Genomic DNA, 72,089 nt, shown 5'->3' with positions numbered 1-72,089 from the left:
TTCAAATGTGTTGGAATTATTACATATGGATCTGATGGGTCCTTTACAGGTAGAAAGTATTAATGGTGAGAGATATATTTTTGTATGTGTGGATGATTTTTCTTGATATACTTGGGTAGATTTCTTAAGAGAAAAATCAAATATATTTGAAACTTTTCAAACTCTCTGTACAAGACTGAGAATTGAAAAAAATTGTAACATTGGAAAATTTGTTAGAATACGAAGTGATCATGGTAAGGAGTTTGAAAATTATATTTATGATGAATATTGTAAATCTTTTGGAATTTTGCATGAATTTTCTGCACCCACAACCCCATAACAAAATGGGGTAGTGGAACAGAAAAATCGTACCTTGCAAGAAATGGTCAGAGTTATGCTGAATAGCAAAAAACTCACAAAGAAATTGTGGGTTGAAGCAATTAACATTGCTTGATACACAATTAATCGTGTTTTTTTGCGTCCAGGTACAAATAAAACTCTGTATTAGATCTAGAAAGGTAGAAAACACAATGTCAATTATTTTCATGTATTTGGGTGTCTTTGTTATATTCTTAGATATCGTGAGAATCTAGGTAAATTTGATGCCAAAAGCGATTTGAGAGTTCTTCTTGGATATTCTACCAATAGTAGAGCCTATCGTGTTTATAGCATGAGAACCCAAATTATTATGGAATCTGCTAATGTGGTTGTTGTTGATCTAAAAGATTTTTCTGAGTACTCCCATAAGGAGGAAATTGACAGGTTCATTGATGTTCAGCAACATAAAGGGATATCAGATCTGACAGAAAAACCTTCAGAAGCGACAACAGTTACTGATGATGTATCAGACATTGATTCTGTCGCGACAACAACTGATCAAATAGAGAAGGAAAATCCAGTTATTTCTTCTGACTCCGTTCAAAAAGAACCATCAACCAGAGTAAAAAGGAATCACTCTTCGGATCTCATTTTGGGAAATATTGAAGAGAGTATGGTCATTCGAAAGAGGTATGTAAACTTAGTTCAATTTGTTTGTTTTACTTCTACATCAAAACCAAAAAACATGAAGGAAGCCTTAAATGATGAATCATGGATTAATGCTATGCAAGAAGAGCTAGATCAATTCACATGGAATGAGGTATGGATCTTTGTCCCTAGACCGAGTCATACTAATGTTACAGGTACAAAGTGGATATTTAAAAACAAAAATGATGAATATGGCACCATAATAAGAAATAAAGCTAGGCTAGTTGCTCAGGGGTACACTCAAGTTAAAGGAATTGATTTTGATGAGACATTTTCCCCTATTGCAAGACTTGAATCCATAAGATTATTGCTAGCTATTTCATGTGTTCTTGGTTTTAAATTATTCCAAATGGATGTCAAATCCACTTTTTGAAATGGATTTTTGAATGAAGAAGCTTATGTGGAGCAACCCAAAGGGTTTGAGGACCCTTACTGTCCTAATCATGTTTTTAAATTGCAAGAAGCTTTGTATGGGTTGAAACAAGCCCCACGGGCTTGGTATGAGAGACTAACTCATTTTTTGGTCTCAGAGGGTTACATGAGAGGGGGAGTAGACAAAACACTTTTTGTCAAAACTGTTGATACGAATATTATGATAGCTCAAATATATGTTGATGATATAGTGTTTGGTTCTACTAATGACTCTCTAGTACAAGAATTTGTGAAAAAAATGCAGGAAGAGTTTGAGATGAGCATGGTGGGAGAGCTCAATTTTTTCTTAGGACTCCAATTTAAGCAGTCAGACGAGGGAGTTATAATTTCACAAAGCAAGTATGCCAAAAATTTGGTGAAGAGATTTGGGCTCGATGCATCTAAACCTGCTCAAACTCCCATGGGAACCATTGTCAAACTATCTAAATATGAGAATGGGAAGAAATTCGATCCAACAATTTGCATGAGTATGATTGGGAGTCTCCTATACTTAACTGCTTGTCGCCCAGACATCAGTTATAGTGTTGGAGTGTGTGCTCGCTTCCAAGGGAACCCCATGGAGTCTCATGTGACTGATGTTAAAAGAATTATTCATTATATCAATAATACTCTTGATTTAGGCATTTGGTACTCCAAAGAAACAAACTCTAACCTTGTTTGTTATAGTGATGCAGATTGGGCAGGAAACACTAATGACCGCAAAAGTACAAGTGGTGATTGTTTTTACTTAGGAAACAATTTGGTCTCATGGCATAGTAAAAAACAAAACTCCATCTCCTTGTCAATAGTCGAAGCTAAGTACATAGCTTCTGGAAGTTGTTGTACTCAACTTTTTTGGATGAAACAAATGTTGGCAGACTATGGGTTTGATATTAAAACTTTAACCATTTTTTTATAATACAAGTGCTATTAATATCTCCAAAAATCATGTTCAGCACTCTCGCACCAAACATATTGACATTCGTCATTATTTTATAAGGGAACTTGTTGAAAACAAACTCTGATTTTAGAATATGTTGAGACTAACAAACAAATTGCATATATTTTTACTAAAGATTTAGACACGGTCAGATTTGATTCCCTCAGGAAATCCTTGAGGGTTTTGTTTTATTTGAAATTTCCAATAATTGATTGTCTTGCCTTGCATATGTGATTGTGTAAATCTCTTGTCCTGATTGGAAGAAATTTGATGACCATATTTTTCCAATTTTTAGAAAATCAACATTATAATTTTTATACTTTGTGAGAAATTAAAAAAAAAAACATATTTGAGAAACTATAGACCATCCAATTTATATTTGATCAAATCATTGTGTTTGTTTTAGTATGAGCATTCATTGATCTAGTTTCTTTTTCAGGCTCCATCTTGGAAAAGAGCTACCTATAATGATGTGTGAAAGCCAACACTGAGTAAGTTGGTACCAGGTAATTAGCAATTATATTGGAGAATACTCTACCAGTGTAAATGGCTACCATCAATATAAGAGTTATAGCCTCCAGTGTGGTTACAATTTGAAAAAGGCTACAATTGTCAAACATGGTCAATGACCCTAGCTTTAAAAGGCCAAAAAGAAACTCTAAATTGATTACACATGAACACACACATATGATTGTTGACTAGACTATGTAAGAATGTTGTAAGACTCATACACATAATGAATTGATTAAAATAATTGTTGTGATTGGTATATTCTATTTTGAATTATGGTTATCATTATCACTTATTATTTTAATTATAATTCATTATTCTCATTTGTGAAAGAAAAAAATGGTTATCTTGTTTCTCTTTAACAGGACTTGGCATTTTCATGGACACATATGGTATGGCAATTTATCTTTTTATTTTTGCTAATTTCTGTGAAATAAAAAATAATAATAATGAAAAATAATAATCTTTTTGACCGAGTACTAAAAAATCAAGTTTAAAAATAATTGATGTAATTTATTTGTTTTATCTCATTATATTCAAAATCATGCAAAAGTTTCCAATTTTGAGGTGTGAAAGAATTTGTTTTAAAAAGGAGATATTTTGGCATTTATCACATTAAATTCGGTTACCCATTTTTGGTTACCCATTTTCAAACTTGCCTCATTTGTGCACCGAATTCTCTATATATTCGGATTCACCTTGGCTATTTAATTCTAAGTGTTTTCTTATTTTTCTCTCTCGCTCACTTGTAACCAAGTTGTTTAGGGTTTTGTCCTTTGTGTGTCTCTTTTTGTTTCTCTCCTAGCATCCATGAAGACCCTAGGTCGTGGATCTACCTCCAAACCTGTGAAGTCTCAAAAGGAGACAGTTCCTGAGACGGTTCCTTTTTCCTCTCCTCCTGTTCCATCATCAATACCAACTACCTCGCCTCCTACAGGTCGTCGACCCAAAACCACAGCAAGGAAGAAGGTCCTTTCTCTTCCGAGTCCTGAGGGATCTCACTTGATTGGGGCTACAAGTAAAGGAGTGACCTTTCCCAACCTTGATGTGCAGCAAAACCAAGCCTCGGCAGTTCCACTCGCCTCACCCGAAGGTCAAGTAAAATCCAAACCTACCTTGACTACAAGCTCTGCACATTCTATCTGCACTGAAGTTGTGTCTGATCCGTCTGAACATGACTCTAAATTTTCATTATCCTCTGATGTGTTAACACCCAAGGCAAAGGGAAAACGAAAATCCAAAGTCGTTGGATCAAAGAGAACCAAGAAGGCCAAAGTGGCTCCAGGAAAAGGTACTAGCTCCATCTCCGATTCCTCTCCTTTATCAAAATTCAAATTGAAGGCAAAAATCAACCCACCACCTTGCACCTCCTTGGAGGATGTCGCTCCTGAAACAGAAGACTCACTGCCTGAGTTGGACCCTTCCTTGACCGAGCCAATTCCTGAAGAACCTCATGAAGATTTGGAGGAGAATGGATTAGAAGAAGACCCATCAGAAACCACTCTTGTTGCATCTGACCCAAAGGGCACAACACCATTGGCATTTCCTGAATTGACTACCAAACACACTAAACAAAAAGGTGCCCCTGTCCGTACTTCAGGAACCTCTTTAAAAGCTCATTCTCTTACTTTCTATTTTAATGGTAATGAGAAAAATATGCAATTTTACGAGCATCGTCACTTTATTAGTGAACGTAATTTCCTTTTTGCTCCTCATCGTGTTTTTGGGGTTTTATTTACTTTAGAGGAAAGGGGTTGGTTATGATCTTTGTTTGGCTTTGATGGGTTTGTGCTTTGGGTAGTTAAGAAATTTTATGCAAATCTTAATGATGAGTTGTTAGATCAGACTTCTTTTATGTTTCATAAGGTTTATGTTAGGGGTTATTGGTATAGGTTTAGTCCTACTGAAATTGCTAAGGCCCTCAATCTCGTTCCTGCTGAGATTGATGATTCTATTGAGTTTGCAAAGGATCAAGTTTTGTCTGAATTAGTTGGCCAAGCTATGGTGTGGGAACCAAGTGCATCTCTCTGTGTCTCAGATCTTACTCACTATTATGGTGCACTTTTCAAATTTTCAATGTTCAATTGGATGCCTACCACTCACTCCTCGACCATCACTCAAGATATGGTCTTTCTATTGTTCAAAATTGGGACTAGTGTCACTGTCGATCTTGCTGCTTCTATTTTTGATCAGATCATGCCTTGAGTGGTGTTAAACGCAAGGGTCAACACTTGATGTTTTCGCAAGTCATTTACAAATTGTTGGAATCTCAACATCCTTTGAAGAAGTCACACGAGACCTTGATTTCTCCTTCGGTTTGACCTACATACACTGTCAAAGAGATCAAAGATGACAATGCTCCTACCACAGCTCCAAAGGTCAAATGCATTAATTTGGCTGGTTCTGAGTCTGGAGATGTCGAGCCTGACACACATGTTGTCTCGACTGCTCTCGCTTCTGTCCAGATAGGAATTGCAAGTCTCTCCGAACGGTTCAGTGCCACGGAGGATACTCAGCGTCAAATCCTGGCTTCTTTGACAATCATCAATGCCTCTACCACTCCAGCTCTATGACAGTTACCGTTTATGTAAATCTATTTTTATTTGCTTTTGATAAATGTGAAAGAACACTAAATGTGTCTTTGTTTTGGTTTCGTTCCTTTGTTCTTTGGCATTTTCTTACACAATGAGGGGGAGAGAGAGTACTCTATTTTTGGTGCTTTGTTTATGTTGTTTGACCTGTCGTTGTTCAGTATTTTTGTTAATTGTTTTAGCCATGTGCTTTGGTTATTTTTGGCAGAGGGAGTCATTTTGAGACTCTTGTGAATTTAAGCACTCACTTGTTTTATGCAGATCTTTTAAAAAATAGATATGCCTTGTCTATAAAATTGCCAAAGGGGGAGATTGTAAATCCTAAAATTGGCAAATTTTATAGAAATATCTTACTATTTAAAAGATAATTTTACTTTCTCATTATTGTGATTTTTTAAATGTTACTTTCTCATTATTGTAATTTTCATAATATTAAGTTTCATATTATTCCTTATTTAGCTTGATTTTATCCCAATATGATTATAAAGGGAAGTTGTATCTTAGTTATATAAAGCAAATATTATGTACTTACTCAAAATAATTTATGGAATATTTGTCTTTTATTTTTCGTGCAACTCAAGGTAATGAACTTCAGGAAACTAAATCTTTGATGTAACTAATTGGTATTTCTATCTTGAGATATTTGATCTGACACATGTATTAGCTATCCCCACCACATTCGTCTCTGTAAGATCTGAATCTTCTAAAAATGGCAATTCTTCATCAATCAAGAATATCTTCAAATATTCTTGCTTTAATTAGGAGATTCTTTCTCAGTCTTTCTCAGCACGAATTGGACTCTATAAATAGGCTTTTAAGGCATTGAGAAAAAGTGAACTCGTTGGTGCATAATTTGTGAGTGTATTGTAATATTTGTGAGAGTTCCTTATTTGTATTCAAGATCATAGTATTCATGTGATCTTGTAGAAAAATGAGTGTTTAGCTTTTGTGGTGAGTTTATACCATGTTCATGAGTGAATACACATTGTAATTTGAACACAGCTTTTATAGTCTTCGGGAGATGATTTTTACAAGCTTGCGTCCGAAGGAAGCAAGCATTCGCTGACCATTGAAGGGAGTTCAAGTGGTTGAGCATTTCAATCAAGATCAGATTAGTGAAGAGAAGTACAACAAAGTTGCGGCAAATCTCAAGAAGGAGTCTTGTTTTGTTTAAGTCAATATTTTTCACTTGTGATTCTTTATTAATTGGTTTTATTCTCTGGGCATGGCCCCAAGGAGTAGGTTATCCGAAAGGGTTTCTGAACCTTGTAAAAATTTGTTGTGTTCTTTATTGTTTTTGCACTGTTTTTATTGTATTCAGTTTCTATCGTGACAAGTTCGGATTCTATCCTGACAGATCTGAAATATGTTTCAACATTTAATTACCATTTCGTAGCTTAATTAATTCACATGGTTTAATTAATTTGGTAACTACTAAAAATGAAATTTCAATATTAAATTTGATAAACTAACAAAAATATAAGTATTTGGTATGTGGCAAGATTAAATTAAATCAATTACTCACATAATAAGAAGAAAAAATACTAATGTTGGGACAAATGCAAAGTGGTCCAATGGTACTTTATTTATAGACTAAATGTATAACACCCATAATGGTTTGTAAATCATGTGGGATTATAGGGATTTTTCTTTATTTTTAATTAATTATTTATTTTAATAAATTTTTAACAAAAAAATTAGAAAAAAATCACAAAATAGAGAAAATAGAAGATTAGAAGAAGAGGGTGCCACCTCATCTCCTCAAAACTATCATTTATATAGATATAGATATAGAAAATTATTTCCATATTGTAAAAAAACAATGAAAATATTATTAATAATAATAGCAAGAAGAATAATAGTATTATTATTATTTTATAGATATTTTATAATAGTAGTATTACTTTTTAATAGATATTTTCTCTTAATTAAATATATTTATTTATACGTTAGAAATATAGATAGATAATGTCACTTTCTTCAATATATAATATAAAATTTACAAATTTATATGATATAAAAATATTGTGTACCCTAATTTCAGCACGAGTCTTTCACTCTGCTTGTGTACAGCTGGCAAATAAATATATGGAAGAAATAGCCAAGGAATCCATTTATTATCCACGTGGACAGCACGGTTTTCACAATGGTTATACGAGCTAGGGATGCATAAGTTGCGAAGCGCAAGCTTATGATATTCATACAGCATAGCCTCCACAGTACGAGCTCATAGGCATATCCAGTTCGTGGTAACTCGAGCATAGGGCGAATCCGCGAATCCCCAAAGACCCGAGTATTTTATACGATCATTTATGGCCAGCCTGTAATATTTAGTGTCCCAGATATTAGGAGACCATTTATTTCGTGATCAGATCATATCCTAGTATAAATGGGAATATTTCATATTAAATGTAATAAATATGTAAATCCGTGATTGACTCACACAGTTACCCAAACCTGTCCAAGGAATCTCTCTATAAATGCTGAGAATATTGGACAGGAAGGGGGTGGATTATTCTGTAATACTGAAACTCTGCCAAACTAGAGAGAGAAAAACAATAATAATATAGACTCGTGGACTAGGTGGATTTTAACCACTGAACCACGTAAAAAGATCTATGTTCTTGAAATTGAGATTTCATTTCTTATTTTCGATTTATTGTCAAGCACTAATCAACTTTTGTTATTTTCTTCATTCATTGTTGGCAAAAAACCGCGTCAACAGTTTGGTTCTTTCATTGAGAGGAGAGATTAGTGCTTTCATCAAAATCCCAATCAAATCACATCATGGTGGTCACTCGCTCAATGCACGACAATGAGATGGAACAGCCTGGTGGGTAGGGGGCCCATCATACCGCTGTTTCAAATGAGCATGGCCCTAAAGTTCAGCAACGTCCGGGGAGGCAACCAGCGGGCCACGGCGATACTGGGAGTTCGGCGTCATTACCACTGAATCCAAAGCCAGACTACTTGACTGTAGTTGAGTTGGAAAACATGCAGTTAAGAAGCCATCTTGCCAAGGCAAACAGGAAATTTGAGGAGGTGTTAGCTCGGTTACCCCCTCTTGCAACCAACGTTAATGTCGAAAAGAGGCAAAGTGGGTCTCATAAGTCCCACAGGAATAGTCGATTCAAACCAAGTCGGTCAGTCAGAACTGCCACCCCAAGCTCTGTGCCTACGGTGCAAGATTGTCAAAATGCTCAACCTAGTGGCCCTCGGAGAGGACGTCAGCAAGTCAGTCGGTCAGTTAGGACCGCAACCCCAAGTTCGGTATCTCCTTCCCCAGTGCCTTGAGGTACCCATGGAAATCCACGGGGAAGAGCTGGAACAGGCTCACAGAGACAAAATGTTCCAACCAACCCTCCTGCGTCACAATCGAATCGTCAGGCGCAGAGAGCTAGAAATGATGGAGCGGAGCAGAGGCGGCCTAATTTAGTCCGCCCAGATGGGACAAGAATTGCCTCGCCAATTAGGCATCCCCCATCACCCATAAGACATCCGACATCACCTCGTCCTACACAGGATATTCCTGCTTATGGAGACAGTAGGAGAAACCCTCCTTCGTCTACCCATACTTATGTCCCGCAGACACATGTCGATAATCCAGATCCTCGGCCTCAACCGCGAGCAGTAAGCTTTGAAAATGGAAGTTATTTGACTGAAAGTCATCAAAGTGGTAGGTCCGAGGGCGATATAAGAAACCATCTGAGTTCGGCACAAAGTCCTCGATACGATCCACAGCCTGATCTGCGAGATCGCCTGAATTCACAAAGAAGAAATTCTACCCGAAATGAAGGAGTCAGTTACACTCGTCAAGAGGGAGGTCCTTCCGAAGTACGTGATAATGGGAATGTCCCACAAAACAAAACCCGAACTTGGAGGGACAACAACCCGCCGAACACGTACGATAGGATGGGAGCTGTTCAACAGCCCCAGAATAACCAAGGACCAAACCCTCGAAAGGCTAGCCCAGATGGAGGAGCTAATGAAGAAGCTTCTATTGGAGAAAGAGAAAGATAAGTGTGACTCAGAGGATGAGCTCGAGCTTTTCGCCCCGAATATTGCGTCGACTGCATATCCAGTGGGTTTCAGGATGCCACATTTGTCAAAGTTTGACGGAGATGGGGATCCGTCTGATCACCTGGGATGTTCAACACCATAATGATGGCCCACAACATCAGACCCGAGCTAAGGTGCCTTATATTCCCCTCAACTCCGATTGGACCAGCCAGGCAGTGGTTCAAACAACACAAGAGGCATTCAATCAGCTCGTGGAAGAGTTTTTCCACCAATTTTAAGAGAGCATTCAGGGATTCCCAGGCATCTCAGATTAAGGCTGACTCTTTGGCTAATGTAAAGTAGCAGCCCGGTGAACTGTTGAAAGTATATCTAAGTAGGTTTGCCAATGTTTCTGTGTGAGCTAGAGATGCCGACGAAAGCTCTAAGCTCATGGCAATGAGGACGGGAATTCTTATTGGAGGCAACCTGTGGCAAGAGCTACAGAGGAAAGGAGTTAATACTATGGACGAGTTCTTGAAACGAGCTCAAAGGTGGGTTAACCTGGAAGAGGCGCGAGCTTCTGTCATAGGAACCAACCAAGTCCTTGTCCAGCCCGTTGGAGCGGTAACGGATGTTGCAGCTACGGCTCAAACTGTTGCCCAGAATAACCAAGGGGGAAATAATAACAGGAAGGGAAATGGTGAGGACAACCAGAGCAGAACAAAGAAAAACAAGTCCATGGAGAAATTTAAACAGGTCTACAAAACATATACCAATCTCATGGATACTAGAGAGTGCATCTTCCTAGCTAATTCTACTCGTCTTCCATGGAAGAAGCCAGAACCGCTAAAAAACCAAAGAGCGAAGAAAGATCCTTTGAAGTTTTGTCGATTCCACAATGATATCGGTCATAATACTGATGACTGTAGACAGTTGAAGGATGAGATCGAGACTTTCATCAAGGCGGGACCTTTGGCCCAGTACGCTCGGAATCAATCGACTCCTAGTCAGCCTGCTGGGAAAAATCCTCCCTCGATTCCTAAGGCTCCAATGAATCAAGTCAAAGTCCAAGAAAATCAGGGCGCCCCTCCTCCGATAATAGGAGGAGATATAGCCACCATTTTAGGAGGACCTCATCTGGCGGGCACGAGCAGAGGTGCCCAGAAGAGGTACATCAATGAACTGAAGTCCCATAACGGAGTGGAGTTCATCCTGGAAAAACGGTTATCAAAGCAGCAATGATTGGAAAAACAACCAATCATTTTTATGGAGGAAGATACCAGCCATGTCCAATTTCCACATAACGATCCTCTGGTCATAATAGTTCAGCTCACCAATCAGAGAGTTCGGAGGACACTAGTAGACAATGGAAGTTCTGTGAATCTACTTGTTAGGTCCACCTTATAAAAAATGGGATTGTCTGTAACCGAGCTGAAGGCAACCTCAATGATTCTATATGGTTTTTCTGGTGAATGGTCGGCTACCATCGGAATGATCGAATTAGTGGTAACATTGGGTGAAAGTCCATGAACTATCTCCAAGCTGCTTGAGTTCATGGTCATCGATTGTCCAGCCACGTACAATGCGATTTTGGGGCCAACCTTCGTTGATGGAGTTTGAAGCCATAACCTCTATCCGCCACCTAGCAATCAAATTCCCCTCATCTGCAGGAATATGCACCGTCAGAGGCGATCAGTTCGCTGCCAGGGAATGCTATAGCATTTCTATGAAGGGAAAATCACAACCCAGGCAACAAGCAATGGCCATAAGTAACGGAGGTGAGGAATCCCAGGAAGTGGAAGTTGCTTGCGGGACAGAAGAACCTCAAGAAACAAAGGATAGTGACGTCACTCCAAGTGATGATATCAACCCATGAATAGGCGAGGATAGATCAAAGCTCCAAGCTATTGAGGATCTCAAGGAAATAAACATATATCCCAAAGACGCTTCAAGAGTCATTAAGATTGGGAAAAATATTGGTGATGAAAGGAAAAAGGAACTGGTTAACTTTTTACAAGGGATTCTAGATGTTTTTTCCTAGTCACATGAAGACATGGTGGGAATAAGCCCAAGTGTGATCATGCACACTCTAAACTTTGACAAAAGCATGCCTGCAAAATCCCAAAATCAGAAACATTTGGGAACAGTCCGAGCTGAAGCACTGGAAGAAGTAGCTTGGCTATTAAAGTGTGGGTTTATTCGTGAAGCAAAATATCTGATATGGGTCGCAAATCCTGTCCTGGTCCCAAATCCAAACGGAAAGTGGAGGACCTGCATCGATTTCTCCAACCTGAACAAAGCTTGTCCTAAAGATTGCTTTCCACTGCCGAGGATTGATCAGTTGGTAGATGCCACCGCGGGACACGAGCTCATGTCCTTCATGGATGCGTATTCTGGATATAACCAGATCGCGATGAATTTTTCGAACCAAGAGCATACTAGCTTTATGACTCCAACTAATGTATATTGTTACAAAGTTATACCCTTCGGACTGAAGAATGTCGGAGCTACCTACCAACGGTTAGTCAACAGAATGTTCATTGGTCAGATCGGGAAAAATATGGAAGTGTATGTCAACGATATGCTAGTCAAATCCAAGACTGTTGATAACCATGTATCCAATCTAAATGAATGTTTTGAGATCTTAAGGAGGTATAATATGAGGCTGAATCCCCATAAATGTACTTTCGGAGTGGCGTCCGGAAAATTTCTGGGATTCATAGTCAATACAAGGGGGATAAAGGCGAACCCAGATAAAATCAGATCATTGTTGGAAATGCCTTCAACTAGTCGCGTAAAGAAATTCAGACCCTGACTGGAAAGGTGGCAGCCCTAAACCAATTTATTTCAAAATCCACTGACAAGTGCTTTCCGTTCTACAACTTGCTCAGAGGAAACAAGAAATTTGAATGGAATGAGGAGTGTGAGCAGCCTTTCCTCGACCTAAAAACGCACTTGGCCGAGCCCCCAGTATTTTTTAAGCCTATTTCTGGAGAACCTCTGTTCCTTTATTTGGCCATGACTGAAAATGCAGTTAGTGCCGTGTTAGTTCGAGAAAAGGACCGTGCTCAAAAAGGTGTATTATATAAGCAAGAGACTTCTCAGGGCTGAATCACGATATCCACTAATGTAAAAGATGGTGTTATGCCTGATATTTTCTTCCAGGAAGCTCCGACCATATTTCCAGTCCCATTCAATCCATGTCATGACCGACCAACCCCTAAGGCAGGTATTGCAAAAACCTAAAATGTCAGGACGTCTTTTAAATGGGCAGTTGAACTCAGACAGTTTGAGATACTATACGTACCATGGACCTCGATCAAAAGCCAAGCCCTTGCTAATTTTGTGGCTGAATGCACCGGATTTCAAGATGATCTTTTGAAGGAACCGGTGCAGGAGTTGTGGAAAATATTTGTAGACGGCTCATCGAACGAGAATGGATCCAGAGCTGGGATCATATTGATCTCTCCAAAAGGGCATCGATTCCATACAGCTCTGAGATTCAGATTCAAAGCATCTAACAACGAAGTCGAATATGAGGCCTTGATAGCCGGACTTAAAGTGACAAAGGAGTTGAAAGCAAAGGTTGTCCAGTGTTGTAGCGATTCCCAGCTCGTGGTCAATCAGGTGTTGGGGGAGTATCAAGCTCATGGTACCAAGATGGCGACTTACCTGGCTAAGGTGAAGGGGGAGCTATCAAAATTTGAGTACAATACTGTTGAACAGATACCTCGTGAGCAGAACTCTAATGCTAACACTTTGGCAAGGCTTGCCACCTCCAAGGAAGATGAGACTTTGAATGTAGTGCCAGTGGAATTTTTGGAGAATCCGAGCGTAACAGAAAAAATGGTAGAGGTCGAGATGATTGACACAAGGACGACCTGGATGACCCCCATAATGGAATACCTTACGATGGGAAGGCTACCTGAGGAAAGAAAGGATGCGAGAAAAATACTTTATCAAGCTCTGAGGTATGTGATAGTGGATGGTACATTATACCAACGTGGTCATTCATTGTCTCTCCTACGGTGTGTTCTGCCTGAGGAGGCTAAAACCATTCTGCAAGAAGTGCATGAAGGTTTTTGTGGAGGTCATGTGGGGGCAAAACCTAGCATTGAAAATATTGAGGCATGGCTATTTTTAGCCTACTTTAATGAAAGACTCCCTCTCCCATGTTCAGAAATGCGACAAATGCTAGGGCTTCACCACAGTAGCCGAAGCTGCTTCAGTCGAGCTAACAATGATCTCATCCCCATGGCCATTTGCAGTCTAGGGAATTGACCTAATATGATCCTTACCTATGGGAAAGGGAAGAGTTCGTTACGCGGTAGTGGCAATCGACTATTTCACGAAATGGGTAGAGGCTGAGCCTTTGGCAACCATTACTTCAAAGAGAGTCCTAGACTTTGTGGTGAAGAATATTGTATGTCGATTTGGGCTTCCTAAAAAGATCATGTTGGATAATGGGACCCAGTTCGACAGTGATCTCTTCACCAACTTCTGTGAAAACTACAGTGTTATTAAGAGTTTTTCCTCGGTAGCATATCCACAGGCCAATGGACAGGTTGAGGCTGTGAATAAGACCCTAAAGGCGAGCCTTAAAAAAAGGTTAGATGAGGCCAAAGGAGTCTAGCCTGAGCAGCTTTCGCAAGTACTTTGGGCATACCAAACTTCCCACAGGACCTCCACAGGACACACTCCTTTCTCCTTGACCTTCGGAAGCGAGGTCTTCCTTCCCGTCAAATCTATGGTAGCCACGCACAGACTAAGGACATTCAGGCAGAAGCAGAAGTATGAGCTACTTAACGCATCTCTCGACATGATTGATGAGAAACGAGAGGATTCACAGTTACAGCTCACACATTACCAACAGAAAATCACTCGTTACTTTAATTCTAAGGTCAAGAGACGTAGTTTTGGATTGGGCGACCTGGTTCTTCGAAGGGTCTTTTTGGCAAAAAAGGATCCCAAGGACGGCTTTTTAAGGCCCGAACTAGGAAGGACCATATCAGATCGTGGAAGTTTTGCGTGAGGGAACTTTCAAGTTAGCTCGGCTTAGTGGAGAAACAGTCCCACGAACCTGGAACACCATGCACTTAAAAAAGTATTATCAATAATACAGTCACCCATGTAAGGCTTAAATATAAAAGCCACTTAGTTAAATAACAAATGGATTATTAAATGATTTTTCTTGTTGAAATGGTTTTAAATAATTTTTTCTTTATAAGGTTGTATTAGCTCGTGAGTTAATGTTTGTTAAAGCAACCAAGAAAGTCTCTACATTCTGGTTACTTGGGGGGCATATAACCCGAAGTGGATCAGAATAAGATCGTTGGATGAGTATAAATCATTTAAAATCCTGGACACAACCAGGTACAAAACTATCCTGGATAAAACCAGGTCAGAAACTTAGAAGCTTGGAAAATTGATTATTCAACGGCTTTCTAAGAGCTCGAGATGTCAAAGAACCTAGCACGAACTAAGTTTAAATCACTAAAAGCCCTGGATACAACCAGGTCCAAAACTTTGAAAGTTGGGAAAATTGTTTAAATCAAGGGCTTTAAAAGCTCGAGTTATCAATAAACCTAACATGAACTAAGTTTAAAATATTTAAAATCCCAGATATAACCGATTGCAAGGCCTGATTCTTAACAGGTATGATATAAATCAACATATTAAGTTTGGATATAACTGAACTCAAAATATCTATCCTGATCTAAAAATTAATTCCTAAAATCTCGAATGTATAAGTCTAAGAAGGCATAAACATGAGAGATAATCAAGGAAAAGACAAATATATTAAAAGTTAGATATATAAATTGAAATTAAATTTGTTCCGAGGAGAAAAACCTCGAACTAAGCCCAAGGGAAATTGTTTACAAACAAATATAAAAAAACAAAAAGACTGTCATTGAGCCCCTCTAGGATGCTCTGAGAACGTGACCTCCTCGCCTTCCTGCTCGCCCGCTATAGAAGCATCCCCCATTTCCGACAGCTCTTGCAAGATCTAGGCCTTGAAATTTTCAAGGTATGGATCCCACAGCACGGGAGCCATGAAAGAAAAGTTTCCATCCTGGTTAAAAGCCCAGCAATGGTACAACATATCTTCCATGGAGAACAGTGAGGCCGCCTTCTCTTCTTTAACTGCAACCTCGGCCTCTAGCTGTTTTGCTTTGGCCTCAGCAACCTCGACCTGGAGCTGGGCAGTTTGGGCCTGGAGAACAGCCAAGGTAATCTTTGTGGCCTGCTCGCTTTCCTGAGACGAGGCAAGGGAAAACTTGGCATCATACTCGCTCTTTTGACCAGCCGCAAAGGCACCTTTGGCGGCTTGCTCGCCTTCTTGAGCAACGGTCAGGGCGGTCTTGGCAGCATTCAGTTCATCCTAGAGCTCATCATTTCTAGCCCTAGCTTGGGCTATGTTGCGGTGCTGAGCCAGGGCAAACTGCAAAATAACAAGGCAAGTTAGATGTATCCTTTGGCAAGATAAAGAGAAAAATTTCACCAGGGAATGATAGCTTACTGTGAGGGTCATCCCCAAGGCTGACTCCAGGACATTTTCCGGGCTCCACTCCTCGATCGTCCTCAAGTCCCTCGAGCTGGCTCTATAAGCATGCCCCACCATATGGCTCGCCATCTCGTAGAGGATTCCCTGAAAGGCTTCAGGGATCTTCTCCAGATCTTGGGGATCAACTGGTATGCAAACAACAGCAACTGGGTCAGGAGGAGCTAGAGGATCAGCTTTACCCAATCCCGAGCAGGTGCGAACCGAGGTGGAGGAGGAGGAGGAATCCTCCTCTCAGTGACGGTTGACACTGGAGCTGTCAAGCTCATGCCTTTCCCCTTAGTAGGGGATTTTGAGGTATGTCTTGCCGCAGGATGGGCTTTCTTTGTATATCGGGGCCTCTTCACGACAGGGCCCGAGCCGGATTTCCTGCCCTGAAAAGTTGTATGGAGGTCAGGGACTCTGGGTTGTTCCATCTCGTCTCCTGAAAAGAACAAAAAAGGGATTAGTTCACAAGCAAAGTCAAAAACATACACAAAGGAAATAAATAAAGGTCCTACCCTCCGGGCTGGGGGAGGAGTCTATTATCACGACCTCCGGCCTTGGGACTACTATTAGAGGAGAAGGAGAATCTAAGTCTAATATTTCTTGGACTCTAGGAGGTTCGGGCTCAAGTTTTACCTCGGGGCTGGACTCATCTACATACTGTCTAAATCCAGGGGCAAAGGCGCCCTGGAGCAAAGAAGGCCAGCTCCTACGATTGGTCCCATACTCCTCAAAGATGGCGGACCTAAAATTTAAGGTGTTATCTACAACAATGGTGCCTTTAGGGTAGCTATTATCATGACACAACACTAAGTGATCCACACACTGGAACAGGGTGACATTATGGTCTGGATTGTTAGGGTGATGGTTGATGAGCTGATTTGGGTTAAATCTAACTAACCTAAAATCAGCAACAGCCCTATCTAGTTCCCTATAAGGGTATGCTTACCTTGGCCGGAGGGGCCGACTGCTTCCCCTAAAGTAGCTCTTTCTAAATCGGGCTCCCGAACAGCCTCAGGAATCCGCCTCTTCCGCACAAGAGGCACCTTGTCCTCTTCTTGCTCCTCGCCTTCGGTGGCCAGTGAGTCCTCTTCTTGGGAAGGCAAGAGCTCATGGATTACCGAGAGGGTAACCCGGGTCCTTCTTAAGGCCAACATCTGGCCTTTGCAAATCAACTTACACGCCAGCATCATGGCGTCATTCACGAACTTGCGGTAATCTTTCTTGCTAGGTGGGAGCCCAGACAATGTTTCATACTGACCCCCGAGGGTCATTGACTTCCCCATCCTCTTAAATATGGTTGCACAAAAATAAAATCAATTAGCACATGCACAAGGAAAATGTCTTGAAAAGAGAAAAAAATTTACGAGCAGAGAAAAAAAAACTTATGAGGACGGTTGAAGTATCGGTGCTCACAGTTTCGGAACCCATTCGACATAAAGAACTGGTCTTTGTAGTCGTTGGGGTGGCTTGGGAGCTCAATGACCGAAGCAGAGTTTGGGAATCTGGTGAGGTAGTAGAATCCATCACCTCGACCCTTTTGTTCCGGGCTAGCTTTAAGGAAAAAAAAGTACAGTATATCTGTCGGAGTGGGGACCTCCCACTCGTGCTTCAAAAATAAGTATTTCAGCCATGCCAAAAGCCTGTAAGAATTTGGAGGGATCTGAAAAGGTGCCAACTTCACATAATTTAGGAAGTCGGCAAAATATAGATCCAGGGGAAGGAAGGCCCTTGCCTTCAAATGCTCATCACTCCAGGCTGTGAAGTCATCCTGGAGAGGGGAGTAACTCTGTTCCCCTTCGAACAGAGGTCGAGCAATAAGGACTCCGGACCCGACCTCGATATTATGGCTCAGCATAATTTTGTTGACCCTTCCTTGGGTCGTAATCTTGGATGCGATTGTCTCTGCCTCGAAGAAAGCGTTGGGGTCAACCACAACTTCCCTCTCCACCACTAGGCCGAAGTGAAGAAGGGGAGATTCTGAGGTGATCTCTTTCCCTTTGTTCGTTTGTTGATCAAACGAGCTAGGTGCATTCTTCTTTGGTGCGTTCTTCTTGGGTGCCATCAGATCACCTAACGAACAAGAATGACGAGTTACTTAGTAGGCAACCTAAGAGTTTGTAAAGGTTATGGCACAGAAGTATGGAGGAGAATGATGTCTTTGATATACGAGCTGAGTTAGTCTCAGCCCGTTGTGTGATGCCATGTGCTACCCTACGCTACGCGCCTCAGTTTCCTAATAGACCCCTGATGTTTAGGAATCTGTGTGTCAGAAAATCAGGCCACTACTATCCTTGGGGGCGATTTAGAGCAAAACCACCCAAGAAGCGTGTCCCCTAAGCAACCTGATTTCGAACCCTAAAAGCTTTTCATCTTCTATATCCCGAATGGTTATTTCCTAAAATTTTCCATAAATTACCCAGATTTACCCAGAAATTACCCAGTTTTATGAATATCATAGTTCTAGAGATATTTTAAGACCTACTCAGTAAACCTAAGTCGAAGCCTATGTGCCAAAAACATTTAGAAAATAACCTAATATTGACTACGATGAAGTGTGGATGAGCATGATAAAAAAAAAACACAAAAATCAGTAAAAGAAAAGTTTCTTCGAAACCAAAAGGCTTACAGTGTGTTCTTCGATAAAAGAAATAGACTTTGCAGGGGAGAGTTCCTGGAAGACTCCTGAGTAACTGGGTTTCTGAGGGTTTTTGAAACATATGGTTTTTGGGTTTTTCTAAGAAAGAAGAAGGGTTTGATAATGCAGAAGAGAGAAGATGTAGAAAATTTTCGCATAAAAGGTGGTGAACCGTGGAAATTACCTACCCTATTTATACGTAAACGGCATAGATCAATTTGAGCCATCCGATTTGGTCAGTACAAAATCCAAGGGCTATGTTTCAAAAGACAAAACGGCAGCAAAAAGATGACAAGACAATTATTGCAGTCCGCGAAACCCGAACAGACGCCAATTGTAGTGCCCCTCGTGTCCAGTACTCGAGTAGTAGGCAGGCATGGTTTATTGCAGCAGAAGTCTAAAAGTCCCTACTATGTAGGTCAGAAGGTAATATCATGAACCATGAGCAGGGACTTGGGGGGCAAATGTGTACCCTAATTTCAGCACGAGTCTTTCACTCAGCTCGTGTACAGCTGGCAAATAAATATATGGAAGAAATAGCCAAGAAATCCATTTATTATCCACATGGACAGCACGGTTTTCACAATGGTTAGACAAGCTAGGGATGCATAAGTTGTGAAGCTCGAGCTTATGATATTCATACGGCACGGCCTCCATAGTACGAACTCGGAGGCATATCCAGTTTGTGGTAACTCGAGCATAGGGCGAATCCGTGGATCCCCAAAGACCCGAGTATTTTATACGATCAATTATGGCCAACCTGTAATATTTAATGTCTCAAATATTAGGAGACCATTTATTTCGTGATCAGATCATATCCTAGTATAAATGGGAATATTTCATATTAAATGTAATAAATATGTAAATCTGTGATTGACTCACGTGGTTACCCAAACCTGTCCAATGAATCTCTCTATAAATGCTGAGAATATTGGATAGGAAGGGGGAGGATTATTCTGTAATACTGAAACTCTGCCAAAATAGAGAGAGAAAAAAAGTAATAATATAGACTTGTGGACTAGGTGGATTTTAACCACTGAACCACGTACAAAGATATGTATTCTTGAGAGTTCATTTCTTGTTTTCAGTTTATTGTCAAGCACTAATCAACCTTTGTTATTTTCTTCATTCACTGTTGGCAAAAAATCGCGTCAACAAATACATACTACAAAAATTAAATACGTAAAATATAAATAATGTATAAAATTTTGATAAACTCAAAAAAATATAACTATTTGGTATTTCAACAAGATTTTGTTAAACCAATCACCCATATAAGAAAAAAATAATGTTTGGAAAAATTAAAGTGATTCAAGGATACTTTATTTATAGACTAAATATATAATACCACAATGGTTTGTAAACCATGTGGAACTATAGAGATTTTTTAATTGTTAATTAGTTAATTCTTTTAATAAATGTTAAATAAAAATTAGAAAAAACCACAAAATAGAGAAAATACAAGATTAGAAGAATAAGGTGAAGAATAATAATATTATTTTTTATAGATATTTTATAATAGTACCATTACTTCTTTATAGATATTTTCTCTTAATTAAATATATTTATATATAGATATATGGAAATATAGATAAATAATGTCATTTTTTTCTTCAATATATAATATAAAATTTACAAATTTAAATGATATAAAAATATATACTACAAAAATTAAATATGTATAATAGAAATAATATATCAAATTCGATAAACTCAAAAAAAAATCTATAACTATTTGGTATTTAGGCAAGATTAAGTGAAATTAATCACCCATATAAGAAAAAAAAATATTAATGTTGGGATAAATCAAAGTCATTCAAGGGTAGTTTATATATAGACTAAATGTATAATACCATGTGGGACTATAGGAATTTTTTTTATTATTAAGTAATTATTTCTTTTAATAACTATTAAATAAAAATTAGAAAAAATCATAAAATAGAAAAAAATAAAGTTTAGAAGAATAAGGTGACACTCACCTTCTCAGAACTCTCATTTATATAAATATATAGATATTGATATATAGATATAGCACTCCGTTAACCTCAGTCTCCTTACTTTTGCGGAACCAGTGCTGGAATTAATTTGGGCCATCCATTTCTAATCAATTTAATGTAATGGTTGTTATTTAAGCTAATTGTTTAATGTTATTTTTTGTTATATTTATTTTAAAAGGTAAGGGTATTTTGAAGTGCAAACGGTTAGGGGTTGTAACTTTTCGGCAACATGGAAAATTTGAAAAGATGTTGTGTCAGTTATGATCAAAGTGATTAGAGAGATATTATTATTAAATACAAGATCAGAGAACAATTTTCACTTACTCTCTTCCATTTTCCTACTCTCAAGCATCTTCTTCTAGTTTTAATAGAAAAAAACCCCAACTTTGCTCTCATCTCATTTCTCTGTCGCATAACAACTCTTGGTCATGATCAAGCTTTGAAAAGATTTCTACAATGCTTCTCATTCTTTCCCATTAAGCAGGTTAGTCTCCTCTTTGGCATGGGTCATCTTTCTTCTCTGGTTTGGTTCATCTCGTTCTTCCCTGTGGGGTAATGTTAGGGTTTTTTTGATACATTTCTTTCCCATTGTAGTTGACGATGTTAAGGGTTTCAATGGAATTTCATTTTTTATTTTGATAACATAATTATAAAATCAATTGCTGCTGTAGTAGTGTAGTTTGGGTGATGTTATGTTAAAAAAATTGAATTTGGGGAAGATAATGTTCTGTTTTCGTAATAAGCCACTGACTTTGGCTTTAATTTATTAATTGATGAAGGTTTTGTATGCACCCTGAAGAAATTTGGGAGAATTATGAGTAATTAATCTTCATAATACTATGTGTATAACAATGGATTCATCTAACCTCGTATATAGTGATTTAGATGCATATCAAAGCAATATGTTAGAATAATGAGTAATTGATATTTATATAACCACCCTGATAGTGCATTCATATTTTTCTAGCAAAATGACTATGTTTGTATGTAGTTCATTCATATTTATTCAATGTTTATCATTTTTTTTTTTTTTTGCCATCCTAAGTAATATTAATATGACGTGGGTGTGTTAGAAAACAGATAGAAGAGTTTTGTATGCACCCTGAAGCAATCTTCATAAAGCTATGTAATTTATAAATGTACTGAAGCAATATGATGATAATTATGAGTTATTGACCGTTTTTATTTAATATGCCCTAAATTGGCAGAATGAAGAGAAAGCCATCATCAAATGACCAAAATGACGGCATTCCCAGCAAGCGTGCAAAAAACAGCAAAAAAGGAAAGGCGAAAATTGAAGTAAGTTGGATACATTTCAATTTTGATTTTTTTTATCTAGCTGTATGCGAACTTGGTGGTGTTCACTGTTTTTTTAATATATTTTGTCCCAGGATTAGGAAGGGTTGGACAAGCATACTTTAGATTTTCTTATTTCTCATCTTATGAGTAGGGCGAAAACTATGATAGCAGAAGGGAGCAAGCGGCGAAAACAACCTCAAAAAACAAAGGCACAAACTCAAGAAAAGGAGGCTGAGGAAGAAGACGAGCCAAAGGCCGATGTGAAAAAACATGGTACAGTTCAATGTCGATGCTCCGGTGAAAAGATCGTATTTGTTGTCAAACAAATGGATGATCTACAAAAGAAATCCATTAATGATATAGGCTTTGGTTGTCTCCTCTTCAAGCAGGTGCCTACAGTCAGGGGCCATTTGCTCTGGTACCTGTTTTAGCGGTTAGACCCCGACACTATGAATCTCACCATTGATGGGGTGACTAACCCTGTCATAGTTCAATCCCTTCAGGAAATACTTGGTTTCAAAGATGGTGGTACACCGATCGATCCATTAATACTTAGTGAAGATTTTTTTTTAAATGGCAGAATTCGTGGCAAGGAATGGGCATATGATAAAAGTATCCACATTGATAAAGAAACTGAGTTCAACAAAAGATACAGACAATGTTTTTGTGATCTGTTTTATGATGCTTGCTCTAGGTTTTTTCTTGTGCCTTTCATCAGGGTACTTTGTGAACAGAGAATTTCTGACCATATTATAAGATGTTGACAAGATAAAGGATCTAAATTGAGCCACCTTTGTGTTCAATTTCATGAAGAATTACGGGAAAGGTTTGATCAAAAGGCTGAAGAAAGGCACCTCAAAATACCTACCTGGCTGCACATTCTTTCTTCAGGTAATATTTACGGTTGCCTGTGTTTTTACTACCAAACACATGGCGATTAGGAGTAATTAACGACAAGACAAGGCATGATGTTCTCAGAGTGTAAACTCCTCCCGGTAACCCGAACCGACCAGACGCTGATGTCTCCAAGGGAGGCCACCCCCTGAGGTCTATCCTCAAGGTATGGATGTCTCCAACTGAGGCCACGCCCCGAGGACTATTTTAGGGTCCTCAATCCTTCTTCAGTCAGCTATCCTCCAGGTCTAGGATTTTTTCCTTGAGACCTAGAAGAGCTGCCAGGTGTCAGTCACTACATATATGAGCCACGGAGATCGTCTGACAACCTTTTTGAAGAGTCATGAGTAGTGGTGTCGAGTCGTCACTCGATAAGTAGCATTTCCCACTACACCGCCTGACATAGAGAAATGTGCAGGCACACCTTGATATTATCACAGGCATGTTCCCCATAAAGCTAGTAAACAATTTTCTGTGATGGGCCCCGTGCAATCCACCTGGGTTGTAGTCTCTATTTAGTGCAGCCCTTTGTTTATTAATTCAGCATTAATACCCCAATAAGGGGGAATTTGTATTAATAATACATGAATGACATTAATTTGTAGGCAAAACACGGTAAAAAAATTTGAGAGATACTACTTATATTTGTTAGTTTCCTTTATTCTGTATGTACTACTCGTAGAGCACCCGCTCGCTGACCTGGACAAGTGAACACAGACTAGTCTTTGATCACTTGGGGGGCATGGAGTTGGGGCAGCCTCGCAGAGTACCACGCCTCGCGGAGAATGACCTAGCAAACTAAGATTGGCAAAAGCGGAGAGCCTAGTGTCAATACCCCAAGAATATAAAAACCTAGGAAACTAAAAAGTCTTGAGTCCATGACCTAATAAACTAAGCTTGTTCAGAGCGTAGGCTTAGCGTCTAGATACTGAAGATTAAGAACCCTAGTAGCACGAGATCGAACTTAGGTCACCTCCTGCGGACGTTGCCTCCAAGGAGCACTGACCAAGTCCTTTGATCTCAAGATGCAAATGGAAGACTGAGTCCTTTGTACTCGGTCTTGAGGCATGGACTTGGGTTACCTCTCGTGGACACTGGGTTCGAGGAGCACTGACCAAGTCCCCAGTAAGCCGCAAGCAAAAATAGCATCAGGAAGTCGATGACCTGGGAAGCTAAGCTAGTCGACGAGTGAAGCATCCTTAATGTCATGATACCCCATAGCTGAGTGGCCTGGGAAAAACCCAATGCCGAATAGATCCAAGTAACACGAGATTGGATTTAGCATATTCTCCTGAGGACAGCACGCGTCTGAGGAGTAATAACAAAATCCCAATCCTTGAGATGTGAAGGGAAGCCCAAGTCATCTGTACTAGGGCACGAGCCTACGTCGCCTAAGACTTTAAAACCCAAGTAGAGCGAGTACGGACTGAGGTTGCCTCCCGAGGACACCGTGCCCAGGGAGTAGTGACCTAGTCCTATGATCTCGAGATGTGAACAGAAGCCCGAGTAATTGGAACTCGGAGCTAAACCTCGAGTGTTAAAACTCGAGTATTGCAAAAAATCACTTAGGGGCAAATCGAAAGGCTCGAGCTGACCCACCGGTGACCACATACCCGGGGTGCAGGTAGCTTAGTGCGAATAACCTCCTAGGGGCCCGAGTCATTGGGACTCGAGGACACAAAACGAAATTAAAATTACTTTCAAGGACACCGAGCCTGAAAGGCAACACTAAATGTCCTAAGCGTTGGGCACTATGGAAAACCCTACAGTGCAACAATCCTCCTAAAATCCTGAGTCATTGAAATTCGAAGGCGAAGGATAGCCAAGTGCTCTCACTTGTAATCGTATCAAAGTTACTCTTAGGACCACGAGCCTAAGGAGAGACACTAAATGTACATGTGTCTAGACACTTGTAGGAAGATCCTCAAGCTCTAAGTACAGCAGGCTGGCCCCATCCTGAGTCGTTGGAACTCGGGGACGTAGGGTGGCATCAAGTGTGTCACTTGACCTCGCGTTAAAGTTACTCTCGAGGACCACGAACCTACAGAGCAACACTAAATTCCTAAAAATTATCTAAGTACTAAGAGGAGTCGATAAAGACTTGAGTCTTCAAGACTCAAGCGCAAGACCTAAGTCAACGACTTAGGACTCTCGTGAGCTACGTTACGTTGAGTTTAATTAGCAAAGTCCAAGTTGCTTATTTACTAAGTGTTAATTCGGTAATAATAGTGCAATTATGGCAATAAAGTAGTGCAAACTACATATGTTTAAATGAAAAAATATTTACAATAGTGTTCGGGGGCTCGAGCGTTAATTGTCTATACCCCAATAAACTATGGCACGTAGACCTACTTAGCTAAAAAGGTTTACATAAAGGACAAAATTATTGGGGCCCTTGGCCTGGAGGAACCTCTACCGCCAGCTCGATCACAGGATCGACCTCGTGGATGTGACCCGCCGCCGCAACTTCCCTCTCCTTGGCCGCCTTGGCTTCCTCCACCTCGAGGCACGCCTCGAGCATTGTCCTCATGTTGGGCTCCTCGGTGAATGAGAGATCCATATCTTTGTTGCTCTACCACAGAACAAAGAGTGTATCATCGGCTATAACGTCAAGGTCCTTTACTAGTTCATCAGCACGGAGACGGAGGTCTTCAACCTCCTTGGCGGCAACTTCAGCACAAGTAGCCCCCCATGCAGCGTCCTCACTAGCCTTGGTCAGCTCCTCAACGTGGGCCAAAGACTCCGCCCGGCTCAACCGTAACTCTTCACGAGCCTTATCCAGGTCCTCCTCCAACGGACGGGTGCAACCCATGGTGTCCTAAAATAACTTAGAGGAACTATCCTCCAAAGTGGACAGCTTTGACCACTCAGTGGCCAGCATAGTCTCCATCTCGTGGACACGGGCCCTCATGTCCTCCACCTCCTTCTGGAGTCGCGAGTGCTCCTCCAGTGGGACCGCGGTTTCTTGGAACCGCGCTATCTCTTCCCAAGCTTGCGCTAGCTCTTCCCAAGCCTCCTTCAGCTCAAAGGACCGCATCAGTACGATGTCCCCAAGTCGTTGGTTGAAAGTTGTAGTCTGTGCCAAATTAGAGTATCAAATCAGTAAAAAAAAAGCTAATGAAATAAATAATGGACGGAGATAAACACTCGAAGACTTACCCTTACAAAGGAGTGGCGGCTGGCAGCTATCAGTGAAACCTTGTTGTCGCTACCACAACGAGAAAAGCTGCGAGAAGGCATCTCGCATAGGGACCCCGCTATCCCTTGGAGGAGCTCCACAGCAAGTGGAGCAGTCTTCCCTCCTACTCTCCCCACGAGGAGAGGCTTCAACTCCTCGTGGCTAAGAGGAGCAACAAGATCCTACGGCCTGTCCTTGCGCAGGAACTCAGCAAAAATTTTGAAGTCATCAATACGGGCGTTGTATTATTCAACAACCCATTTGTGCTTCTCGAAGTCTTCCCCGTCATAGTGCACCAGGAAGACTATCAATCGAGGTACTCTGACCGTAGGAGAGTCGGGCACCTTTCAAGGGATTTCCTTACCCTTCCTAAAGGATCCCCCATCTTGAGGGGGGAAACCTCGAGGTCAATGACCTCACTCGGAGCCACCATCCTCGATGTGAGGACCAGTGGAGCAGCTGTAGGAGCTGTTGGGGCCACCAAGGCTGGAGGCGCAGCAGGAGAGGGCGTGGAGGCCATGGTTGACGCCACTGGGAGATCTATCTGAGAGGGTCCCAACACCCTCTGACGCTTCAACCTGACCAATCCGGACAGGCCCATGCTTTATGAACAAAGAAAACAAATTAGTTAAGTCCTCATAGGGAAAGGAAAGCAGTAAAAACAAGCAAAAAAATTGCACGCGAGACTAAAAATAAATCTCCTCGGGAGTCCCACCACGATCAGGCTCCTTCGGGTGAAGGACGGAATTGGAAAATTCATAGATGAGTCGACCCATCTTCTGTGTCAGATTTATCTTGTACTTCCAAAACCATATGGCATGCATAGACGCCACATCATCCAGAGGCACGAGACCTTGGGGATGTCTCCTTCGCCTCGAGTTGTGAAAAAATACGTCGATAAGGTCCTGGTAGTCTTGGTACTCCTCCTTGGACCAAAGATGTCCCGATATTTTCCCACACTCAAGAAGTGGGGGCGAAAATAAAGAAAGGTCTAGACTAGTTCCCTCCCCTATGTGCTTGGCATAACAAAGAACGATTAAGGATTTACCTTGAGGCATGGAGGATGAATCGTTCCCCGCTTAGATCTCTGCCTCAAGCTTCTCATCTTCCTTCACCTCCATGGCAGCCTTGATGGTGAGGATGCTCTCCGCGTGCTCCTCACAAAGGCGTTGCGTATATTCGAATTGCGCCTTAGCCACCACATATTCCGTGTGGAGCCTCACCTCATGGCATGATTACTTCGAGTTTCAAAAGCTGGTGAGGACCACCAGACTTATACTCTGCCCCTCCCGCAGTAGCCCGTACTGCCGGAGGTGGGCATCAGTGACGAGGAAGGTGAGATCCAGCTCCTCGTCGCAGAGGGGTGTTAATTATCTTAAACCTTTCATCGAGAGAATCAACGAAAGGTGTACATCGAAAGGGACATGAAATGAGACGTTTCAAGAATAAGGATCAATTACGAGCGGGACACTATTAGACAAAACAACTCGAGGACAAAATCACTTGCCAACCCTAGCAAAGTCCAAGAGCAAGGTGGGATTGGTCCTCGTCGGGAAACCACTTGCCCAGGAGTGGTCCTTGTAGTCCCGAGCATGGTTCTAGTTGCCGCTCAGAGCTTTGTATCTCACCCTTGGGAACGTGTGCTACATCAGGGTGAAGTACCTCTCCTGGTCCCCCTTCCTCGGACACTTTGAAAGCTGTAGACGTACAGAATCTCAGTTGGGGAAGGTGTGGGCCAGTTCTGTCTCCTGTACATAACGTTGAGCCCGGCCAGCACCCGATATCCAGATATATAGATTTTTAATTAGTTATTTCTTTTAATAAATGTTAAATAAAAATTAGAAAAAATCACAAAATAGAGAAAATAAAATATTGGAAGAATAGGGTGAAGAATAATAGTATTATTTTTTTATAGATATTTTAAAATAGTACTATTAGTTTTTTATAGATATTTTCTCTTAATTAAATATATTTATATATAGATATAGAAATATAGATAGATATTGTAATTATTTTTCGATATATAATATAAAATTTACAAATTTAAATGATATAAAAATATATACTACAAAAATTATATATGTAAAAAATAAATAATATATTAAATTTGATCAACTAAAAAAATATAACTACTTGGTATTTGGGCAAGATTAAGTAAAATCAATCACTCATATAAGAAAAAAAATACTAATGTTTGGATAAATCAAAGTGATTCAATGGTACTTTATTTATAGACTAATTGTATAATACCACAATAGTTTATAAACGTGGGACTATAGGGATGTTTTTTAATTGTTAAGTAATTATTTTTTTAATAAAAATTAGAAAAAACCACAAAATAGAGAAAATATAAGATTAGAATAATAGGGTGCCAACTCATCTTTTCAAAGCAATTGTTAAGTAATTATTCTTTTAATAAATATTAAATAAAAATTAGAAAAAACCACAAAATAGAGAAAATAGAAGATTAGAAGATTAGGGTACCTCCTCTTCTTCTCAAAGCTCTCATTTATATAAATATATAGAAAAATTAGAAAAAACCACAAAATAGAGAAAATAGAAGATTAGAATAATAGGGTGCCACATCATCTTCTTAATTATTTCTTTTAATAAATATTAAATAAAAATTAGAAAAAACCACAAAATAGAGAAAATAGAAGATTAGAAGAATAGGGTTCCAACTCATCTTCTCAAAGCAATTGTTAAGTAATTATTCTTTTAATAAATATTAAATAAAAATTAGAAAAAACCACAAAATAGAGAAAATAGAAGATTAGGGTGCTTCCTCATCTTCTCAAAGCTCTTATTTATATAAATACTAGAAAATATAACCACGCTTTGCGCAGTATTTTGTAATAATTAAAATATATTTTTTTAATTTTTAGGAGATTGTGTGGTAGAGAGTCATTTTCACCCTACCTATAAAACATGCTCCTTATTTGGACATGTGAGGGCGTATTGACCATAGTTTTTTTCATGATGGTGTTCATTGTATAGCAAACCTCCTACATGCTTTCGAGAAATTTTGAATAATGGTTATTTTGGTCGATTACTTGTTTGGACCCTTTATTTTTAAAAATTAACTTTTAGACCTTGTGTTTTGTCAAAATGTTAAAAGTAGGAATAAATAGATCGATTATTTGAACAATGTATTTTGGTCGATTACCCGGTTTGACTCTTTATTTTTAAAAATTAACATTTGGATCATGTATTTATTCAAAATGTTAAAAATTCTTTATAAAAAGTAAATTCTTGTATAGAATCGGTCTCCAGTCGAAGGATGTGCGAAGTAAATTCTTCCAATTGTCAAACCATTTTTCTTCTAGTCCATATTTTCTTCTTTGAATTCCAAACCCAACTTGTAGGGAAATCTGAATAAGTTAGCTCTCGTGCATCATCATAATTCTTGTTTTCCTCCAAAAATAATTATATAAGTTTAAATTTATATTTATATATATATAAAGATATTTTTTTATAAAATATCTTTAATTTAAAAAAAAAATCTACAAAAATAGATATGAAACAAATTCTAAGATTTTAAATATCTTTTATAAGGTTATTATTATTATGTTAATAATATAGATTAAATTTAAAATATATTTCATAAAACATAATAACCACATCAAGAAAATATATATATAGGAATTGTTTTAGGTAGGGGCATTACGTTTTCCCCAACCGTAGGAGCGTTTTCTATTTTTGACACTTGAGATATTATTACCCAATTTTTTTGTATGATAACATACATTATAGTTATAACAGGCATCGTGCCAATTTTTAAAGAATTTTGAATAATTTACAGTACTGAAATCGGAGTTCAAACAGCCAGTTGCACACATGCCTAATTTTTTTTATACGCGTGAAAAACATACTATTTGAACTCTGATTTCGGCATTGTAAATTATTTAGAATTTCAAAGAAATATAGATAGATAATGCCATTTTTTTTCTTCAATATATAATATAAAATTTATAAATTTAAATGATATAAAAATACATACTACAAAAATTAAATATATAAAATAGAAATAATGTATTAAATTTGATAAACTCAATAAAATATATAACTATTTGGTATTTGAACAAGATTAAGTGAAATCAATCACCCATATAAGAAAAAAAATACTAATTTGGGATAAATCAAAGTGATTCAGGGGTACTTTATTTATAGACTAAATGTATAATGTCGTAATGATTTGTAAACCATGTAGGACTACAGGGATTTTTTTTAATTTTTAAGTAATTATTTCTTTTAATAAAAATTAGAAAAAACCACAAAATAGAAAAAATAGAAGATTAGAATAATGGGGTGCCACCTCATATTCTCAAAACCCTCCTTTATATAAATATATAGAAGTAAATTGATAGTTAAAACTCAATAATACAAAATATATAAACATTCTTATATATCCTCATTATCTTTATAGATTTCCATTATCTGTAATTTATGTTTAAAAATGAGGAATAAAGTGAAGCCAATCTATATATTATATAAAGGAGAGATTCAAGGAGATTATGTGGCACTCTAAAATTACTCTAAAACACTATTTTTATTTTCTTATTTAATCTAATTTTTTTATTCATTTTATAGATTATAATAATATAGTAATTTAAAAAAAATGTAAGTAGTTACATATTTTTTTAATTTAAATAAGATATTTATAAGATATTATTATTTACTCTATCTATTTTACATGTTTAAAAAACTAAAATTGCTCCAAAACACTTTATTTATTTTCTCATTTAATCTAATTTTTTTTATTCATTTTATAGATTATAATAATATAGTAATTTTATAAAAAAAAAAAAACATGTAGTTACCTGTTTTTTTTTTAAATTTAAATAAGATATTTACAAGATATTATCATTTAATTTATCTATTTTACACGTTTAAAAAAATGTAATAATAAAATATACAAAAATGTAACTACTAACTACGCTTATATATAAATTAATATATTCAAATAATATATTTATAAATTAATGTAGTAATGTATTTTCTTTAAATTTTGTTTTATTTTTTATATATGTGTTTTAAAAAAAAATGTAGTTTAAAAATAGCATCTATAGATAAAAAAAAAAAACATAAAGAGCTATTAATTAATACTTACATATCTAACTTTAAAAAAAAAAAAAAAAAAGGTAAAAAATTTCAAATTCCAAACCAAAATATCTTAACAATTAAAAATATCAATATGTGTACACATCAATATATATACACATAATATTAATTTGATTAAAAATTTAATTAAAGAGCTATTAAAACGTAAAAAAAGAGCAAATTCAAAATCAAAATATCTTAACAATTAAAAATATCAATATGTGTACACATCAATATATATACACATAATATTAATTTGATTAAAAATTTAATTAAAAAGCTATTAAAACATAAAAAAAATTCAAATTCAAATTCAAAATGTCTTAACAATTAAAAATATCAATATATATACACATAATATTAATTTGATTAAGAGTTTATTTAGCTTCATGACTTTGCTCTCAATTACTCAAGTGAGTAATAATCAATAATTCCAGTTTCAAGGTATTCAATCTCTCTACGTATACGAACATATGTGCATATATACAAATTTAATATCTAAAATTATTAGTTTGTGTATATATTATTAGTATTATTTCCAAGTGTACCAGTATTTCCTTAAGTTTTTGTATATCATAATTTATTTAGCTTCATGACTTGGCTCTCAAAATAGTAGTAATCAATAATTCCAGATTCAAGGTAAAAAATCTATATATATATATACATGAATATATATGTATATATATAGAGATTGTATATCTAAAATTGTTGGTTTGTCTATATCCTATGAGTATCTTTTCCAAGTGTACCAGCATTTCCTTAAGTTTTTCGTGTATCATACACACGTACATGACTTTCAATATATACCATATTTCCACACACACACACGTGTAATATCAAACTATGTTAACACTGTAATATATCTCAAAAAGTATTTTCAAGTAAGTTGTGTGCACCTAACAAATGTAGAGAGAACGCACTGATTGCAAACTTGCCGATTGTGCAATATATGTACATTTATTTATAGTTGATTTATAGATTTTGGTATTTTTCTTACGTTTTTTGGAGAAGAAATTGAACGTGGATCATAGTGCTATGATATTGTTTACTATATGTACTGAAAAAAAAATGTGTATCTTCGAATTTAATTAGCTAACCAAATATTAGTATTAGTATTGTTTGAATTTTGGTTTTCTATATATCTATTTTCTTATTATAATATAATTATGTTTTTAATTCAAAAGTGAATAGTTGTACAAAATATTATATAATTATTATCATCAATTATCAATATTAATAATTGTATTTTTCTCTCATTTGATATTTTCTCAAGCTTGTGACAAAACGATATTACTAATGGTATTGTTTGGATTTGTTGTTTTCATTATAATAAATAAATGTTCTCTAGATTGTAATTTAGTGGACATTCTAGCAGCAACAAAAGATGCGGAGGTTGATGTGAAGTACAAAAAATCTTTTTTAGAAACAAGGAACATATTATGAATTAAAAAGTATATAATTATGACATTTGATGTTAATATTGTTTGTTAGCTTAATTTTTTCACATCTCTCGCTTTTCAAATGCTATTATTCATTCTATTAATTTCTTGAAATGAGAGAGAAATAAATAATTGATTAATTAGATACTTTTAATACAATTTTACTGTTAGAGCATAACTTAAAAAAATGGAGGAATTACAAAAGATATAAATTTCTCACTTGCATTATACAAATTATAAAATTAATCAAATAAATACAGAATTACATTAAATATATATAATTGAATTACAAAATGTATAAATTCAAATTATAATATTTATCAAACAAATATAAAATTACCTTGAATATATATTTAAAATTATTATAAAAAAAAGTTACGCAAAGGCATATATATTTTCTAATATATTTATATGATGTGACACTCTAAAATTACTCTAAAATACCATTTCTATTTTCTTCTTTTTTCACATTTCTTAATTTGAATTGAAATTTAATTAAATATTTAATTATGACAACTATTTAATTAAATTATAAATATAAATAACTTTTAACTTTTCTCATTTTTTATTTTATTTTTCTAATTTATGGCTATTAATTAATTAATTAAGGAAAAAACTCTATCTATTTTTTCTTTTTTCTCATTTTTATTTTAATAATAATAATAATAGATGCAATTAAAAATATCTATATATAATAATAAATAAATAATCTACCTATTTGTATTTTTAACATTTTGACAAAACACGGGATCCAAATATTAATTTTTAACAATAAATGATCCAAACGAGTAATCAACATTTTGACAAAACACAAGATCCACGAGTTAATTTTAAAAAATAAAGGGTCCAAATGGGTAATCAGCTAAAATACAAAGTTCAAAATGGTGTGAACTCTTATAAAAAACATAAATTATATATATAATTTACTTTTTATAAAGAATTTTTAACACTTTGAATAAATACAGGGTCCAAATGTTAATTTTTAAAAATAAAGAATCAAAACGAGTAATCGGCTAAAATATAGTGTTCAAATAACCGGTCTATTTATTCTTATTTTTAACCTTTTGACAAAACTTGAGGTCCACAAGTTAATTTTTAAAAATAAAGATCCCGGCGGGTAATCGGCTAAAATACAATGTTCAAAATGGTATGAACTCTTACAGAAAACATAAATTATATATATAATTTAATTTTTATAAAGAATTTTGAATATTTTGAATAAATACATGGTCCAAATGTTAATTTTTAAAAATAAATTGTCAAAACGGGTAAGCGGCCAAAATACAATGTTCAAATGATCGACCTATCCATTCGTATATTTAACTTTTGACAAAACACGAGATCTAAAAGTTAAGTTTTAAAAATAAAGTGTTCAAACGGATAATCGGCCAAAATAAGTCTTAGACAATACATAAATTTTCTTATACATAATTTAGACTTTTATAAAAAAAATATCACGCAAAGCGTATGATAATAATAATAAGAAGAAGAAGAAGAAGAAAAATAAAAGCACACGTACAATAAACTTTTTTAACTTTGTTTTCGGCACTTTAATTATTCATAATTTTTCAAAAACCTACAAGAGATTTGCTATACAATGAACATTATTATGAAAAAAAATTGTAGTCAAGACACCCTCACGTGTCCATATAAAAAACATGTTGTACGAGTAGGGTGAAAATGAATCTCTAACCTACAATCTCCCAAAAAATATTTTAAAATATGTATTTTTTTTAATAATTACAAAAGACTGTGCGAAGCGCAGTTATGTTTTCTAGTTTGCATTATAATTTAATTTTGGAAGATTTCTAGACCAATACATTAGCATCTTAAGTAACATGAATTTTATAATGTTTTATAATGAAAGAGGGCGAGAATATATATATGGGAATTCAGTCACTTGGTACCCTGTGTCTTTACAAAATATTATTTTAGTGCCCACTTTTTTCAATAATGCTAATATAGTATCCTATATTTTAAAAGCATACATATTTAGAACCTAGACTTAGATTTAATAAATAAAATTTTATCAATATGAACAAACTGTCATAAATTATATGTAATTAAGTAATTAATTTGAATTTGGAACTCATATATTTGAGAGATGTTCGATTAAATTGGTAAAATTTTATTAATTAAATTTGAGTTTATAGTACTAAATATGTATGATTTTAAAATACAAATACCAAATATGTATAATTTCAAAATACAAAACATCAAATGAACATTATTGTAAACACAGTACCAAATCGATATTTTACAAAAACACAGGTATCAAATGGTTACTTACCTTATTTATATAAGGCCGCCAAAAAAACTTTTTGTTTTCTATACTTTGACCTTTATAATTCTAATTTTTTTATATGGTTGTGTACATTTAATTATTTAAGATATCCTGTAAATTTTGCCTTAACTACAAAATACAATCATATAAAAAAAAAGATTATAATAAATGTCACCGGTACAGCCACTACCGAAGTCTTTGCGGAGATGCTCCTAATGTACACACAAAATATGCATGATGTATTATTAACACATTGATATTATAAATAATGACACGTCATATAGTAGTAGTATGTATATTTTGTGTGTACATTGTGAGTGCTCCTAACATTGCTCAATTGCTCGTATGTATAAAGCCAATCTGCATTATTGTTCTTGTTACTTGCTTATAAAAGCTCTACCACAATCAGAAGTAGAGTATCAATTTAATTCCAAAGAAGAAAAGGTATTGAGCATAATTTCAGTGTACTACTTTTTCTTCAGGTTAAAAAAATTGCTAAACAAATATATCATACTGAATACAGGGCCAAGTATCACAGATGTCCAGCTAACTAATCCTTAGTGATTATGAGACAAATTAAAAGTCTGCAGGCTGTAAAAATACAATGCTTTCTTCCTTGCATCTCACCTGTAACTTCCTTAAAAGATTGACATGTCCGGGGGTGGTCCATAGAGAGTTCTCCATGAAAATGGGACGAGCCATTTGTTGTCATTGTTGTCTACACAAAGCCATTGGCACAAATTGATTAGAATGTTGCACTTACAGACAACTAAATAACGGGTGCGTGGAGAAAAAAGGTCTGGTAAATAGCTACTACAAACTGGTCCATTAAGAAAAAGGATTCATACAAATACAGAAAAACAGAGAAAAGCTACAACAAAAAACATTACTGACTCAACATGGTAACTATTTTATTAGTAAATATTAGTAAACATTAATTTTATAGTAATGAATTCTGAACCTTAAAGATGCTATCATCATTAGAATGGGCTATGAAGCTCCATGATATATTGTTAGGAACAAACTGTTGGAAACTTGAATGCACCAACTTGAGGTTTTTCTCACACAATAAGATTCTAAAACATCGATTGAAAACAAATGGGGATGTTGTAAGGCACCAGAAAAGGTATAAAATTAAACAATTGATAAACACCTCAGCTCAGAAATAATAAGCTTCTTGAAATCAGTGCAACTGAATTTCAAGAAGAAAAAAAACTACAAAAATGACCAATATGATAATAATAGACCTGGGGGTATAAAATAGACAGCAATTTAACAAGAAACTTACTGTTAAGATTATTGGGACTAAGTCCAAGAAGTTTGCATGCTGCCTCAGCCAAATTGAAAGCATCAGGGATGTTGTCTCCCTCTGAGCAGTAGCATAATAAGCAGGTGACCTTCAAAGCTTTGGCCTAAAAGATAATAAGCATCACTAATCAGGCAAGTTCTCTTCCTAGAAAATTTATTGTGGACTATTTAGTGTGACTGGCGATCAAAACATCCTAGATTGTAGAGGTCATAATAGCACTTTGAAACTATAATTCTTGCACTATAATGTAAAAATAATTGCAATGACCAGAGTTAATGTGAAAACTACGAGGAAAAAATTATTTGTATTATTTCTGTGTATAATTTACAACCTAGAGCTGAGTATATATAGGGTTTTTAACATATAAATCTCCTTTAATACAGAATAATTACAATAAATGAAATTACTATAAAATAGGAAACAGAACAATAACGGGAAACTAAATAATAAAGAAACCAAATCAATAGGATTTGATTTCACAGCTGTCAACACTCCCCTCAAGCTGGAATGTAGATATTGATGAGTCCAAGCTTGTTTACTAAGAAATCAAATACTTTTTCAAATAATCTCTTGGTAAGAATATCTGCTAGTTGTTGGTCTGTGTACATACTCAATTTTTATAATCTTTCAATCAATTTTCTCCTAAATAAAGTGACGATCCACCTCCACGTGCTTTCTGTCGTGATGGACTGGGTTGTGAGTAATACTAATAGCAAACTGGTTATCACAATAGAGCCGAACTGGGGCTTCATACTTAATCTTCAATTCTCCCAATAGTCTTTTTATCCATATTGCTTTGCACACCCCATGGGTCATGGCTCTATATTCAGCTTCCACACTGCTCCTTGCAACAACAATTTATTTCTTACTTCGCCATGTTAACAAGTTGCCCCACAATAAAGTACAATAGCCTGATGTAGATTTTCTATCATCAATCGATCCAGCCCAGTCTGCATCTGTGAATGCTTCGACTTTTCATTCGAGAGTTTTCTTGAAAAATAACCCTTTGCTTGGTGTTCCCTTTAAATACCTCAAAACTCGATACACAACATTGAGATGACCTTGGCATGGGTCATGCATATACTGACTCACTAGACTTACAACAAAGGCAATGTCTAGTCTAGTATGTGAAAGATAAATGAGCTTTCCAACTAACTGTTGGTATCTTCCTTTGTCAACTGGTTCTCCTTTGAGCATTCGGTCTTTGTTCCCAAGTTCAAATGAAGTATGTGAAAGATAAATGAGCTTTCCAACTATCTAGCATTTCAGTTTCTTTTAGGAGATCAAGAGTATACTTCCTTTGTGATACAGAAATACATTTTTCACTCCTAGCAATTTTCATATCGAGAAAGTATCTCAGTGTTCCAAGATCCTTGACTTCAAACTCTTTTGCCAATAATTCTTTGATCAAATTCATCTCCTTGGTATTATTGCCCGTGACTAATATCATCGACATATACAATCAAGATAGTCATGTCTATTTTTCCCGAGTGTTTGATGAACAAAGTGTGGTCTGTTTGACCTTGTATGTATCCGAGACCTTTGACTACTGTTGAAAAACAATTGAACCATGCTCGAGGAGATTGTTTAAGGCCATAGAGTGTTTTATTGAGTTTGCAGACAATCTTGGGAGTTTCTTCAAATCCAGGATGTTGAGCCATGTAGACCTCTTCTTCTAGTTCACCATTTAAGAAAGTATTTTTTACATCTAACTGGTGTAATTCCCAATCCAAGTGGGTTGACAGTTAGAACAGAACTCTGATAGTATTGAGTTTGGCAACTGTCGTGAAGGTTTCGGTATAGCCAATCCCATAGGTTTGTGTAAACCCCTTTGCAACTAACTGTGTTTTGTACCTTTTGATACATCCATTCGCATTATACTTGACAGTGAATACCCATTTGCATCCTACCATTCTTTTGTCAGGTGGTAATTCCACTAGTTTCTAGGTCTCATTCTTTTTTAGAGCTCTCATCTCTTCATAAACAGCTGCTCTCCATTCAGGATTCCCAAGTGCTTCTTCAATATTCCTAGGAATCACAACATCTAACAAGCTAGTAGAAAAAGCTTTGAAAGAAGACAATTTTGAATAAGAAATAAACTTGGAGATGGAATATTGAGTGCAAGACCTAGTTCATTTTCTCAATGTTATAGAAATGTCTAGATCAGAATCAGTGTTTGAGTGGAGATTACCTGACTCATTTGCTGGAGAAGGATCTACCATCGGATTGGTCTCTTGACTGTGTTGAGGTTTCATGACTTGGTTATTTCTTTGTCGTCTAAAATAAACACGCAACTCTTGTTGTTGGTTCGGAGGATGTGTATCTGTTTCATTTGACTCAGAGGATGGAGCAATATCTTGTGAAGATTGATCTGCTGAAGTTTGAGATGATTCTGGAAGTTGTGAAGACATTATAGAAGAATTAAGAGGGATGTCCAACCCTCATGACCACTGAGCTTCGTAGTTGTGATTATTCTTCCCTTGAAGCGAAGTGGGAGAGAAGCATTGTGTGTTTTCAAAGAATGTGACATCTCGTGAGACATAAGTTCTCTTTGTAATAGGACAATAGCACCGATATCGTTTCTGAGCAAGTGAGTAGCCAATGAATACAGTTTTAATGGTTCTTGGGTCAAGTTTGGTACAATCCCTAGGATGGACATGAACAAAGGCAATACAACAAAATGTCTTAATAGGAAGAGTGTTTAAAGATAGGTGAGGATAGGAAGTAAGGAGAATAGAATATGGTGTCCTAAAACGAAGTGGTCAACTAGGAAGGCGGTTAATGAGATAGGTAGCGGTGAGAATGGCATCTCTCCAAAGGTACTTAGGAACATGCATAGTGAATATTAGGGCACCTGCCACTTCTATGAGGTGACGATTCTTTCGTTCAGCGATGCCATTTTGTTGGGGGTATCGACACAGGAACTTGATAGGACCTTATCTACCTGAATTAGAACCAACAGAGCCAATATGCAAGACAGCAACCCAGAGAGAAGAAGTAAAAGTATATTATAGTAGTAACCAGGAAATTAGAGAGCCTGGACTCTCCTTACAGAGATGATTCTTACTTACAACCTAGCTGAATGACAAAAAGAAAATAATCCTCTTATTTATACTTAGCCTCTATGGTAAACGATGCACCTAGGTACTACCCAAACAAAACCCACATAACAGATTTAGAGTGTATTATCCCCTACAGCCCTCTCTACGTGTGCCTTCTTGTGCCTCCTAGCACAGACATACGTTAAAGGAGGTCTATCAATACCGCCGGCCTAAAGTTTCACCTTGTCCTCAAGGTGAAATTGGGGAAATTGCTCCTGAATGACAGCGAAATCCTCCCAAGTTGCTTCAAATTCTGGTAAGTGGTTCCATTTGATGAGGGCCTGTGGCTTGGTGTTGTGTGTTCCAGGACGAACCGCAAGAAGGGATTCTGGCTCCAAAAGCCACTCTAAGTCAGCAGTGAGGCCTGGAGGAAGGCAGGTAGCCTGCTGGTGCTGTCCAAGTGCTGCCCGCAAGCAAGAGACGTGGAAGACGGGATGAATGGAAGCATGAGATGGCAATTGAAGGCGGTAAGCTGCTGTGCCCACACGAGCCAACACCGAGAAGGGGCCAAAGAACCAAGGGGAGAGTTTTTCACTGGGCCATTTTGCTAAGGTGCGCTGCCTGTAAGGACGGAGTTTCACATACACCATGTCGCCCACCTGAAACTGTACATCACGGTGCTTGCGATCAGCTTGGGCTTTCATTTTCTGTTGAGCAAGGAGCAAATTTTGCTTTAACATTTGGAGGATCTCATCTCGGTCACGCAACTCTTGGTCCACAGCAGAAACCTTAGTACTTGCTGGCTCAAATCGAAGCAGCGGGGGTGGATCGCGGTGGTAGACAGCACGAAACGGGGTCATCCCAATGGAGGTATGATGCAAGGTATTGTACCAATATTCGGACCACGGTAACCACTTTGCCCACTGAGTCGGTTTGGTACTGGCAAAACATCATAAATAGGTCTCAAGGCAGCGATTGACCACTTCTGTTTGACCGTCGGATTGAGGGTGGTAGGCCGTGCTGTGTTGTAGTGACGTCCCCTGCAACCGAAACAGCTCTTTCCAAAATAAGCTGATAAAGATCTTGTCTCTATCCGAAACAATGGAACGGGGTATCCCATGGAGCTTCACAATCTCACGGACAAAGACTTCAGCCACCGTGAAGGCTGAGAAAGGATGACGGAGAGGAATGAAGTGGCTGTATTTCGAAAGGCGATCCACGACCACTAAAATAGAATCAAAGCCTTTAGAGACAGGGAGGCCTTCGATGAAATCCATTGAGATATCCTCCCAAATTTGCTCGGGAATCGGTAATGGCTGCAATAGGCCCGCTGGAGATTGCGCCAAATACTTATTCTGTTGGCACACTGAACACTCAGCCACAAATTTCTCTACATCCCGGCGCATACCCCGCCAATAAAAATCTGCCCCCAACCGCTGGAATGTTTTAAATACCCTCAAATGTCCACCCACAGTACTGCCATGGTATTCCTGCAGGAGCAACGTAATAAACGGAGAAGACGCAGGTAACACCAAACGGCCTCTGAACTTGAGACACCCATGAACCAAGGAATATCCTCCACAATCAGCATCCTTGGACAGCTCATGTAGTACCTTAGAAAGAGCTGGGTCTGTCGCTATGTGATTCTGCAAGTCTGGAAGGGAAAGGATGTTGGGCACTGTAATGGCAGCAAGGGCGACAGTTGATTCAACCCGCGATAGCGCATCAGCTGCACGGTTCTCACCCCCTGGCTTATATTGGATATCAAAGTCATAACCCAGAATTTTGGTCAGCCACTTTTGATGATCCATGGCCACCAAACGCGGCTCGAGGAGGTGCTTCAAACTGCGTTGATCAGTACGAACGACAAACCTCCTGCCCAGAAGATAAGGACGCCACTTCTGAATGGCCAACACGATGGCCATTAGTTCTCGCTCATAAATAGATTTCAAGCGTGCCCGGGGTGACAAAACATGACTGAAATAAGCCACCGGGTGACCAGCTTGCATCAAAACTGCCCCGAGCCCCATGCCCGATGCATCAGCCTCTAGAGTGAAAGGAACGGTGAAGTCGAGCAGGGCCAATACAGGAATGGAACACATGGCTGTCTTCAATCTTTCAAACCCTGCCTAAGCGTCAGGAGACCAATGGAAGGCATCTTTCTTTAACTGATCTGTAAGTGGGCGAGCAATACTCCCATAGTTCTGGACAAATTTCCAGTAGTATCCGGTGAGACCCAAAAATCCTCTCAAGTCCTTGAGAGTGCGAGGGACGGGCCAGTTTAGCATTGCTTGAATCTTGGAGTGGTCGGCAGCGACCCCTTCTGCCGAGATCACATGACCAAGGTACACTATTTGCGGCTGGGCAAAAATACACTTCTTGCGGTTGGCGTACAGTCTGTGGTCTCGTAGGTGCTGTAAAACTAATCCCAAATGAGTCAAATGAGTGTCCATAGACGGGCTGTACACAAGAATATCATCAAAAAATACCAGCACAAAATCTCGCAAAAAATCTCGGAATACATCATTCATAAGAGCCTGAAAAGTGGCTGGCGCGTTGGTGAGGCCGAAGGGCATCACTAAGAACTCATAGTGGCCCTCGTGAGTGCAGAAGACCGTTTTCGGGACATCACAGCGAGCCATGCGATCTGATGGTACCCATATTTTAGGTCCAGCTTCAAAAAAACCTTAGCGCCATGGAGCTCATCCAAAAGTTCATCAATCACGGGAATGGGGAATTTGTCAGCCACCGTCTCGCGATTTAAGGCTCGATAATCCACACAGAATCGCCAGCTGCCGTCCTTCTTATTGACCAACAACACTGGACTCTAGAAAGGGCTCGTACTTGGCTGAATAAGACCTGCCTGAAACATGTCTCGCACCATCTGCTCAATTGCATTTTTCTGAATGTGAGCGTATCTATATGGCCGGACTGAGATGGGCTGCGTGCCTGGCTTCAGTGGAATAGAGTGCTCCCTAGCGCGCACGGGAGGAAGACCGGGAGGCATCTCAAATACATCTGGGTATTGAGCAAGTAATTGTGCCACAGGTGGGTTTAAGGAGGAAGTGTCGGGTTCTGTACCAGCAACCAAGGTGCCTAAGTGGACCCAGTAACCTTCAGCTCCTTTTTCCACCGCTAAAACCATAGCCTTCAAGGATATTGGCAATTTACAAAGGCTGGGGTCTCCTTGCAACGTCACCCAAGAACCATCCACTTCGAATTTCATCACCAAGGTACGCCAATTTACGTGCATATTCCCTAGAGTTTCCAGCCATTTGATGCCCAATATGACATCGGCCCCCCCGAGTTCGAGAGGGAGAAAGTCAGTCACCACCCGAATGGCTCCCAAATCAAGTTCCACCTGAGCGCAAATGCCTTCCGTTCGGACCTTACCGCCTGTACCCAATAACACCCCGTAACAAGTTGTAGCCGTAATAGGGAGTCCCGCTGCATGTACGACTGTTGTGGAGACAAAATTATGGGTGGCCCCACTGTCAATGAGAACCGTAACCTGTTGTTGCCCAATCTGTCCCGCCAATTTCATCGTGTGTGCGGACGTAATCCCAATGAGAGAATTCAGCGACAAAGTGGCTAAATTTTCATCTGAAACAATGGTGTCCCCCGACTCCGGCGACAAGGGAGGGGTTTCCTCAGGTGGCTCAGTTTCTTCGCTATCTGGGACAAGTTCGATTTGGAGGAGCTTCTGCTGACAATCATGGCCTGGGTGGAATTTCTTATCGCATTTAAAACAGAGCCCTCGTGCTCGTTTTTCCTGGTATTCCGTCTCGGACAGTCGGCGGTAAGATGAGGAGCTCGAAGGACGAACGCTGCCTGCCTTTGAGACCGTTGGACCCATTGATGCGGAGGAGGAACCTCCTGGTTTAGGCGGCGATACAGGGGGAAGAGATCGAGCTAGATAAGACCCATAAGGCGATCGCGTGGGAATGATGGGGCTTAAGTGCGGTTTGGAGTGAGTGGGCCCAAGGTCAGTAAGTGATGGCCCTCTTCTACCCGCTGGGCCGTTTCCATCACTTGGGCTGAAGGATATGTAGGGCAGCCTTCACTTCTTCCTTAAGGCCCTTCACAAATGACCCTTCCAGTATATGGTCCAGCACGTCTGGGACACGGGAAGCCAGCACCTCCCATCGGACTCGGTAGTCCTTCACATTGCCGGTCTGAACGACGAACAAGAACTCCTCATACAACGACCCAACCGGAACTGCTTGAAATCGAAGAACCAATTGTTTCAGCATACTCCATGACGTGATCGGCCTCCGTTGGTTCTCCCACTGGAACCAAGACAGAGCGTCGCCGTCGAGACCCACAATAGTCGTCTCTAGCATCATCGCCTCGGTCATCTTCGAGAGAAGAAAATATCGCTCGGCACGGTAGATCCACCCATCGGGGTTCTCCCCATTAAACACTAGAATTTCCATCCGTGGTGGACGAAAATCTTGGCTGGGCGACGGACCCGAATAGAACGAGCCCAATTGAATCGGAGGTGCAGTCGTGGGAATCCGCTGGGGCACGGAATGGGGCATCGGCGGTCGCGGAGGCACGGGTGAGTGGTGGGTAGCTGGTGGTGGTGCCCCGATCGAGCTGGGTTCGCCAATCGACGAGGCATGGCCCTCAACCGCACGTCGTTGGCGGTCGACACTAGTCGCAACTGCCTCTGGCGGAATCCGAGCAGGAAGATTGAGCATCTGGGAGAGTTGCGCCGTCATCGCCTCCATGTGCTTGGACAGGGCTGTGTCCAAATGCTTGGCCACCGATTGGTCAATGGAAGATTGAAGTTCCTGCTGCAGTTTGGTGAATCCTTCATTGAGCTTGATCACATCCGAACGGAGATCGGAGACTTCGGCACCCACCCTCTCGTCAATAAGTTTGGCTACCGTGTCCTTCTTAGGCCCCATGAACGAGTGCTCTAATACCAATTGATAGGACCTTATCTACCTGAATTAGAACCAACAGAGCCAATATGCAAGACAGCAACCCAAAGAGAAGTAAAAGTGTATTATAGTAGTAACCAGGAAATTAGAGAGCCTGGACTCTCCTTACAGAGATGATTCTTACTTACAAGCTAGCTGAATGACAAAAAGAAAATAATCCTCTTATTTATACTTAGCCTCTATGGTAAACGGTGCACCTAGGTACTACCCAAACAAAACCCACATAACAGATTTAGAGTGTATTATCCCCTGCAGCCCTCTCTACGTGTGCCTTCTTGTGCCTCCTAGCATAGACATACGTTAAAGGAGGTCTATCAGAACTTTGGTGAATAATGCCTTTTTGGGAAAGATAGGGTCCCAAGGCGGTATTGAAATTGTGTTTGAATCATAGTATGAAAATTTTGAAACATATTGTATGTGTCAGACTTGTGTTTGAGTAGGTATACCCAAGTGAGACGTGTGATCATCAATAAATGTGATGAACCAACGATAACCGTGCGAGGTAGCGACTTTGGAAGGTCCGCACAGGTCACTGTGGATTAAAAAGAAAGGGTTGGTTGGTGTATAATTTTTTTGAGGAAAAACAGCCCGAGTATGCTTAGCCAATTGACATATATCACATTGCATAGATGTATAATTATTATTGGAAAATAATGATGGAAACAAATGTTTTAAATATGAAAAACTTGAATGTTGATAATGCCATAACATAATTTTGCTGAGTTTGAAACAGAAATTAAGTTTAAAGTAGACACAGAAGTAGAAGACAAACTAGATAAACCAGGTTGTTGTATTATTGGTTAACGATTTTCAAAGAAATAAAGTCCGCCATAAATCCTAGCACCGCCAATGGTCCTCCCCGAGAATAGTTCCTAAAATTAACGAGAATTTGAAAGAAATTTAGCAAGGCAACGATTATCAGTAGTCTACTTACTAAAAGAAATTAAATTGCATGTTAAAGAAGGAACATGAAGGACTGATTTGAGAATTAAATCGGCCGACAATTTAATGGTACCATTTCCTACAACAGGCGAGAGCGTGCCATATGCTATTCTTACACTACAATGATTAGAACATGGAGTATAAGATTCAAATAAAGAATATAAACTGGTCATGTGATCTAAAGTGCCGGAATCAATAATCCATGGTGTTTGAGAGTCAGTGAGAGCAGATGAGAAATTACCAACATGTGCAACAGAGCAAGATGCACTATGAGACCCCAAACTAGAAGATGGTTGATTCAGGAGAGTATATAAACTTTGTTGAGGACTGATGCAATTGACAGATTATGCCCATTGCAAGTAATTTTTACCTTCAAGTTGTGAACCAATAGTCACTGGACTTAATTGAAGGAGTGGAGTCTAAATACCGGACTTACCCGATGATATGAGAAGAGACTTTCGCGCTGATTGACATAGTCTGAGATAAAACTGAGGACTACTATGATGTGAGATGCGACTAGAACCTAAGGTGATGAGAAGAACCACAGATGAAGCAGGAAGCGCCAAGGAAGAAGACGCTTGAAAAGAAGGTCGCTAGAGGCTATCATGCACCTACACGCGCCGACACGTGGCGGAGCTGGCAACTGATGACAGTGACATGTGGGGCACACGTGCGGCTCTATTGGACACTAGACTCCAGCGAAATGCAGAGGCGGTTGGGCTTCCTTCCTGGACCGGCGGTGTGAATAGAAGACCACTCCAAAATGGTTTTCTAGGATTGAAGTACCAAACCCTAAATTTTAAGAAAGGGCTGAGGCAAAAAAAAATTTAACTTGCTCTTGATACCAGGTGAAACTACGAGGAAAAAACTATTTGTATTATTTCTGTGTATAATTTATAACCTAGAACTGAGCATATATAGGGTTTTTAACATATCAATTCCCTTTATTATAGAATAATAATTACAATAAATGAAATTACTATAAAATAGAAAACATTACAGGAAACCAAATAATAAAGAAACCAAATCAATAGGATTTTATTTCATAGCTGCCAAACAATTCATATAGGGAAAAAAACAATGAAATCTATATGTTGAACCCTCCCTTTCTTTCATTCCAAGTCCAAACCAAATTTGCAAATCATTCAAAATATATATGTGTTGACAGCTAGCAAATAAAGTCGGAGATATGATTGATGAGTTGTAGCTTTATTAGTCCCTGATTTGTGGGATTTTTATTCTTTATTATTTATTGTAAATATTCTGTATAATTCCTACATATAGGATACGATGTATGCTGATCAAAATAACAAGAAATAAAAGAAATATTTCTCCTACTCTCTTTCTTCGTTTCATTCTGTATGGTATCAGAGTCATGTTGGCTTCTCTTCCTTCTCCTCTCCGGCGTACTAGTCTTCATCTTCTTCGGCAACGATGGCTGACAAGAACCCATTGACGGACGACTCGACCCTTCCTACTTGAGACTCCTCCTCTGCGACTAACTCCGGCACTACTCAGTCTCTCCAGAACTCAGACACTACTTCTCAACATCAATCAGGTGGTTCCCTCGGATCCCTCTTCAGCCATGATAATGGCTCTCTGCGCATCACAACTCACAAACTTGAAGGCAGGAACTACTTACAGTGGGCACAGTCAGTCAAAATCGTGATTTGTGGGCGGGGTAAACTTGGATATATCACCGAAGATTTCCCTGCTCCTCCAACCACCGACCCCAATCATAAGGTATGGCAGGCTGAAAACTCAATTGTTTTAGCATGACTAATTAATTCTATGGATCCAAAAATCAGTCGTAGTTAGTTTTTTAAACGGCTAAGGAAGTTTGGGATGTTGCACGTCGTATGTACTCCTGAAGAAATTCAGAGACAAAAGAGATAATTTGGTGATAAAACTTGATATTTTATTCACTGTGATGAACAGTATTTTATAGGCTATACAAGAATAAAATAAAATCTTTACATTTAATTGAAATATTCTAACTAAGGAAAGATAACATACACAATAAAAACTGCCAGCCTATCACAAGGTAATTTTATAATTTCCTAGCTGTCAATTCTCCCCCTCAAGCTTGACTATAGATATTGATGAGTCCAAGCTTGTTCATAAGGAAATTATAAACTTTTTCAAATAATCCCTTGGTAAGAATATCTGCAAGTTGTTGATCAGTGTGCACATACTCGATTTTGATAACTCCCCATCGATTTTTTCCTTAATAAAGTGACGGTCTACTTCTACGTGTTTTGTTCTATCATGATGAACTGGGTTGTGAGCAATGCTAATAGTAGACTGGTTGTCACAATAAAGCTGGACTGGAGCTTCATACTTAATTTTCAATTCTTCCGATAGTCTTTTTATCCACACTGCCTCGCACACTCCATGTGCCATGGCTCTGTATTCAACTTCTGTGCTGCTTCTTGCAACGACAGTCTGTTTCTTACTTCGCCATGTTACCAAGTTGCCCCATAGTAAAGTACAATATCCTGATGTAGATTTTCTGTCATCAATCGATTCGGCCCAATCTGCATCAGTGAATACTTTGACTTTTCTTTCAACAGTTTTCTTTAAAAACAACCCTTTGCCTGGAGTTCCCCTCAAATACTACAAAACTCGAAATACAGCATTGAGGTGACCTTGGCGTGGGTCGTGCATATATTGACTTACTAGACTTGCTACAAAAGCAATGTCTGGTCTAGTATGTGAGAGATAAATGAGTTTTCCAACTAGTTGTTGATATCTTCCTTTGCCCACTGGTTCTCCTTTGAGCATTCGGTCTTTGTTGCCGAGTTCTATTGGAGTTTTGCTAGCCTTACAATCAAGCATTCCAATTTCTTCGAGAAGATCAAGAGTGTATTTTCTTTGTGAGACAGAAATACCTCTTTTGCTTCTAGCAATTTCCATACCCAGGAAGTATCTCAGTGTTCCAAGATCTTTGACTTCAAACTCTTTTGCTAATAATTCTTTGATTAAAGTCATATCCTTGGTATTGTTGCCACTAACTATTATATCGTCAACATATACAATCAGGATAGTTATCTCTCCTTTTCCCAAGTGTTCAATAAATAGAGTATGGTCTGTCTGACCTTGTTTGTAGCCGAGATCCTTGACTACCTTCGAAAAACGATTGAACCACGCCCAAGGAGATTGTTTCAGGCCATAGAGAGATTTGTTGAGTTTGCAGACAATATTGGGAGTTTTCTCTTCAAATCCAGGGGGTTGAATCATGTAGACTTCCTCTTCTAGTTCCCCATTTAAGAAAGCGTTTTTTACATCTAGTTGATGTAATTCCCAATCCAGGTTTGCTGCTAACGAAAGTAAGACTCTGATAGTATTGAGTTTAGCAACAGGAGCGAAAGTTTCGGTGTAGTCAATTCCATAGGTTTGTGCAAACCCTTTTGCAACTAGTCGAGCTTTGTATCTCTCAATAGATCCATTCGCATTATATTTGACTGTGAACACCCATTTGCATCCTACCACTCTTTTATCAGGTGGTAATTCCACTAATCTCCAAGTTTCAGTTTTTTTAAGATCTCTCATCTCTTCATAAACAGCTGTTCTCCGTTCAGGAATCTCAAGTGCTTCTTCAATATTCCTAGGAATAACAATATTTGACAAGCTAGAAGTAAAAGCTTTAAATGAAGATGACAAATTTGAATAGGAAATAAACTTGGAGATGGGATATTGAGTGCAAGACCTAGTTCCTTTTCTCAATGCTATAGGAATGTCTAGATCGGAATTAGTATTTGAAGGAGGATTACCTGACATATTTGGAGAAGGAGAATCTACCACCGGATTGGTTTCTTGACTATGCTAAGAATTCATGATTTGGTTATTTCTTTTCCGTCTAGAATAAACACGCAACTCTTGTTGTTGATTTGGTGGATGTATATCTGTTTCAATTGACTTGGAAGATGGAGCAAGAGTTTGAGATTTTGGATCTGCTGAATTTTGAGTCAAGTCTGGAAGCTGGACAGAGGAATCAAGAGGAAGCTCTAACCCCCACAACCATTGAGCTTCATTATGATGAATATTGTTCTCCCCCTGAAGCGAAGTGGGTGAGAAATATGGAGTACCTTCGAAGAATGTGACATCCCGAGAGACATAAGATTTCTTTGTGAGAGGACAATAACACCTGTAACCTTTCTGAGTAGGAGAGTAACCAAGGAAGATGGTTTTAATAGCTCTTGGGTCAAGTTTAGTGCGATCTCGAGGATGTACATGAACAAATGCGGTACATCCAAAAGTTTTAACAGGAAGAGTTCCAGAGGAGATGTGAGGATAAGAAGTAAGAAGAACTGAATGGGGTGTCCTAAAATGAAGAGGTCGACTCGGAAGGCGGTTGATAAGTGCAGCGGTGAGAATAGCATCTCCCCAAAAATACTTAGGAACATGCATAGTAAAAATTAGAGCCCGGGCCACTTCTAAAAGATGACGATTTTTCCGTTCAGCCACACCATTTTGTTGAGGGGTATCGACACAAGAGCTTTGATGAATGATGCCTTTTTGGGAAAGATAAGGTCCCAAGACAGAATTAAAATACTCTGTGCCATTGTCTGTTTGTAATATTCGAATAGATATCTGAAATTGTGTTTGAATCATATTATGAAAATTTTGAAATGCATCATGTGTATCAGACTTGTGTTTGAGTAGATAAACCCAAGTGAGACGTGTGTGATCATCAATGAATGTGATGAACCAAGGATGACCGTTGGAAGTAGTGACTTTGGAAGGTCCCCATAGATCACTATGAATTAAAGAGAAAGGACTAGTGGGCGTATAATGTTTCTGAGGAAAGACAGATCGAGTATGCTTAGCAAATTGACAAATATCACATTGGAAAGACTCAATAGTATTATTTAAAAACAATGTTGGAAACAAATGTTTTAAATATGAAAAACTTGGATGTCCAAGTCGATAATGCCATAACATAATTTTGTCTTTATTTGAAACAGAAACAGAATTGAAAGTAGAAACAAAATTAGATAAAATTGACGCCAAACTAGTGGAACTAGGTTGTTGCCTTTTTATTTGTTGACGATTGTCAAAGAAATAAAGTCCACCATGAATTCTAGCACTGCCAATCGCCCTCCCGATGATAGTTCCTGAAATTGACAAGAATTTGGTAGAAATTTAGCAAGACAACTACTATCAGTAGTTAACTTACTAACAGAGATTAAATTGCATTTTAATGAAGGAACATGAAGGACTGAATTTAGAATTAAATTAGTCGACAATTTAATTTTACCAATGCCTGCAATAGGAGAAAGAGTGCTATCGGCAATCTTGACACTAGAATTATTAGAACACGGAGAGTAGGAATCAAACAAGTGAAATAAACTAGTCATGTGATCAGAAGCACCTGAATCAATTATCCATGATGTTTGACATTGTTTTACAGTAGAAGAGAGATTACCAGAGTGTGCAACAGAGCAAGATGCACTATGAGATCCAGAACCAGATGGAGAATTGAGAGAAGACTGATTCAGGAGAGTATACAAATGAGCAAGTTGTTCCTTACTGAATGGGAGTGAAGTGGTTCCATGAGTGGTGTTGGAGGGGGTGTCTTGGGTCCGGGTTTGGTATGCCCTCTTGTCATTGTGACACCGTGGAGTCCAGTTGGCTGGTTTGCCATGGATTTCCCAGCAGGTAGAACGAGTATGTCCATGGTGTTGACAATGGTCGCACCAAGGTCTATCTCCCTTGCGATTTGGCCTTGGATCAGGATTGGATTTTTCATAAGAACCAGATTTGGCAGCAATAGCTGATCCTTCTAGAGGTTGGGAATCCGAAGCATTAAGCATGACTCGACGTCGTGCCTCTTCACGACGAACCTCAGAGAATGCTTCTTCAGTATCAGGGAGAGGAGAACGACTGATTATGCGACCTCGAACCTCATTGAGGTTGCTGTTCAACCCAGTAAGAAACTCATACACTCTTTCTTTTTTCAGTTGTTGTCGCTGTATTATACTGCACACAGCGCATAATGGTGTGGTCTCGAGGTAGAGATCAAGTTCCTGCCATAAATCTTGTAAATCTAAAAAATATTGAGTCACAGTCAGAGTACCTTGTTTGATCTCCTTGAGTTTGGTACGAATCTCAAATATTTGAGAAGTATTCCCAAGGTCAGAATACATTTTTCTGGCAGCATCCCATACCTCTTTTGCTGTTTTGAAGAAAAGATACCTGCGACTAATTTTTTGATCCATCGAATTTATTAGCCAGGCAAGAACAATTGAGTTTTCAGCTTGCCATACCTTGTAAGTTGGATCACTCAAGGGAGGAGCAGGGAGGTCACCGGTAATGTATCCAAGCTTACCGCGGCCACATATGACAATCTTGACAGATTGTGCCCATTCCAAATAGTTTTTCCCTTCAAGTCTGTGTGCTGTAATCTGCATAGAACCACTGTCATGGCTGTAGAGAGACCCCACGGAACTGCTGGATTGAGTTGGGGCTGGAGATGTGGTGTCCGAATGAGTGGAATTGATGAACCCAGTGGTCTGAGATATAGCTTCCTCACTGGTTGACATTACTGAAGCAGAGAAAAAAAGAAAAAAAAATCTGATATTGAAAATCTGGATGTCACCTAAGAAGATGAACTCTGCCGGACTGAGAAGAGAACAACCTTCAACTAAACCACCTTTGAATAATCGGACTGGCTGGTGGGAGTGACTGAAAGGAGGATAACTTGGACAAACGCCTGGTGGTAGCGGCTGAAAGCTGTCGGAAAACAGAGGAGCCGCCAGAAAAAAATGGAGAAAATGATCTATAGAAGATTGAGCCTTAAGCTCTGATACCATGAAGAAATTCAAAGACAAAAGAGATAATTTGGTGATAAAACTTGATATTTTATTCACTGTGATGAATAGTATTTATAGGCTATACAAGAATAAAATAAAATCTTTACATTTAATTGAAATATTCTAACCAAGGAAAGATAATATACACAATAAAAACGGCCAGCCTATTACAAGGTAATTTCATAATTTCCTAGCTGTCAATAACTCCAACCTCGGTAATGCCTCACAAATCTTTGAGATTCGTACAAAACTCAAAGAAATCAAGCAATGTACTCAATTTGTCACTCAGTATTTTTCAGATTTACAAGATTTGCCACAGGAACTCGACCTCTATCTCGAGACCACACTTTTATGTACTGACTGCAGCGTGAAACAAAGGCAACAACTTGAGAAGGAACGGGTGTTTGAATTTCTCACTAGGTTAACCAATAACCTGGATGAAGTACGTGGGTGTTTGGTCAGTCGCTCACCATTCCCTGACACTAAGGAAGCTTTCTCAGAAGTTTTTCGTGAAGAAGCACGTCGCCGTGTTATGCTTACTGATGCTGAGTTTCAAAATTCCCAAACAACTAAAAGCTCTGCCTTGGTCTCAAACCGATACAATCAGCCATCCAACAACAAGTTGAATCCGGATCCACGACCAAATCGAAAGGGTGAAAGGCCATGGTGTGACCACTGTTAGCAACATGGACACTCTCGCTCAACTTGTTGGGAGATTCACGGGAAACCAGCCAACTAGACTCCTCGCCGTCAAAATGATTGAAAGGCATACCAAACTCAGAGTATGGGCAACTCCGACGCACCACCTCTACCATTAAGTAATCCTCCACCATCATTCAATAAGGAACATATTGAACAACTGTTTAGACTTCTAAATCAGTCTTCTAAGGACCCTGCTGCCATATCTGAATCTAATAAGGCAACATGTTCTATGGCACATTCTGGTAATTCTTACTCAAGCTTTGATTTCTCTAAAATATTCTTCTGCACCTTGGATTATTGATTCGGGTGCTTCAAACCATATGACAGGTTTACATTATTTATTTGAATCCTATCTTCTCTGTTCTAACAAGTCTAGTGTCAAAATTGCTAATGGAACTTTATCTCCTATTGCTGGTATTGGTACTATTCGGCTGTCTAAAAAACTGATTCTTAAATCTGTCCTCTATGTGCTCTCTTTATCATGCAATCTCATCTCTGTTAGCAAATTTACTGCTCATAATCACTATATTGCTAAATTTATGTCAAATTCATGTCATTTTCAGGAGCTATCATCGGGGAGGATGATTGGCAGTGCTGAACTTCATGATGGGCTTTATTTTCTTCAATCTCAGTTTCAAATAAAACACCAGCCGAGTACATCTGGCTTGTTTTCTATCTCTGATAATTCTAGTCAAATAATGTTATGGCACTACAGACTTGGGCATCCAAGTTTTTCTTATTTAAAGTATTTGTTTCCAGCTTTATTTATCAATAAAAATTCTGGTTTGTTTCATTGTGATATATGTCAACTTGCAAAACATAACAGAAGCTCATTTCCTCAAAAAACTTATACACCCTCGAGTCCATTTTCTCTGATTCACAGTGATATTTGGGGACCTTCCAAAATCACTAACTCTCAAGGTAAATGATGGTTTATCACCCTTATTGATGATCACACACAAATCAGTTGGGTTTACCTACTTCAACATAAATCTGATACATCAAATTTTTCAAAATTTTCACCAAATGGTTCAAACTCAATTTCAAACATCTATTCGTATCCTAAGAACAGATAATGGCACAGAATACTTTAATACCAATTTAGGTCCTTACCTTGTTAAAAATGGTATTATCCATCAAAGTTCTTGTGTTAATACACCCCCAACAAAATGGGGTTGCCGAGCGAAAAAATCGCCACTTTTTAGAGGTAGCCAAAGCACTCATGTTCACCATGAATGTTCCTAAATATCTTTGGGGAGACGCCATTCTCACTGCTACCTATCTTATTAATCGTCTCCCTAGTCGACCACTACAGTTCAAAACTCATTCCATTCTTCAAAGTATCTATCCTCACATTTCCACAAATACTATTCTTGTAAAAACATTTGGCTGCACAGCCTTTGTCCATATTCACGCCCAGGGTCCTAGCAAGCTTGATCCTAGGGCTATCAAAACTGTTTTTCTGGGATACTCTCCAACTCAAAAGGGTTATAAATGTTATTGTCCAATCACTAAAATAATATATGTTTCTAGAGTCACAAATATTGGGAAAATTTTATCTATTATTATTTCTATTCAGTGAACATATATTTATACAAGTATATGATAGGTGTGAACCAAATCACAAATATACAAAAAATAAATTAGCAAATTAATAAGTTTCCTAGAATAAGAATAGCTGTCAAATCTTTGAATATTTGACAGCCTTACAAGAATCATTCTAAGTTAGGAATGTTCCTAAAAATAGTTTGATTTTCCCACACTCCCCCTCAAGTTGGTTTAAAAATATCCTCCATAGTCAGCTTGCTATTCAAAAAATCAAACTGTTTTTTAAACAATCCTTTTGTGAATACATCAGCTACTTGTTGTTCAATAGGAATATAAGTCATACACACTGAACCATCCTCTATTTTTTCCTTAATAAAATGCTTGTCCACTTCCACATGTTTTGTACGATCATGCAAAACTGGATTGTGTGAAATTGAGATAGCAGCCTTGTTATTACAATACAACTTCATAGGAGATGACTGTGATACCTTCAATTCTTCAAGTAGCCTTCTTATCCACAAGATCTCACAAATACATTGAGCAACAGCTCGAAATTCTGCTTCAGCACTACTTCTAGCAACCACACTCTGCTTTTTACTTCTCCATGTAACTAAGTTACCTCCAACAAAGGAACAATAGCCTAAGGTAGACCTTCTATCCACTACACTACCAGCCCAATCCGCTTCTGTACAAGTCTCAATTTGTAGATGACCCCGTGGTTTGAACATGAGTCCTTTCCCAAGTGTTCCCTTTAAGTATCTCAAAATTCTATAAACAGCTTTGAAGTGTTTCGGTTCAAGTGAGTGCATGAACTGACTTATCATACTCACTGCAAATGCTATATCTGGACGCGTGTGAGATAGATAAATCAGTCTTCCAACCAGCCTTTGATAGCACTCTCTGTCTTTTACATTCTCTTCTTGAGCGAGTTGCAATTTTTCGTGTGGTTCAACCGGTGTCTCAGCGGGCTTACACCCCAACAAACCAGTCTTATTCAGAAGATCAAGGACATATTTACGCTGATTTACAAAGATACCTTCTTTGGACCTAGCAAACTCCATTCCAAGAAAGTATTTTAATGCACCCAAGTCCTTGATTTCAAATTCTTCAGCCAACTTCTTCTTTAGAGCTTCTAGTTCACAATGATCACTCCATGTTAGCACAATATCATCTACATAAACAATTAAGATAGCAACTTTACCTTCCTTTGAATGTTTATAAAACATAGTATGATCAGCTTGACTTTGAGTGTATCCATTGTGTTTTATCACCTTTCCAAAACGCTTGAACCATGCTCTTGGAGACTGTTTAAGTCCGTACAAGGACTTCTTCAGTTTGCACACTTTTCCCCCTTCAAAACTCTTCTCAAAGCCAGGGGGAGGACTCATAAATATCTCTTCTTCCATATCTCCATTAAGAAATGCATTTTTTACATCTAATTGATGTAACAGCCAATTAGAGTTCACTGCAAGGGAAAGAAGCACTCAGATAGAGTTTATTTTTGCTATAGGAGCAAACGATTCTTGATCATCTATCTCATAGGTTTGAGTGAAGCCTTTAGCAACAAGCCTAGCTTTATATCTCTCAATACTCCCATCAGCTTTGGTTTTTACTGTAAAAACCCACTTGCAGCCTACAACTTTTTTCTTCTCAGGTAGCTCAACCATCTCCCAAGTATCATTCTTTTTTAAGGCATTCATTTCTTCAAACACTGCTAATTTCTAAGCTGATTCCTCTAGTGCTTCCTGTATGTTTCTAGGCACAACAAGGTCTGAAATATTTGTGGTAAATGCTCTATGAGTTTCAGACAGTTGGTTATATGAAATATATTTGGCAATAGGGTATTTAGTACAGGCTCGGGTCCCTTTTCTAATGGCAATAGGAAGGTGCAGATCTGAGTTAATGTTTCTTGGTACTATTTCTACAGAAGGCTCGGATTCAGGATTAGTAACACTTGGAGGCAAAGGATGAATAGATTGAGAATTGTTACCTGGAGTATTCAGATGACCATCACTCAGGGCTTCAGATTGATCAGGCTCTGAGATGAGTTGCTGGTCTTTATTTCTTTCAATGACATTCTTTCTAGTAGAAACCACAGGCTCAAGATTTTGACGACTTTTAATCAATCGTAGTATTTCTTTATCTGACAGACCAATTTCAGATTCAGTTTCAATAGTTTGAACATCTTTAAGAGAAGGAGAAGCATCCAATATAATATTCGGCAAAGGAACAAGTTCCCAAAAATTTAATTCTTCTAAATTCTCCCCCTGAATTAAATTTTTCTGAAAATATGGAGTAGTTTCCAAAAAAGAAACATCCATTGAAATATAAAAAAAATTTGTAAGAGGATTGAAACACTTATATCCTTTTTTATTAGGGGGATACCCAAGAAAAACACATTTCTCAGCTCTTGGTTCAAATTTAGACCTAGACCTTTTAGGAATGTGTACATAAGCAGTACAACCAAAAAATTTTAAAGGTAATTCAGAATAAACCCGAGAACTAGGAAAACCTTTTTTGAAACAAGATAAAGGAGTTGTGTACTGTAAAACACGAGTAGGCATCCTATTAATCAAATAAGAGGCAGTAAGTACAGCATCTCCCCACAAATATTTAGGCATATTCATGTAAAACATCATAGCCCTAGCAACTTCTAACAAATGTTTATTTTTGCGTTCAGCTAAGCCATTTTGTTCAGGGGTGTCAGGACATGAAGATTGATGTAATATGTCTTTTCCACATAAAAAAATTGCCCAGAATTTTATTAAAATATTCTGTACCATTATCAGATCTTAAAATGCTGATTTTAGTTTGAAATTGGGTTTCAATCATAGAATAAAAATCGGTAAAAAATTTTGCCACTTCAAATTTTTCTTTCATTAGGTAAACCCAACAAAGACGAGTATGGTCGTCTATAAACGTAACAAACCATTTTTTACTAGAAATTGTGGTGACCTTAGAAGGTCCCCAAACATCACTATGAAAAAGGTAAAATGGTTTAGAAGGACAATAAGATTTTTGGATATAAGATTTACGTTGACTCTTGGCCAGTAAACAACTATCACAATGAAAAGATAATGGATTTAATTTCTTAAATAAACCAGGAAACAAACGTTTTAAATAAGAGAAACTAGGATGGCCCAATCTATAGTGCCAAATCATTATTTGATCATAAACAGTAAAAGAACTGATACTACTAAGTCCTTGAGCAATTTTATTATTAGATAGAATATCCTCAAAATAGTAGGGACCATTACTCATCCTAGCACTGCCAATCATCTTCCCCGAGCTCCGGTCCTGAAAAATACAATGAGATTCATAGAAAATAACACAACAATTAGAATCTCTGGATAATTTACTAACAGACAGGAGATTACTATGAAGTTGGGGAACATGGAGAACAGATTTAAGATCTATTCCCTCAGATATTTTAATTAAACCTTTCCCTGCAATTGGTGATAAACTACCATTAGCTATCCTAACTTTACTGGTACCTGAACAAGGTTTATAGGATTTAAATATATGTGAGGAATTGGTCATATGGTCAGAGGCTCTGGAATCAATTATCCACGGAGTAGATGTTGAAAGAAAAGAATGGAGAGAATGTTTTTCATTACCTGTATGTACCACAGAAGCAACAGAAATACCAGAGGGTTGCAGAGTGGATTTCAGTAATGTTTGAAGATGCTCCATTTGCTCTTTGGTAAAGGGGTTGGTTTCAGCTTCATTTGCTGTAGGTGCTCCACGTCCCCGCCCAAATTTGCTCTTCCAGTTTGCTGGTTTTCCATGAATCTGCCAGCAAGTCTCACGAGTATGGCGAGGTTTGTTACAAAAGTCGCACCACACCCGTGGTTTCTCATCAGATTTGTTCCAGGCAAGTTTAGAGCTTCCTGCTCCCATATTGGAAGCCAAGGCTGATCCCTCAACAATAGTTCCAGCAGCCTTCTTTCCCAACATAACGTTCCTTCGACTTTCTTCCCTTCTCACCTCAGCGAACACCTCACTAATAGGAGGCAGCAATGATCTACCAATAATTCTCCCCCTTACCTCATCAAACTCGACATTAAGGCCAGCCAAGAACTTGTAGATCCGATTATTCTCAACAGATTTCTTATGATGTCGTCCATCCTCAGTAGATTTCCATTCATAAGTATCAAAGAGATCAAGATCCTGCCATATTCTTTTAAGAGAAGTGAAATATTTAGTAATAGTATCCTCACCTTGCTTTATGTCACTGAGTTTGAGATTCAACTCAAAAATCTGAGATTGATTCTCCAAGTCAGAATACATCTGATTTACATTGTCCCAGAGTTCCTTAGCAGTTAGGTAACACATGTAGTTGGAGCTGATGTCTTCTTCCATAAAGTTAACAAGCCAAGTCATCACCATAGAGTTCTCTGCGTCCCAGGCAGCATACGTCGGATCGTCCTCCTTGGGAGTCTTCTTCTCTCCCGTTAGGTAGCCCATCTTCCCACGTCCTCGCATGTACATCCAGATTGACTGAGACCATCTCAAAAAAATTTCACCATTAAGTCGAATGGTGGTGATCTGAACTGGGTGAGATTCAGGGGTAATTTTAGAGGATTCAACAATATAAGGAATGGCTGGAGTGGATTCTTGGGTAACATCTGACATGGTGGTTGAAGGAAATGAAGAAGGCAAAGAGAGAAAGGGTAGGTTTGGCTCTGATACCAAGTAACAAATATTGGGAAAATTTTATCTGTTATTATTTCTATTCAGTGAACATATATTTATACAAGTATATGATAGGTGTGAACCAAATCACAAATATACAGAAAATAAATTAGCAAATTAATAAGTTTCCTAGAATAAGAATAGCTGTCAAATCTCTGAATATTTGACAGCCTTACAATAAATCATTCTAAGTTTAGAATGTTCCTAAAAATAGTTTGATTTTCCCACAGTGATGTCACTTTCTTTGAACAAACTCCATATTTCTCCTCCACTTCGCTTCAAGGGGAGAACAATGGTCATCAGTGGTCATGGGGTTCGAGTTACCCATAAATCAACCTACTATTATTTCATCACTCCAAAACAATCCTCCTATAAGTCCTCCTACTCGTACTCCTGGTCATATTGTCGAAGAAGAAACAAGTCATCCACAAATTCAACAACCAAAATTGTGTGTACTCAAGGAGAAAGAAAAGTAATCATATCATGAATCTACAGCACAACCAAGAACCCGAACTGATGATAGAACCGACATCTTCAATTGAGTCAGGTAATCATCAATCTGATACTAGTTTTGACCTAGATGTTCCAATAGCATTAAGGAACTAGAACTTGCACTCAAGGTCCTATTTCAAAGTTCATATCTTATTTGAAACTATCATCTTCATTTAATTTACTTCTAGCCTGTCAAATGTTTTTATTTCTAGACATATTGAAGAAGCTCTTACAATTCCTGAGTGGAAAGTAGCTGTTCTAGAAGAAATGAAAGCAATCAAACAAAATAACACGTGGAGTTTAGTGGAGTTACCTTATGATAAAAGTGTGGTAGGGTGCAAATGGGTGTTCACAATCAAGTACAATGCTAATGGCTCTATCGAAAGGTACAAAGCACGGTTGGTAGCGAAAGGATTCACACAAACTATGGAATTGACTACAATGAGACATTTGCTTCTATTGCCAAGCTCAATACTATTAGGGTCCTCCTCTCTCTTGCAGCAAATCTAGACTGGGAGTTACACCAGCTAGATGTGAAAAATGCTTTTCTAAACGGTGAGCTTGTAGAAGAGGTTTTTATGAGTCAACCATCGGGATTTGAAGAAATTCATAATGAGAAAATTGTCTGCAAACTTGACAAGTCATTGTGTGGTCTAAAACAATCCCCTCGAGCTTGGTTCGATCGGTTCTCTAAGGCAATCAAAAATCTTGGGTACACACAAGGTCAAACCGATCATACACTATTCATTAAATATTCAAAGGAATGAAAGATTACTATCCTTGTAGTGTATGACAATGATATTATTGTCACTGGAAGTAATACTGAAGAAATAAGACGGGTGAAAGAAATGATGGCAAAGGAGTTTCAAGTCAAAGATCTCAGAGCTTTGAAGTATTTTAGGGATGGAAATTGCTAGAAGCAAAAAAGGCATTTCTGTATCTCAACGAAAATATACTCTTGATCTCCTAGAAGAAACTGGGATGCTTGGTTGCAGGCCGAGTAAAACTCCCATTGAACTTGGAGACAAGACAAAAATGCTTCAAGGAGACCCTGGGGATAAAGGATGATACCAACAACTAGTTGGGAAGCTCGTCTATCTATCTCACACTAGATCGGACATAGCCCTTGCTGTAAGTCTAATAAGTCAGTACATGCACAATCCCTGTCAAGGTCATCTCAACACAGTGTATAGAATATTGAGATACTTAAAACAAACCCCAGGAAAAGGACTATTCTTCAAGAAGACAAATGAAAGAAAGGTTGTGGCTTTTACAGATGCTGACTGGGCAGGATCAATTGATGACAGGAAATCCACATCAGGTTATTATACCTTATTATGGGGAAATCTAGTTACATGGAGAAGTAAAAAACAAAATGTTGTTGCAGGAAGCAGTGCAGAGGCAGAGTTTAGAGCTATGGCCCATGGGGTATGTGAAGTTATATAGCTAAAATGGCTGCTTGAAGAACTAAAGATAGAGTATGAAGCACCTATACAACTATTCTACGACAACAAGTCCACTATCAGTATAGCACATAATCCTGTACATCATGATAGAACCAAGCACGTAGAAGTGGATCGCCACTTTATCAAGGAAAAAATTGATGGAGGGATAATCAACATTTATTATGTGCCTACTAATCAACAGTTAGTATACTGACTAAGGGACTATCTGAACAGATGTTCTACTTTCTCACAAACAAGCTTGGACTTATTAACATCTACAGTCAAGCTTGAGGAGAGTGTTGGCAGCTAGCAAATAAAGTCAGAGATATGATTGATGAACTGTAGCTTTATTAGTTCCTGATTTGTGGAATTTTTATTCTTTATTATTTATTGTAAATATTCTGTATAATTCCTATATATAGGATACGATGTATACTAATCAAAATAACAAGAAATAAAAGAAATATTTCTCCTACTCTCTCTCTTCCTTTCATTCTGTAATATGATTATGGCATACAAAGAGCACCTTGAAACAGGAATAAAGTGCTGCAAAAGGCAAGCTTGGGTAGTAATCTTCTTCATTTTCTTGTTCATCTTCAAAAGGAAAGTCATCTTCATGCACAGAACTGCCCTCTGCTATATCACTCAGATATTTCCATCTCCTCTGGTCAGGATTATATTCTTCTAGTACTTTCCACCCAATTTTCTCACAGCAATCATCTTTTCCAACCTTGTGGATGTTGGATAGGTAATGGACCTGCGAACCACTAGGGATGTGGCCAAAATTACAATTAACATTGCAAAATATGCCTGATCATTGCTTAAGACTTAGAATGTTACAGAAAAAAAAAATGTTGATTTTATGTTAGTATTAGGACTTTATACAATACATTCTTTTTTTTTCAAAAAAAATAAACTAGGAATCCATGCCAAACCCTACAAAATTTGGGAACCAGGTGATCTTGTGAGAACAAATATATGCCTGACCATTTGAGCTACCACTCAAACCAAAAACTCAGTGGAGAATATGAAAGCTCATAACAAATGAACAAAAGTAATAAGATTGGCTTTTATACCTTGACATATCAATTCTCTGCCACCTCCCGAAATCCAAGCTAGACAGCACAATAACATGCTTCTTTCCACTAGCAGCAGCAAACTCAGCCAAGTTTTTAGCAAATTCAATCATCATCCCCTACGTTAATGACCATGTCAAAACTCGTAAAACTTGTTCTGAGCATTAAAAAATTAAGGTATAATCACAAAAGCCATAATAAAGAAGAGCATGATAACGCCAAACCTTGCACTTGTTGATGAACAAACTGAAACAAAAATTCATGAACAAGTTTACCTTGACAACTGGGGACCTTTGTTGGAGAAGAGTCACACCGTTAGATGGCGAGTCATAAACTGCAAACCCGAGCATTTACAATATGCATCAAATACTGGAAACAAGCTGATAAAAGTGTACCTATTGGTGAACCCTATAAAGGGGTTACAAAAATAAGACAAGTAAACACCTTCAAGAGGTAGAGCGAGCTGGCCTTGAGGTACAGGCCCATATGCATCATTTCCCACACAAGGAAGAACAAAAGGAGTATCCAAATATCCAACTCTCTCTGCTTTCATGGTTGAAACTAAAAGATCCATAGCTAACTGCCCCACATTTCCAATTGACAATGCCGGCTAAACAAAAATAAAAACCAAATTGATTAAACCCACACCAGTTTGGCTACCGAGAAAATTATAGAACGTCAAGAAATTAAAAATTTCCCATGTTCTTAATTCTCCTATATTTTATTAGTGATTCACAAAGCTTAAGCACTTGAGCAAAAACCTGCGCTTAATTTAAATTAAAATAAAAAGAAAAATAAACTGTTAAACGAGTGAATACAGTCTTAAGAATTGAACAGACCAGAATTAAAGTGGAACAATCTTTATCAAGGTGTTTGTCTTCTTCAACAACGAATTCCATTTTTGAATCTGAATCAACTGTCGTCTCTCTCTGACCGACGAGACTTAGCAGCCGCAAATTCTTCTACTCGAAGAAGAAGAAGAAAATTAAAAAAAAAAAACTATTACTATCGGGCCTTGCTATGCAAGTAGTCGAGTGAGCCCAATGTCTTTAGACGTTGCTGATTTAAATACAAATAAGGGTGCACTTCACAAATACCAATACTTTTTACTTGTAATGAATTTTACAGCAGATTGAGAGTTGATTTTAAACCACTTTATTATATGATTAAATATAGTAAACAACACTATTATATTTTGAGATTTTTAGCACAAATAAACCTTACGAGTTTTTCATAATTTGGTAATTTAGTCCAAGAATTTTTTTTTTACAGTAACATTTAAATCCTTATGGTTAATTTTGTAAACAAAATTTTATGTTTAATATGGAGAAAATTATATTTTAGTTAGTTGTTGTGAATTGTTAAGGGAAATTTCACAAATAATACTTAATAATGCCTAATATTACTAAAAAATTCTAGCACTATTAATATTTTCAATTTGATGCTAAATATTCCTCTCATACCCAAAATATCCCTCCCATTATATCAAAAAATCCTAAACATTCTCTTCCTCTCTCTTCCCTCTCTCTCTCTCATTCTCACGAAATCATCCCTAAAACCTACAGATTTGTATAATTTTCTTGTCAAAATCATTGTTAGCCATCTCCATTGTCTCTGTGAAGTCGTCAATATCAAAGGCAACATCTATTTTGAGAGTTTTTGGAGGAGAAAACCCATGGGTAATAAGATTGTATATTTTATGTGTTGGGTATTATTTGTTTACATTTTTTTTGGCTATTTTGAACAGACTTGAGCCTATAATGGTGTATTTTTTGGGATTTTTGGAGAGATTCTGCGATCTGCGCTTTTACGGGTTTTCTGCAACTTTTTTGCTCGATAACGGTTCAATATGAGCTCAATGGTATGTAGAAGAAGGTCTTTTATGAGCTCGATAACAGTTCGATATAGCTCGATAGGTTTAGGTTTTCTTGCTCGATTGTGCTCGATGGAAACTCGATAAGGGTTCGATTGGACCCTACAATATTTGAGCTCGATTATAGCTCAATAGGTTTAGGTTTTCTCGATATGTGCTCGATAGGGTTCGATGAAGGTTTTGGTTAGGTTTTATGTTCGGTTTAAGAAATGGTAGCTCAATACTAACTCGATAAGAGCTCGATGCTAACTCGATAAAGCTCGATGATAGCTCGATAATGTTATTTTTTCATGAATTTCTGAAAAAATGACAGTTTTCCTAACAATTTTAATGTTTTTTTCCAACATAGGCTCTATTGTCTACGTTTTTGTATCCTACAATGGTGTTTGGGAATTACAAGGGAATAAGTGGATTTTCAAGGACCCTCAATGCATGGTGATACCGATGGAGGATACTGTAACGTACTTACAACTTCTTGACATATTGCACAAGGAACTTAAAGTTGATAAACAGATGTATGAGTTGAAATTGGAGGTTCCTTACACATGCGGCGACCAATCGTTTACACCTATTCATGTTGAAAGTGATCTTGGTGTCCGTGCATTCTTAGGAGTAACATCTAAATAAAGGTTGGCCTTGTGTGTCACTCTTGTTAAAAAGATTGTCATTGCAGACCCATATTCCACTCCCGGACCTAAGGGAGCAGCCAGTACTTTAGGATGTCCTATTGGTGACCTGAGGGACAACCAGTATGAGTACAACCCCTATGTGAATGACGATCCAGTAGCTGAACACAATGAGGACTTAGGATACAATTCAGTGAATGATGATCCAGTAGCCGAACATTTGCAAGTAGAAAAAGCACAAGAACAACCAATACGTCATATTGTATGGGCGAACCCACCAAGTCAAGGACGTCGAACACCTGGCACCAGCTCTAGTCGTCCTGGTGGAACAGAATATAACTATACAGGGAACATTCCAATATGTTTAACAGAAGATCACAGAAAATGGAGTGCTCCCATGTTTACAAAAGAAGATATCATGGCTTCTAGTCATTCTGAATCACCCTCGTCCAATGTAGCGTTGGGGTAATTACATCTTGGGAAGACATTTGAGAACAAAATGGAATTAAAAACCGAAGCGTCTCTCTTCGCAATGAAGAATAATTTTGAGTTTATGGTTAAGAAGTCTAGTACTATGTGTTGTATATCACCTGCAAGGATCCTGATTGTGGTTGGAGAATAAGAGGGAAAAAATTAGCACGATTGGAGATGTTTGAGATCACTGTTTATAATAGTGTACATACTTGCTCACTAGAATTGCGACAAAAAGACCACCATCAAGCACCACCTTCTGTCATTGGGCACCTTATCAAGAACAAATATGTTATTGATGGCACTAGCTACCCACTAAACAGCATAAAGGAGGATATGAAGAATAATTTTTGGATCGATATGAGTTATATGAAGGCTTGGAGATGCAGAGAGAAGGCACTCGGTTATGTCAGGGGGACACCTAAAGAATCGTACTCCAAGTTACCTTCTATTGACCCAAGATTTGGCCAAATGACACGGAGTCAAAACGTGATTGATATGGACGAATGTATAGAGAAGAACGCAATGACAAAAGTAAAGAAAACACAGTAATTTATAGTGGTTCGGCCCCAGGATCTGGTAATGACCTACGTCCACTTAGAATAATATTGATATAAAATCAGAAGGGTGATCAAAGAACTAGGGTTCAATGAGTTTCACACTCTTCTCAAGAACAATACAGATTTACTTGGAGAATTACTATTGCTTCCTATGATTCCAAAGTAAAAAGAAAAAAGATCCCCCTTCCCTTGAGCTATCTCTTTTTATTTATAGGCTCAAGGAGGGTTACAAGAGATTGTTACAGATATTATTCCCTGAATAATCGGGTATCCAGAAGATTGTATGAGATAAATTAGGGATTCATAAAGATCTTCCCATAAATGTTGCCTTGTATGCGGAACTACCGACCAGACTGGTCGCGGGTAAGACAGGCTTGCCCCTGCTTCTACTATGTCTCCTGGTCGATACTCTAGCAGACGCTTCCAGGTATCAGCCACGTGTCAAGAGATTATTTGCCACGTCACCAATGCTAATTCATTGGATAACATTTGCCCCCCAAAGTTTATTTACTACGAACAGTAAATATACTTTGAACGAACAACTCTTCGGTAACCCCTCCTGACGTGTCAGAACCCTTCGTGTGTTCTTGAAAAAAGTAACCCACTTCTGTCTAATCATGTCTTTTCAGTTCCCCAGAAACGATTTTGACGGCCATCACGTTTCCCCATACTTTGAAAAAGGAAAACTAATGATGATACCTTTTTAATATTAGAGACAAACTTATATAAGACCGTCGAAGCCTCTTCTTTCTTTTTACGCACGCCATTTTTCTTTGCAGAAAACCCTAAAAACCAGAGCTTTAATCTTCTCCGGAGAACATTTTCCTGCACTTCCAAGACTCAGACCGCGGACTCTTTAATCTCCAAAGACCTTTCTTCTACCTTCACGATCACTTTTCTTGGTAAGTTTTCGAAACCCCATGCTTCTAATTTCTCGTGATGCATGCTTCTGGTGGTATACTGTTTAAGTCTTTTTGTTTCTGGTTTAAAATGCTTGTAGACAGAATGTTTTGTAGGCGTAGTAGAGTTACGAGTTAGTTTAAAAATCCAGGATCATGCTTTTTAGGACGTAAAACCGAAGTAACATTTCAATTTTTAAGCCAGTTGAAAAATAAATTTTTCCCGCCCTAAGGGAAGTTGAAAAAGCTTTCACAGAAAAACTTTTTACTTTCACCCTTTGATCCGCTTTTCAAACTGTTCGTGTAGAAAAACTAGCTTTTTGATAGAATGTTGTTGTATAAAAGCCTAACTTTTATACTCGACCAGCGTTATTCTAAAAATATTTTTAGAGTTCTATTTCCTCACCTCCCCATTCTTCTGTATGCAGACCTTAATGCCAGATTTGTGGGGAGGTGAAAGACCCATCGACGACGACCTTCTTGCCCAGCTGCTCGAGGGGGAAGAACAACCAGCTGTACGTGTCCACGAGATTCCTTTCTCGCGATCCTCTCCCAGACCACATCCTTCCTCTCCAATGGCCCGTTCCAAGTCTTCTGGCAAGAAAAGGCCCGAGTCTGAAAGCAACCCTACTCCTTCTGCCCAGCCTGATTCGCAGGCTAGGGCTCCCTCGACCAGCGGTCGAGAAAATCTTGTTCCTGACCCTAATATCCAAACTAGGGCTCGTCCTTGTCATCGGAATCCGCCTGATGTCGAGTGGTATACTCCCCCAGCCAGTTCGGTGACCCTTCGAATGGTTGCCAACTGCTTCAGGAAATTCCCCCTTATGGGGGTAACCATTATACGTCCCACTGCGGACCAGAGGGCTAACCGTCCAGGAGGGGCGAACAGCGCCTGGTCCCGGTATCATATTGAGGCGGGAGCTTATCTCCCTCTTCATCCCTTCTTTGTGGGGGTGGCCAATTATTTCGGCGTCGCTCCCTTCCAAATAACTCCAAATGGATATAGAATGCTGGCCGCACTCTATGTCCTGTACAAACTTAACAAATGGCCAGAACCTTCACCCCACGAGGTCAACTATCTTTTTGACCTCAAGTCCAACCCACAGCACAACGGGACGGGCTTTTTCCACTTCTGCCACCAGGAGACCGGCCGGACGTTCTTGAGTGGTACTACCCATATATCAAACGTGGGGCACTACAACAAGGAGTACTTCTTTACTCCGAACATAACCAGTAACAACTTGGCCTTCGCGAGAGGAGGTATGAACTTGTCTTCGTCTGGTCGATACTTTAACATAGAGTGTTTCCTTTCATTTTTTCTCAAACTTAATCTGTTTTTCAAGCCCTTGGTTACGTCCGACCCCAACACCAGACATGGTGTTGAGGTCTAACACTCTGGCCAGGATGTCTGATGCAGCAAAATGTGTCAAGACCCTGACACTCGAAAAGAACTTGAGGTCGTCTGGCCTCCTGGCTCCTCGCCATGAAAATAGAGGGTCTGTGGTGGACGAAGCCACTGCCGAGGGGGTTCCCGAGCAGCAACCTCCTGTGCCTCCTCCTAGGAGGAGGCCAACAGGAGTTACGATCAGGGAACCCACGGGTAGCCCTTCCGCAGAAAGGCCTTCTGCTCCCCAAGGCAAGGGGAAAGAAAAGGCCAAAGAGCCTATTGTTGACTTGGGAGAATCTTCCGATGATAACGGTAAAGTTATTTCGCTTTTAAATGGTTTGCCGATTCCCTGTCACTTGTTTGACGGGGATGGTAACTTTACATATGCTCCAAACTTAGGGTCAGACTTCTTCATGCCAGATAATGAGTATATGACTAATAGAGTCAATAGTGTAGCGACCAGTAGTTGTAGCTCGGGTATTTACTTTGTTACCTCCTTTCAATTGTCTAACTTACTTTCACCTGCCTCCTTTTTATAAACTTGCTATGTTTATCTTCGTGCAGATATGTCAACTCCCAACATTTTTGACATGTACCAGGCCGAGGAGGAAGAGGAAGTTCCTCAACTCCAACGGAAGCCTAAGAAGAGAACTGGTGAATCCAGTCGAGGCCCTCCAGCCAAGAAGGGTCGATCAGAAGATCCTCCTCAGGGTACGCCTACTGGGCAAAGTCCTGCGCCAACTGAGCGAACTCCTACTCCTCCTCCAGCTCCTTCTGAACAGCAAACTACTCCCGTTCGGCCGAATCCTCCAGCTGCGCCTGCCAGGGAGCAGCTTTCTTGTGAAGAGGCTCATGGGGCCAGACTCATGAGCCGTGCCATTCGATCTGCCAGGGACCGCCTCAATCGCATTGGCAAAGGCGAGCGTGTTAGGGTTGCAATGGTCCAAGCTGAAGAGCTGCCAGTCGACCAGATCATGAACAGGGCATTGAACGAAATCTCCAGCGTAAGTGTTTCTTTATTCTTTGAGTCTTTAGTTTTTTAGTCCTCGTGATAAGTTCTAACTCCTTTTTCTTTGTGCACAGGCCTTACTTTCCGCCATTACTGCGCGTACCCGAGCCCAGGCTTACCTCGAGCAGGCCGAGGCAAAAGCCATCGAGAGGTATCAGGTGAAGGCGGCCGAGGAGCTTTCAGCTGCTGAGGCTAAGCATGTTAAGGAGTTGGAGGCAGTGATACGAGAGAGGGATGCAGCGGTGACTAAGCTGTCCGAGGCTGAAGCTGCGAAGGAAGCAGCGGTCAAGTTGAGGCAAGAGTACCGGGAGTTCAACAAAACCCACCTCCGTGAAATCAAGCATCTGGGGGAGGTACTCAAGACCAAGGATAAGGCTATTCTCTCCCTCGATGGAAAAGTGAAGCAGTTGGAGCTTGACAACTCCAAGAATCTGGAAAAGTACAAGAGGACAACACTCCGATGTTTCTACAATTTCTGGAAACACAATCAGGGTGCTGACTTTAGCTACCTTTCAGATGAAGTCAGAACTGCGGAGCTGGCCCGATGTGCTGCCCATCTGGCCGAAGAGGAGGCAAGAGCCGCGACCCCTGCCACTCCAAGCGTCGCTGGTTTGGAAGAAGAAGATGTTGTTCAGGACGTGACTAACCAGGATGCTGCCCAGGATCCTCCAGCCTTGAATGCCTCTTGAATTCTTCTCATTTGTTTTTTATTCTTTTTGGATATACGACCCAAGGGTCGTGATGTAAAGACAATAGTTTCTTTTTAAATTTTGCTGCATGGGCAGTAAATCTTTTTATTTGAACACTTACATCCAAGCTGCGATGCTTGCGGTGTAAAAGCTTATCTCTTGGTGCTATAATTATTTATTATAACATTTGTCCGTATGACCGGACTTAGCATAGTACTTTGGCATGATTTAACAAAACATAAATTTTGAAAAATACTCTAAGTACTGTAGCATGCTTTCACTTATTTTGTTCATGTGTTTACATACCTTGAGAGTATGCTTTGCTATCGATGTGCCTTATGTGCCCCCCAAGTGATCGAGGAGCTTTAGGTCCTTGGTCACTTGCCTTGACCACAACCTGCTCGAACATTCCTGTCCGTAGTAAAACTGGTACTTGTAATACAGCAAAACAACACACGTAATGAACAAATACTTGTAAATATAAATTCACAAAGGTTGGCAAGAATGACTGGCTGAGCACAGTCCCTTATAATCTCGTATTAAAAATGGACTAAACATGTCTTTACGAGTGATTCTGAAATAGAATCTTACATATACGAGCAGTTAGCTATACAACGTGGCTAACCCTCTTTGCAAAACTTGTAAAAATTAAAAAGAGAAATTTAAACAAGCCAGTCCTTTAAGAAGGGTTGTTCATTGATAATACTTGCGCAGGTGTTCTCCATTCCAATAATGCGGAACGAGATCTCCGTTTAAGCGTGCAAGTTTGTAGGTGCCTGGGTGAAGGACTTCTTCAATCTGGTAAGGTCCTTCCCAGTTAGGTCCGAGCACTCCAGTAGTGGGGTCGCGGGTATTTAAGAAAACTCGTCGTAGCACCAAATCTCCGACATTGAATTTTCTTTCTTTAACTTTGGAGTTAAAGTACCGGGCGACTTTTTGCTGGTAAGCAACAACTCGAAGTTGAGATTTTTCTCGCATCTCGTCGATCGAGTCTAGGGACTCCATCATCAGCTGGCTGTTCACGTCCTGGTCGTAAGTCAAACGCCGATGTGAGGGGGGATCTAACTCGACGGGTAACATGGCCTCATATCCGTAGGCTAGGGAAAAGGGGGTATGCCTTGTTGCTGTTCGGTGGGATGTTCTATACGACTAGAGGACTTCAGGCAGTTGTTCTGGCCACGCTCCTTTGGCTTCTTCAAGTCTTTTCTTCAGGGTGTCCTTAAGAGTTTTGTTCACGGCTTCGACTTGCCCATTCGCTTGGGGATGTGCGATTGAAGAAAAACTTTTAATGACTCCATGCCTTTCGCAGAAATCGGTGAATAAAATCACTGTCAAATTGGGTCCCGTTGTCTGAAACTATCTTCCTGGGCAATCCATACCGGCATACAATGTTCTTGATGACGAAGTCAAGAACTTTTTTAGTCGTGATGGTTGCGAGTGGTTCAGCTTCGGCCCATTTTGTGAAGTAATCGACTGCCACAACTGCGTACTTTACTCCTCCTTTCCCTGTTGGCAGGGATCCAATCAAATCTATCCCCCATACTGCGAAGGGCCATGGGCTCTGCATCTGTTTTAGTTCATTCGGAGCTGCTCGTGGGATTTTAGAGAACCTCTGACATTTGTCGCATCTTCGTACATACTCCATTGAATCCTCGTTCATTGTTGGCCAGAAGTAACCTTGTCTTAGAACCTTTTTTGCCAAACTCTGCCCCCCAGCATGATCTCCGCAGAAGCCTTCATGCACCTCCCTCATGAGTTCCTTAGCTTTTTCTGGTGTAATGCACCTGAGTAGTGGCATTGAATATCCTCTTCGATACATAACGCCATCGACCAGTATGTACCTAGCGGCTCGCCTTTGCAGAGTCCTGGCTTTGTTTCTATCTGTTGGTAGTGCACCATTTGTCAGATACTCTAAGTAAGGCGCCATCCATGTATTCTCCATTCGAATTTCCATACTGGACTCAGCTGCTTGTATACTTGGCTTGCTCAGTCTTTCCACTGGCACAATGTTCAAAGTGTCAGCGTCCTTCGCGCTCACGAGTTTAGCTAAGGCGTCTGCATTTGAATTCTGGTCTCGCGGGATTTGCTGGAGGGTGTACTTTGCAAACTGGGCTAGCAAATCCTTCGTTTTATTCAGGTAGGCCATCATCTTTAAGCCTCGCGCTTGATATTCTCCCAGGACTTGATTTACGACTAGCTGAGAGTCACTGTAAATATCAAGCGTCTTTATGCTCATATCTTTGGCCATTCTCAATCCAGCTAGGAGTGCTTCGTATTCCGCTTCATTGTTTGATGCTGCGAAGTCGAACCTGATTGCGCAGTGAAATTGATGCCCCTCCGGCGTTATCAATATCACTCCTGCTCCAGCGTGGGATTCGTTGGATGAACCGTCCGTGAATAGCTTCCACGAAGGAGTTTTTTCTTGAGGCATGGGCGCTTCAGGCTGTTCGCACTGCTCACTGCCTGGGAGTTCGGTGAACTCTGCGACAAGGTCGGCCAAAACTTGTCCTTTTACTGCTGCCCGGGGTGAATAAGTTACATCGAACTGCCCTAGTTCAACTGCCCATTTTAACAATCTTCCAGCCGCCTCAGGTTTTTGGAGGACTTGCCGAAGGGGCTAGTCGGTTAGAACTGTGATAGGATGGGCTTGGAAGTAAGGACGCAACTTCCTGGAGGCTAGAATTAAGCAATATGCTAATCTTTCGATTGGCGGATATCTTAATTCTGCA

General features: G+C 38.8%; 1 protein-coding gene and 1 long non-coding RNA gene across 4 annotated transcripts; one reads left to right on the top strand and one right to left on the bottom strand.

The window, feature by feature from the left end:
• Nucleotides 1–20,808: 20,808 nt before the first annotated feature.
• LOC133798308 (uncharacterized) lies at nucleotides 20,809–22,727 on the top strand. The gene is made up of 3 exons (XR_009875824.1): nucleotides 20,809–21,122; nucleotides 21,847–21,937; nucleotides 22,030–22,727. It is a non-coding gene; the product is annotated as an uncharacterized LOC133798308 (long non-coding RNA).
• A 12,449-nt stretch (nucleotides 22,728–35,176) lies between these two features.
• LOC133798285 (uncharacterized) lies at nucleotides 35,177–62,871 on the bottom strand. 3 transcript variants are annotated; one of them, XM_062236527.1, is made up of 7 exons: nucleotides 62,686–62,864; nucleotides 62,291–62,456; nucleotides 62,122–62,180; nucleotides 61,847–61,965; nucleotides 61,297–61,537; nucleotides 36,121–36,244; nucleotides 35,177–35,550 (listed from the first exon to the last, which is right to left on the bottom strand). In XM_062236527.1, the coding sequence occupies exons 1-7, from the start codon at nucleotides 62,743–62,745 to the stop codon at nucleotides 35,471–35,473; spliced, it is 849 nt and encodes a 282-aa protein (XP_062092511.1). In that variant the 5' UTR covers nucleotides 62,746–62,864; the 3' UTR covers nucleotides 35,177–35,470. The 3 variants fall into 3 exon arrangements, with proteins under 3 accessions (XP_062092511.1, XP_062092519.1, XP_062092525.1); XM_062236535.1 differs by lacking the exon at nucleotides 36,121–36,244 and having other exon boundaries at nucleotides 62,686–62,870; XM_062236541.1 differs by lacking the exons at nucleotides 35,177–35,550; nucleotides 36,121–36,244 and adding an exon at nucleotides 44,786–45,003 and having other exon boundaries at nucleotides 62,686–62,871.
• Nucleotides 62,872–72,089: the final 9,218 nt, after the last annotated feature.

The sequence above is a fragment of the Humulus lupulus genome, chromosome 1 (genome assembly GCF_963169125.1).
Source record: "Humulus lupulus chromosome 1, drHumLupu1.1, whole genome shotgun sequence".
NCBI lineage: Eukaryota > Viridiplantae > Streptophyta > Magnoliopsida > Rosales > Cannabaceae > Humulus > Humulus lupulus.
The sequence above is the reverse complement of the archived record's forward strand: the minus strand, read 5'-3'. Positions and strand labels throughout refer to the sequence as shown.

Bases quoted from the DNA above. Each gene is read 5' to 3' on its own strand.
- LOC133798285 (XM_062236527.1), bottom strand. From the start codon at position 62,745: ATGGAATTCGTTGTTGAAGAAGACAAACACCTTGATAAAGATTGTTCC. The intron at 62,457-62,685 runs GTCTGTTCAATT...ATTTTTGTTTAG, and splicing joins ATTGTTCCACTTTAATTCTG to CCGGCATTGTCAATTGGAAA. The intron at 62,181-62,290 runs GTGTTTACTTGT...TCGGGTTTGCAG, and splicing joins GCTCGCTCTACCTCTTGAAG to TTTATGACTCGCCATCTAAC.